At 39.7% G+C, this 60,948-nt stretch overlaps 2 protein-coding genes across 2 annotated transcripts; both read left to right on the forward strand.

Annotated features, from left to right (window-relative positions):
- The first annotated feature begins 33,775 nt into the window (after positions 1-33,775).
- Positions 33,776-37,012, forward strand: LOC137261868 (cytochrome P450 2C31-like). Its single transcript, XM_067799674.1, has 6 exons — positions 33,776-33,856; positions 34,061-34,273; positions 34,451-34,565; positions 34,739-35,004; positions 35,464-35,591; positions 36,630-37,012. Exons 1-6 carry the CDS (start codon positions 33,812-33,814, stop codon positions 36,946-36,948), a joined length of 1,086 nt encoding a protein of 361 aa, XP_067655775.1. The 5' UTR covers positions 33,776-33,811; the 3' UTR covers positions 36,949-37,012.
- Positions 37,013-45,915: 8,903 nt separating this feature from the next.
- On the forward strand, positions 45,916-48,560 carry LOC137262010 (steroid 17-alpha-hydroxylase/17,20 lyase-like). The gene is made up of 3 exons (XM_067799809.1): positions 45,916-45,975; positions 47,684-47,811; positions 48,119-48,560. The coding sequence occupies exons 1-3, from the start codon at positions 45,973-45,975 to the stop codon at positions 48,327-48,329; spliced, it is 342 nt and encodes a 113-aa protein (XP_067655910.1). The 5' UTR covers positions 45,916-45,972; the 3' UTR covers positions 48,330-48,560.
- The last annotated feature ends 12,388 nt before the right edge of the window (positions 48,561-60,948 follow it).

A 60,948-nucleotide genomic window follows, 5' to 3' on the forward strand; every position in this document is an offset into this window, starting at 1 on the left:
AACCAATCAAATTACTTGATGTCAGTTTGATGTCACATACGACGTTGTTGCTTGGCATTTATATTGTAGGCGTGGCTCCCTTGGAATCGTCCATAGTAGGTGTGGCACCTAAGCGACATCTGTGTCACGAGTTAGTATTTGTTTGTTTGGAAAATATGACAAAAATATATTTCAGTACAGATTCTTTTACCATTGTCAAGCACAAATGGAACATGAAGAGGAGGGTAGATATATATACTCAGTGTAACAATGTAACAAAAAATCAACATAACTGGCTGTAAGCTGAACAAAGGAAAGGCATGGAAGCCAGTGATATACAAGCAGTGAGATGTTTATACAGTAGAGTTTATAAGTAGACTGGGCTTGGTGGAGAAGTGCATCACAGGCGTCTCCAAGTTGTTATCCATAAAGTTTGTTCTAAATCGTACTTCTCAGCATCTGAAATGTCACTCAAAGACCAGATAAATGAAATGTTACACTCACGCGTTAGTGGTGACCTTTTGTCGGAGCGTTGCTTGAGATGGGATATTATTATTTTTCAAAATATTGATAAATTCCCAATTGTCCCTGGTTTGTCCGAGTGGAATGGTTCATTTGGTTCATATTCGGATTTCTACAGAAAGAGTTGATGATATTTTTCTCCTCTGGGCCAAGGTAGGTCAAATAAACAAAAAGTGAAATTTATCTCCAATATCGTTTGCATTAGTTTTAATATATTTTCCAGTGTCAGCTGATAGATTATGGTTTCAGTGCTCAACAATGTTAGATTTCCAGTCGACGTTTTCATTGCTGTATCTTGTGATTTATGGTACAATTGTTATACTTTATAGAGTAATATATAAATTAGAAGAGGACATGTAGAAGAGTTCCTCCAAAAGAGCCTTTTTTATGAAAGGGGTTCCTTTAGAATTTTTAAATGAAAATATTGTCCACTCAGAATCTGGGCAAACTTGGTGAAGGAGTTCACCTGGTTTCTTCCCATCAGTATACTGCCTTTCAGTACATCGCCCTCAACACATGAGTTTTGAAATGCATCACCAGATGACCATCGGCACAAAAAAAATCATGTGCAAAATGACACAAAAATTCTATCATGAAGAGCCTCCAGATTAATCAAACAACGATCTCCCGTAATTGATTGGCATATATTAACAATTGGGAGTGAAACTAGGTGTGGTGTTATCAGACATGATCTTTTGGATCAGACGGTCAATACTCTGGATGTCTTATTTTGTCCAATCAACTACTCCAAGGGAATTGGAAAGGACTAGCACAGCAAAATATTGTGTGGCTTTGACTTTGTTTCGAGTATTTAGTTGTGAGCTCCAGATCCTTAACAACATTATACTTGGCTGAAATTTGTCTGCAATTTAAGCATCCTGGAGCTTGTCTGGAACTTGCAATCTAAGATAGGTGTATGAATGATGCTCAATAGCTAACACACCCCACCCCTTGTAACTTGCCCCATCCATCATTAATATCGATGACGCGTTTCAGATGAAGAGAAGTACATTTGTCGTGTTCAAATGCCATGCCAGTATTGTTAGACGTGGTCTGGACCGCCTGCTCTCTCATGTTGGTAGCTACTTCGACAAGGAGTTCATTTAGGTCTGAGCTCCAAATTTGCTTCAAATGAGGTTTATACTCAGTGTTTTGAATCTGGAGGTTCTATAGCTTGTCTCGAACTTGCATTCCAAGATGGGTTTAGGCCTGATCTTCCGCGGGCCTACTTGTAATTTGACGGATCCATCATTAGTTCCATTGCCACGTTTGAGATGAAGAGTGTTGTATGTGTCAAGTCCAAATGTCATGCCAGTATCATTAGTAAACGATTCGATCAAAAGATCCTGTTCCTTCTGATTAATATCTCCTTTGGCAAAGACTTCGACGTCATCCATGTAAAGGAAGTGAGTAAGTGGTGTTGCGGATCTGTGTTGAGCAGGTCCGGGATGGTAACCTTCCTCTTATGGAGCAGAAAGCTTAAAGGATTTGAAGACGAACAAAAAGGCAAAGGAGTAATGGAGTGCCCTGAGGTATTCCGGGGCGGTGGGGTAGCCTAATGGTTAAAGCGTTCGCTCGTCACGCCGAAGACCCGGGTTCGATTCCCCACATGGGTACAATGTGTGAAGCCCATTTTCTGGTGTCCCCCGCCGTGATATTGCTGGAATATTGCTAAAAGGCGGCGTAAAACTAAACTCACTCACTCACTCACTCACTCACCGAGGTATTCCCCTTCTGACTGGAATAGGTTCCGAAGTCTGCACCTGCCCTTGCCGAGTATATCTCAAGTTGAGCCGACCAGCAATTCATTAAAGACATGTGTAAATCACGCAGTCGTTCAGGAAAGTCAACACAATCAAGATACTTCAGAATCCATAAATGAGGGACAGTGGCTTTTTGTATCTACTCCAAGTTGTGACCCTAGCATCTCTGCCATTCAAGCCGCTCATAGCTATGACATTATAGTCTGACATTTCAGTATGGCAACTTTCAGTCACTGCACTTCTGAGGCGGCTTGCATGTTACCCAGACCTGAACACCTGGAGCACAGTTGAGATAGGCAGTGAATACGAGAGTGACATCGCGTGAATCAAACCTGTCACTATCACTATACGCTGCAAGATTTTTGGCTAGGACTCGTTAACCCATAACGACAGCTTCTTATTCAAGTTAGAGTTAGTTGCTCCAGTCAATGATGAGGCGCTGTGATGCCCAGGAGGTCAGATTTATCACTGACTTCCTCTCTTTCAGATGTTTGTTATGGAACGCCATGCCCAATAATCTTTTCAACTAGAAGACACATGTGTGACACAAACATTTGTTTACATTATCATGCGCCCCCTATTCAACTGAGCAAAGACGCTAAACTTTAATTGATGCAACGTCTACTTTCGGTATTAATAAAAATAAAATACCTGTATTACGAAACAGAGTGAAAGAGGGAATGAGTTGTGTCTTACATCGCTTTTAAGAGTATTCCAGCAGTATCAGGGCGGGGAAACACTAGAACTGGGCTTCATATATTGTACCTATGGGCTTCATATATTGTACCTATGGACTTCATATATTGTACCTATGGGCTTCATATATTGTACCTATGGACTTCATATATTGTACCTATGGACTTCATATATTGTACCTATGGGCTTCATATATTGTACATATGGGCTTCATATATTGTATGTGGGGAATCGAATTCGTGGACCTTCTGCGTGACGATCGAATTGCTGGGCTCCTCCACCACCTCTTATCAAAATGGAAACACTAAACCACTTTGTACTTCTTTACTAAGATTGCGAGTGTATCGAAGTATAGTTTTATAGTGGAATGTTGGGATTTGTGTATGAGTACTTGCTTAAAAGGACCGGCTTTGACAAATACAAAATAGAAATGACAAGGGCCTTTCCACTTTCATGGAAATCTCTGCTATGGGCAGAATGGCTTGTACACTTTTGACCATATAGTGACCAGTGTGTGTTTGTTTGACGCGGCATTCAACAGTACAACACTGTAAACAATCAAGTCTGGACCACACTCTCCAGTGATTGCTACCGTGAAATACGTCAAAAACGAGGAGGTGTTATCCCATTTACGTCCTTTGAAAGGGCACATACAGGTGTATGTATGTGTGGCGGTGTGTGGTCCTGAGCACAGAATCAGGGAGACACTAAATGGGGGAGTGGTCACTGCTCGAGAAGCCCCTTAGCGTATGCCTCCGAACGTCACGTGACCAGTGCAGTCAAGATGGCGACAAGCTAGTTTTAAAGACTGAGCACGGTTTATATTCAACGGCTGATTACATTCGCTGAGTGTTGTTGTGACAGCTGAAAACCTACATGTAGAAAATTCTGTCACTTCATTTTAAGCCAAATAATTTCCATGCTTTCAATCAAAATTTGTTTATGAGACTATTTATCTACAGCATCATCCCCACAAAATAAAGTGGGGATTTCTTTCTACATGTACTTGGCAGTAGCCTATGACAGCATATAAGAATAAGTGCATTTATTATGCGCTAGACTCCATTCACAAAGTGAGCACTAACAAACTTTGGTTATAGAACACAGACGTGGCATCGGTCTGCAGATTTAAGTTGTGGTGGTTCATCCTGTTTGTGAGTTGTGACGTATAAGGCAGGGGCAGAATGGTGATAGCGCGGATAAGATAAGGACAGTATCTTGTACTCAATTCACATGCCGTTATACAGAAAATGATTTATCCATATTTCATGGGCAAGTCAATATTTTATTGTTTGCACAGCTGACAGTTCATGATCTGTCGATCTGTACTGTTCTGCGTGACTTCTGTCAATACAATTAATGAGGGAGTGTTGGAGACTGGTGTATATCATGGCCTCTACGTAACGTGATTTGTTAGTTTGACTCCGTATCGGCGGATCGAGTCCCTAAATTAACTTACCACTGTATATGTCAGCTCACTCAAAATTTGTTTTGAAGAAATCTGATTAAAATAACCCCTTTTCTTAAGCACCATTGGAAATCTCACAATAACGTGTGACTGAAGGAATTAAACCCTACTTTCATCCGGTTATCATGAGGATATTGTGATGATACCGTCTTTCACCGATCAAATAATTCCCTCTGGGGCTGAATTCGACATTTATAAAGACACCAAATGCATTAACAACAACGAGTTTGTTAAGAGCTATGTCTTTTGATAAGGGCCATATTATTTATAAGAAGACAGAATCCCGTGACAATGAACTTGTGCAGTAAGTCGTTTCTCGGTAGAAACATTAAAATGTGTTTCACGCATCAATCTCAGATCCCTTCTGAAAGTATGGGTTTTATGACTGACATTGACAAAATGAACAAAGGAACAAAATGTAAATGTGAATGTCCTATACTGCATCTCTTCGACACCATCGTCTCTTCGACAGTTATGGTCGGTAGATCATCACTTAGCTTCGTTGTGGTTTGTTGATCCCAGTGTGAGAGCCATCATATAACCTTAAACCAAGCTTGTAATACGTACAATATACATAGTGTCCTCTGATTTGTTCAAGAGCAACCTTTGCTGCTGCATCGGCGTTTCTGTTTCCTACTATCCCAACATTACTGGAAGCCAACAGGAGATAATATTTTCGACTGTTCGTATTTTCAGTTGCAGATCTTAAATCTCGGCCAGGAAAGGGTGGTCACATTTCTGACCATCTGTTGCATGCAAACATGACAAACTATTGATGCATATGATAAATTGTCTTTTCTCAGAATGCTCTATGTATTGTAATGCTAACACATTTCACCCTTGTTCCTGCAGTGAAATTGAACTTTCATCAGAGAGTCTTAGTATAAACGTAGATCGGTTGATCCGACACACGCTGAACTTTTTTCATGTTTGCTTTAGCCGTCGGTATATGTTTAGTTGTAGCAGGGGTAGGTGCGTCTAAGGCTCATGAAAACTTTGATGACATTGTATACATTACCAGAGATAATTTTGTTATTTGCAAATTTCATTATCGAAAGAAGCATCATTCACATTAGGTTTAATGTAAATGCCAGGTGGATGTTTTGCAGTAGATGTTTTAAGATACAAATCCAGATATTTCTGTTTGAAAATGTTGTCGAGGCTGGATTAGAGAGATTTGGTGATGTATGGTTTAGAAGCTGAATCCTTCATACAAACTTTCAATGAGAAAAAAATTAAATGTACCTAACCATAACTTCAGGATCTGATGCGTAGGCATAATCAGTCATTTTTTATTTATGGCAATTTTTCAGCCAAATTTGGTGTGTTACTAGAATGAAGTTTCAATAACAACTAAACATTTTGATTTTCATATAAAAAAATTGTTGAAAAGTTCTTAGATCTACAAGACACTCACCCTGAGAGAAAAAATGAACGTTTTTTCAGCCATTGTTTTTGGTTAGGAACATTTTAAAAATATTTCTGCTCTTCAAAAAATATGTTTTAGTATTCTAGTTCTGTAATGGTATCCTGTCCATCCATTTGGTGATGACAGTTAAATATTTACAACATACAATATGGAAATCTGGCCCTGTAAGAGCTGTCCCATATCAATAAGTGTTAACTATTTTGCCTTTTTATACAAAGTTTTCATGATTATTATTTTTTACATCACCAAAAATACGTATTCATTGCCATGGTACAAGGGGACTTTCTATCCCAAAAGAGTGACAGTAAAATTTAAAAAAGAATATTTTACAGATTTTATAAAGAAATGTACGTTCGACCTTAAAATTTAAAGGTCAAGTGATACAAACGTATGTTAATGCATTGAGAAGAATATCTAGTGTTCTGTCTGTAAAATTAACATGAAATGTTATGTTACGCTAGGGCAAGAGTTAACTTATCAAAATACACTTTGTTTTCGACACAAAAAAATCTTTTTAAAAACTTATTAGCATTCAAACACCCGTTCCATAAAAAAATTACCTCATTTCTTTCCAACCATATATTTGCTGGGGTAATTTAAAAAAATGCTTCTACACTTATGAAAAATATTGGTATGCGTTGTACTTGTTTACTGCACGTTTCATGTTAACAAAAGTTTGTCAAAATACGTAATAACCAAGTAAAATATAAGGATTTCGTGCTCCTTTCTAAAAATATCATATCTGATATTTAGAGGTCAGGGTTGAGGTCTGTTTTGGATGTGATCATAAATACTTAAGCAAATACAGTTTCAGTTGCAATAATCCTGCGGGCGTATGTATCCAATTTGGCAAAGTTTAATGTGCAACAAACGAAGAAATATTGTTATTCTTTGAAAGAGTACCTAATCTTGTTCTTTCAAATCACAATCACAAATTATCAATACATGGCAGGTATAAATGCCTCAAAGAAATCCTAACGACAGCATACAGGTCAAGTTGCATGTTAATCATGCAAATCTGATGTAACACTAGCAACCAATCTGTCACTCTGCAAAACATAAGTAGCCCGGCCTTTTCTCTTTCTTCTCTTCATTTGGTCAGCCCATGCAACTGACAATGGAGATAAAACAACATAAAATGTCGTCATGCTCAAAATGTCAAATGTTACTAACTTGTGTATATAAACAGTCAATCACATTTTAAGTCACTCGCTGTCAGTAGTATTTCATTTTTGATAACCATGTCAATTTCATGAAAGAGTACGTCAACTCAGTCAGAGTGCACGCTATTTACTTACACCAAATGTGTGTTAATATAGGACTGATCGGCGCTAATAAATGGTTTATATTCGTTCATTATTTCAAGATATATCATGAAATATGTTGTCACTCACCTATTTCGCACCAAATATGATATATCCACGCTTGGTGACAAATTGGATCTCAGCTAGCAGGCTCTATGTGTATCCTGGTTCTCGGGCGTCTCAACATTATTGCGAGGCCCGGGAACAAGGACGGTTGCTTCATCGCGTGCGAAAGTTACTTCCATTTTTATTTCGACATCAACACGTCGTTAAAAAAATGCAATTACTAGTGCAATCTGAAGCTGGATGATTCTTCTAACTATGAGAATCTTTAAATACGTGTGCGCTTTGCATAAATATGTTTTTTTTACACTTCGGAAGTCTTTACCTTCACAAAGTCAACATTTGACGTCATATTTCTCAAATTATGAAAAAGGTGTGTCTATCTTTGTTATCCTTCTTTCCATTGGTCATTTGTATTCTTTGTGCAATCAGAGACAACGCTACAAATGCAAGTAAACGCACACCCCTGTTTTCACCCCGTTTTCTGACCATGTTTTTGTGCTTACAAGAAGAGCTGTTTCGGTTATCTCCCCTGGTTGGATATCGCTACTGATGGCGAATAGTAACAAGGTGTCGACATAATACACACAAGACATACGAGTCAAGGTGTTTGAAATAGGCTACAGTGCCAGGTGCACTGCTTGCCATTAACTAAAGTTTCAAATTCTTTCAAAATACTGTTATCAGCTGATTAAGTGATAAGAATCGACCGTCGACTGTATCTTCACATTGCTATTAAAATAGGGAATGATCTCAAAGGAAAATACAAACACTGGAATTGATGGATGTCCTGATTCAGTACAAATGATAGGATGTATGGATGATTTTCGAAAAATCAAGTTATGTTTACGTAGAAGTACTTTGTTGGTTTTCCAGTCACTGAGGACATAGTCATGGCCAATCGCATGTGCACGATTCTTCCCTTCAGCTAACAGTACCTACTGCATTCACAGTACTGTACTGACCAGGATTGAGTGAATGAGTTAAAATTTAAAGTCACATGGCAGTATTTCAGCCTTATCGTGATTAAGAAAGTTATACATATTAGTCCATTGGCTGCCAGGGTACCCAAGAAGGCCTAACTACGCAAGGTACGTGTTAGTCATTGCAAATATGGAAATAAGACACCCTGTTTCATATAATATGGTAAATATGATACATGAACCCGTGGTAAGCAATGAACGTAGCAAACAAGGTGATGTATCTTGCATAGTTTTGCCCGTTGAAGCTAAAAGGCAGAACGCCCATCCAGCCAAGACATTCTGCATGGGCATGACTTGGCTTTATTTCCTGAAGTAGTCTATGCGACAACCAGACATGGTCTATGTATGAGAACCAGAGCTGAGCTGTTTTCCCTAGTTCCACATCTTTTGTACTGATGAGGCAGTTCAGGTTTTCATTTATGATTGTGTAGTCTGCATATCGTTTCAGATTGGTCCAAATCAATGGATACGCTTTCATGCCCATTCCGTGATCAAAGGTGGTGATGACTTACTGTTGATCAGCTTCTGTTGTAGCTTATTCTGCTTGACTGAGACATTCTTTCACTGCTTTGTAGTCTGAAATCGAATACGATATGACTGACTAACGCTCGACAGTTGGGAGTTTTGGCGGTGTCTTCCCTGTCAAGGAAACTTAAGCCACCGCGCTGCTGGATGGAGACGAATAAGAAACGGAAGCATATTCTTCATGACGATCTTCTCATATTCTTCTTTCCCCCAAACAGCTGATTTATTGACTCCTATATACACAGGGCTTCGTCTTTTCGCAATGTAGCACTTTGTAAGTTTCTAATTTTTAGTGTCCGTTCTCTTGTTCTTGGGATGGAGAATCTCTACCTCCCTGTCAAAGCTGTTTGACACAACACACGAATCGGGTAAATGATACTACTAAAACAAAGAAACGCATAGCTGAAACTTGTTATCAGTATATACACTTCAGGTTCAGTAATACAATGCAGTCATGAAGAAAACCTGAATGAACATTAACGGTGCAATGCTGCAAGAAACTGTACGTCACAAATGACAAGTGGTCGAAGGTCAAGGTCACAGAGCAGTCAGTATACTATATGGCCACCAGTAGCATCAATGGTTGCTTGGCATCGGCGTCCCATACACTAGACCAGATTCCGGATGAGGTGCTTGGGAATGAGTTGGTACTCTTCCCTCAAGGCCACAAACAGAGCAGGTAACGTCCGTGGGTGAGGATCATACCGTCGCGAACGACGATCCAATTCGTCCGACAAATGTTCAATAGGGTTAGGATCCAGTGATCGTGAGGGCCAATCAAGAACCTGAACGTTGTTCTGGGCAAGGAAATTCCTGGGTATTCTTGCTGCATGCGGCCGTGCATTATCATGCTGAAAAATGACGTTCTGGCTGTTCATGAAAGGAAGGACGTGAGGTCTGATGATTTCATCACGGCTGTCAAATTGCCCTGGACCTGAATGAGCTCCTGGAACTGTATGAGATGCCAGTCCAAACCATGACACCCCTACCACCAAAAATGTCCATTTCCTGTACACAATTTGCATCGTAGCGTTCGCTACGATGTCGATATACACGTGCTCATCCGTCGGAACGTCGCAGCATGTAACGTGACTCATCACTGAAGATAACAGTTCTCCATCTTTGCAATGGCCATGGGATATTTTGGCGACACCACTGTCTACGTTCTTGCCGATGTTGACGTGTAAAGACAGGTCATCGCAAAGGTCTTATGGAACGAAAACCAGCCTCGCGTAAGCGGTTCCTCACTGTATGATCGGAAATTGTAATGAGTCTCGGGTACTACCGATGTTGTGGAGGATGCTGTGGTGAATCTGTTCCGCAAATGTCGAAGCCGAATAAACCTCACACAGGGTCGACCTGACCTCGGGCGATCACGTGTTGACCAATGCTGCTGGTAGCGATGCCAATGTCTTGCTATGGTACTCTGTGACACATTCAGTTGCCTTGCAGTCAATTGTCGCAAGAGTATGGAAACCCCTCCCCCGACTTTTATTGGAAATAATGTATGGAATGTGTGTGCGAAAGGAAACGCATGAATTTCTTCCCGTTCACAATTTATTGCATTTATTGACGAAAACAGATTTTGCTGAGTTTTGGCGAGATGACAAGGGATTCAAACTCGGAAATGTTTGCAGACAGCGTGTACCATAGATATACTGATTACATAGACGCCACGGTTACATGGAATACTACCTGTGCGGTTTTTTTTTCGTTTTTTTTTTGAGTAGTTTATTTCAGATCCGATTTTACGTGATCACATGGTTGGTCACTGATGGACATTCGAGAATGGTGTCATACAGAAGATACTGTCGCCGAATTAGATGGACGTAATGACAAAGACGATGATGATAATGATGATGATGGGGAGAAGGATGACAACTCTTCAGATGAAGAACACATGTCTAGTGAGGAGGGGCACCCGTGGCGAGCCACCTCCTCGTGATTGGTGCTGGGTAACGCCAAGAGCTCGCCGACACCCCCGTAGTGGACCCGGGGGGATATTTGGTCCACCAGCCCGTTTGCCGCGGGTTGCAGCCCTGTGCCGGCGGAGGAAGGGATCCTGGTGGTTGAGGGCAATAGGAGCTTGCAACCGTGTTCCTGTTGCTCAATACACCACTTTGGCCCTGACTTCGCCTAGACGGGTGGTCGAATGGGCCCGGTTCGACCAATCGGCTGGTCATGCCAAGCCCTGTGCACAAATATCATTTGGAATTGGTGTACTTTGGTCTTGGCGTTATTGTGTAAAACATTTGTAATTTGAAATATGTTGTTCTGAACTTTGCCTAGAGTCCTATGCCAGAACGCGGTGGCTCATGGGCCAATCTGGTGGAATTATTAATCTTTTGATTCTTCTGCTGGAGTATATCATCCGAGTATCCTTGGTGCTGCAAGGTGGAGGCCCGCTTGCTTTAGCATTGTCCTTGTGATACTCCGTGGTGGGGAGCTCGGATGACGAACCAATATACCAGAAATCATGGATTACCAAACTCCTAACAAAAAAACCAAACGTCAATTGGAAAATGACGATCAGCATCGACCCTCTGTACAAATTGATCACTGGCCACGTTTTTTGATTATTGAGACACTTGACAAGACTCCTTTGAAATTAATTCCTTTGCAATTTCAAAAGGCATCTCTGGCATTGCAGGTGAGGTGAAAGATATCAAACGTTTGCGATCAGGTTCACTGCTGATTGAATGTAGCAGAAAACAACAAGGTACCAACCTGTTATCAACTGATATGTTTGTCGGAGTCCCGGTAGTAGTTTCTGCCCACAGAACACTGAATACAAGCAAAGGTATAGTTCGAGACCGTGAGCGTCTTCTATCAGACATGACTGAGCTCGATATAATGTCCGAGATGAAAGATCAAGGAGTATCTTTCGTCAAACGTTTCACAACACGGAGAAATAATGAGACTGTCCAAACCCACACATATCTGTTTTCATTTTCAGCTCCAACACCTCCAAAGTCAATAAAAGCAGGTTACTGCAATCTCAATGTTGACATATATATTCCAAATCCTCTGCGCTGCTTTAAGTGTCAAAAGTACGGACATGGTGTTAATACTTGCACATTGTCTGTTACATGTGCCCACTGTGCTGAGAATACACATGTAACCGAAGATTGTGACAGTATTAAAAAAATGTGCAAACTGTTCAGGAAATCATTCATCCTTTTCGAAAGAATGTCCCATCTGGAAAAGGCAAATGGAAATTAACAAAGTCAAATTCTCGAGGAACGTCAGTTTTGCTGAAGCAAGAAAGATTGTAAATCTACTGAGCACACTGAAACTTACGCCTCTGTCACAAAAACATCTGAAACTTTATCAAAAGGAACAACTACGCCAGGACTAACTTCGTCAAGCTCATGTCAGACTGACCTAACATGGGTACATTCAGATATTCCTCTGTCTGTCTCACCTGATCGTCCACAGTCTATCTCAGAACAGTCTGCTCAGACAGATACAGCTCAGTCTACGCAAAAGTCTATATCTCCTTCCACTCCAACTCCTTCACAGTCTGATAGAAATGATAAACAAACTGTAAAATTGAAATTCAAGACAAGGCCAGAAACTTCGAAATCAAATCGAGCACCAAAGGGGTCAGATAATAAAATCAAATTGTTTAACAAGTTTGGATCACTTGAGGAAATGGATGTATCGGATCACATCCATCCCAGGGCACATAGCATGTCGCCCTCCAAAAGAGTGCGGGGTAGATCCCCAATAAATCCCCCCAAAAGATAGTTTATTCCAATAATATTGTACAGTGGAACTGCAGAGGATTGAGGACTAATTTACATAAATTACATCTATTAGTCCAAGATTTTACACCTTCAGTGATATGTCTCCAAGAGACGTGTTTAAAACAAAGAGATACATTTGACCTTCGTCATTTTAATGCATATCATTCTTTTTCAGAGCCACTGGCGGGTCATCCGTTTTAGTCAGACAAAACGTTATTCAAAGCCCTGTATCACTTAATACAAATATGCAGGCTGTTGCTGTGAGAATTACTTTACATGTAACGTTTACGCTATGCTCGCTCCATATTTCGCCGTCTTCGACGTTTGCCAAACTGACCTGCAAGCTCTCAATGACCAACTCCCGAAGCCCTGTATTATAATGGGAGATTTAAATGGGCACAACCCACTCTGGGGTAGTGTAAATATAAACACTAAAGGTAAGTTGTTGGAGGACTTTTGTTCTGACAATGATTTATGTATTTATAATGATGGTTCCAGCACATATTTACACCCTGGGACAGGGACCTATTCTGCTCTTGACTTGTCATTGACAAATTCAGAACTATTCAATGAATTCGAATGGTCAGTCCACGATAACCTATGTGGAAGTGACCATTTTCCTACTGTATTAAAAGCTGTAACTCCATCCGATGTTCCTCCATCATCAAGACGAAATTTTAAAAAGAAAACCTGAACGTTTTATTGACGTTCCCGATGCTATTAAATGCTTTTCTGATGAACTGAATTCCATAGCTGATGAGTGTATACCAAAGTCCTTTGTAGATTTTAAATGCTAAAGCACGGCGTACTTTTAAACAGAACAAACGTCAATCTTGGCAAAATTATGTATCCAAAATAAATACTCGGACACCTATGTCCAAGGTATGGAACATGGTCCAGAAAATCAAAGGTAAAGGTACTAAATCTAGTGTCCATCATCTTAAACATGGAGATCAATTGCTTACTGATAAATCAGATATTGCTAATAAACTAGGTGACACCCTGGCTAAACATTCTTCCTCTTCTAATTATATACCTAAATTTCAGCAATATCAAAAACAAGAAGAAAAGCAAACTATTAATTTCAATTCCGATAATGGGGAAGATTATAATGAAGCGTTTTCTATTCCTGAACTCCATGCTCCACTTGATCAAGCTCATGACACTGCTACTGGAGCTGATAACATACATTATCAACTCCTGAAACATTTACCAGAATCCTGAAACATTTACCAGAATCCTGTTTGGAAACTCTCCTAAATATTTTTGATGGTATTTGGACATCGGGCAACTTTCCTCCTTCATGGCGTGATGCCATATTAACAGCTCTTAAGTATATTCAAAGACACCCGAGACGTAAACAGTATATAATATATTCTGACTCTCTTTCTTGCGTTCAGGCTATTAAAAACATTTCTTGTAAACATCCACTTTTAATAGAAATTATTGAATTGTACAATAATCTTGCTACTGGCCAGTGCGACATCGTCCTTTGTTGGTTACCTAGTCACGTAGGCATTTCTGGTAACACAATGGCCGATCTTGCTGCTAAGGCGGCACTCAACAAATCTGTGACACCACTTCTTATTCCATACTCAGATTATAAAGCTACAATAAGATCTTATATCCGTGATCTGATGCAGAAGAAGTGGGACACCCAAGTAGGTATAAATAAATTACATGAAATAAAACCTTATATCGGTTATACTTACTTGGGTTGTCAGTCCAGATTTGAGGAGGTCATTATGCGACGATGTCGCATTGGCCATACGAGGTATACTCACGACTATCTATTAAAAGGTGAAGATCCTCCGTTTTGTATCCCTTGTGATGAAAAAATCACAGTCAAGCATGTCCTGCTTGACTGTGTTGAATATTCCATCACAAAGGATAAATATTTTAATTCAAAAACTTTTTAATAATGTTAGTTCTCATTTAATTATTGCATTTTTAAAAGAATTAGATTTCAGTGTTTCCGCTGACATTTTTAACAGCCGGTCATCATGTCCGACTGTCTATAACTTTATCGGACATTTCCATTTTTTCCCGGTCAACTAATAATGTAATAGATAAATAAAATGTTCACTTGGTCCAGGGTTTCCGTTTAACCCTTGAAGTGCATCAATAGTGGAATTCACTATAGGCGTGACCATGCCGAGAGAGTCTTTCTGAAAGACTGTAGCTAATTTGTCCATGTAATACAGGATATCTGACAATGCGTACGTCATTGCAACAAATCCATAGGTTTTGATTTTTTGTATAATGTTTTTCGCGACAGGGTTGTTTCGTTCACTGGCCTCCTCCTCTATCTCCATCACAAGTGCCGGCCAATTTTTTCTTGTTGATTCAACCGCACGCCCTACCGACAACCATCGAACGCTACACGGTTGCTTGACACTGGAGAACTCACTCTCTTCCAAGACTTCAGACAGTTCGCGCAGTCTATTGTACCGAACCGCTGAATATTCATAAAGTTTATATATCTCATTCAAGGTTTTTCTATAGTCTGCGACAACTTTAGTTGTTTTGGCCGCATCTGCCGATGCAAGTGCGACTCGATGTGCTCTGCAATGCACATGAATCAGATACGGGCAGTCAGATGTTTGTAGCCTAACACCAACCCCTGTCCGGGGGCCTGTCATCTCACTGGCTCCATCGGAACCAAACCCAACAACGCGATTTAATTCAATATTCCATTGTGGAAGCACTTCTTTAATTTTCTCCGTTACACATTCTGATGTGCCATTTTGTACACTGAAATTTCCAAGAAACAATGTTTCCGTGTTCCCTTGATTTTCTATCCTCACGAATATAATGAGTTTTTTCCACAGTTACATTCACGGTTTCATCCACGATTAAGCCAACAAACTTGCTTTTTCCAATTTTTGACTTAATATCTTCGATTGTGCTTGCAACTAGGGCATGTTCCATTTCTTCAATGGAATGTGAATGACTGTACACGACACCTTTAAGTAAACTTGAACAACCATTCTTCTGCTGAAGTTCAATCAATTTTGAGAATTTAACAGTAGGAATATTTTCGTGCGCCATAAAAAGTACAGTGTTCATTTGTGCAAGTAAACTTTCATTGTTTTTCTCCTTGGCAGTTTCAGTGTGAGCAATCATGGCAGTTTTTTGATACAGAAGGTTAACAGCTTGAGTGTGTGACGCACTATCTCGATGATCGTCTAGTGCCGATTTTCTCAAATTGATACTGCCTTCCGTAAATTTACTTTTCACTTTTGCTTCCACGCATATTTAACAAAACATTTTTCTATCCTGAAAATTGAGCCACGGAAACACCTTAAACCAGTCATCCTTTACGTGCCGAGTAACTGTACTAGATGAAGGTTTTTCACTTTGACATTGTGTTTTCAACTGAGATTTGTCGCACGTGTTGAACGGTTGCGATGTCTGGGGACCTGTATCAGATGAAGGTCTGGATTTACTACTAGTCTCAGATTCAGTGTTCTTAACGTTTTTGCTGTTAGACACAACAGAACGTGTACCTGTCTCATTGTCACACTTTCGTTTTCTACTGTCAGCAAGGGTACTACCTTTCCCCCCGAAATAGCTTGAAAGATTCGTCTGCTTCTTCATTTTCGTTCAAAGTAGCGACGGCGGGGCACGTGTTTGAAATCAGAAGGGATCGGTAAATATCGCACATAGTTAAAATAACCACTGGAACCGATATATGTAAAATCAACATCAGATTTCCGAATGCTATAATGTCTCACGAGCACTGAACGTTACGCTGCATTCTATTTTAAGCAAACTGGGGTTTCCCAACCCTTTTTTAGAAGTGTTACGCTCGGCACATCGTTTCGATCAAACATAAGTTTAATAATTTAATGATTTGGTAATTTTTTTAAAGTTGATAACTTGATATTTTATCGGACATGATGTCCGGCAGTGTTTTCAAATACCGGACAATGATAATTTTTATCGGACTATGACCGGTATTTATCGGATAACGGAAACACTGGATTTGCTAAATGAATTGTAAATATATAAATATTTTATGCTTGGAATTTCGAATTAGGAACTTAGAGTGTTAGTGGCTGTATCCTCGAGGGGGGTTAAAGCACTGTAAAATTATTGTCCTCCTGAGAGGGTACGTAAGTCCCAAAACATTTCAAGTCAAATTTGATCTTCCTGTTTTTCAGTCGTAGTATTTCTGTCATTTTAATTTGTGGCTAATCTTGCATCCAGCAATAATCCAGCAGCTGAGAGGATGGTGTAAATCCAGCTAGGGACCATGCAGGTAGCAGAAGTACTATAAGTTCCCATGGCCCCTAGTATGGTGATCTACTTTCAGTTGTGGGTGATCTATATAGCCTGTTTTTATATTGTATTGTCTGAATAGGGATATTAGTTTTAACTTTTCACGCTAGTTTTATTTCTCATTGTGATATTCTAGTTGTTTTACTGTCCTTCGTCGACAGGTTTTTATCATATGCATAGATTCCATTTTTAAGAATGCTCTCCTCACAATATGGCTGCAATACTGCCGATGTGACGTTAAATATTAACTCACTCACTCACTCTAGTGAGGAGGGTGCCATTTCCGATGATAAATGACTTTGACCATATGATTTAAGAAAGGCCTATTTTAGAGATTGAGACTAGACATATACCATGTGAAAGAAAATTGAAATACCAACATTTTGGGTGGTCGTTTGTTATTGTCGATCTACGGGGCAAAATTATATTGCCACATTTGTTTCCCCTTACCCCCAAAAGTGCGTCGTACAAGATTCAAATGCACGTAACAGGTCCTTTTTGAAGGATCGACCCATGGGTACTAGGAGATACCCAAGAAGTAGACCTGTCGGGGGACCCTATGGGGAGCCCCATCAGCCAATGGACTACTTATAAATGGAGAAAAACATATCAGATAATATACTTAACTGTCAGCAATGGAGAACAGAACAACTAGACTACCGCAGTTTGAATTTAAAACTAGCACGTGAAGTTAAAACTAATATTTTAATTTGGGCAATACATAATTAGATAAACAGGTTATAGATCACTAACAACTGAAAGTATATCACCGTTTTAGGTGTCATGGGGACCCTAGTTCGATTTACACCATCCCTTTCCGGACTTAGGTACCCTCACAGGAGGACAATAGTTTTACAATACTTCAACCCTCTTCGAGGGTACAGCCACTAACAATCTCAGCTACTAGCTTAAACTACCCATTATATAACACATAACATCTGTATACTAGTATATCAATCAGTTCTATTTCTTTGAAAAAGATCGATCATAAAATGATGATTTACATTGATAAAAAAATCCTTTACAGTTCTGACGCTGAAATATCCCTTGTGATGTGATACAAAATAATGACCATGGTATAGAAGAGGATAGGGGTGATGGGAAACGACAGAGGGCACAATGGTGCTTTTGACATATATCAGCGTGAGTTAGGATTTATTCCGCTTTTAGCAATCTTCCAGCAATATCACATGCAGGGACACCAGATATAGGCCTCGCACATTCTACACGTGATGAAATGAACCCGGGCCTTCTGCGTGACGAGAGGGCACTTTAACCACTAGACTATCCCACCGCTCACATTCAAACCATGTATCTGAAATTTCTTTCTGATCGTTTCAAATATTTTCCCCATTACCTATTACCAATTGGTTATCTTATCATTACTACTTTAAAGGTGAATAGTCTTTCATCACTGCCCGTTGTTCCTTTAAAGTTGCTGCGTAGCCTTCGGGCCTGTTGTAAACTATGTTCTTTGACATCGGGATATATTGTAAATGAACTATATGAATGAAATATAATTCTTTATGAAGACCTTTTACAACGTATGGTATCGGACAGTACATCATGGGGAACATTTTAGGAGAACTGCTTCACATTTGATCCAGTTTGATTCTGGATCAACGTGGCAAACTATTGTATCTGGAGTATGTAAGTCCCTGGTAAATATACATACCACAAGGCGTCATTAGAAATAAAGTTAAATGCGTTTGTTTCATGTTGCTTTGTGCAGTGGTTCCATTCAGTCATATTCTGTTAAAACCAACGTTTGCAACACTGATATAAACGAAATGTGTTCAGTGCTGACAGAATGAGTTCAAGTAAGTTTACTGCGGCAATAGAACTTGTAACAAGATTAACGGAGTGCCGACCTTTCGTCAGGAAGTCTGGACAAATGTCTCGAAAGCTTAACTGGGTCTCCTGAAGTTCTGATTTCTAGAGCTGCAGTTGTGAATATGCTAAAAACTGCATGACCTAGTGTTACTATTAACCACTTGAATTTCAACCAAATGTTTTCAAACAGGTATAGAATATCTCATGATCAATCATGTGACTTCCGATTTGTCACTAATATAGTTTGAATTAAGTACGAGGAGCCACATATGTACAGACCCAGGAAGACGTGTGGAATCAAGACAAGGATTAAATAGCGAATGAATCACTATAAAATAACGATGAACCCTGGTTTTAGCGATATGTGTAGTCACTAACCTGGAAACGTCAGCATATTGTTCACTAAATATACTAAACACGGAGAAGTCATACAAGGGAAGTGCACAATATCTTCCACCAGAGTGTGAACTTTTGACCATCTTGACTTCCACAGAGTAATAAAAGAACACAAATCACCACCATACAATTAATAAACACTTTTAAATATGTTCGCATACTTTATGTCTGTTTCCATTATTGTGTTCTAATTCCTACGTTCAACCGAACATAAAACATTTACAAATAATCACACAGCTCGGTATTTGGGTACGTTCACGTCGGCCTGATGGGGCGCCAATATTTTTTCATTTAATTTCAGTGCTCAGACACATTACACATGGCAAGGCAATACATATCACATCTCTGAAGTATATAGATATACATGCATATTGATATATATCGTGAGGGTTTCTGTAGAGAATATATATGAGTAAAGAAATAAGGTTACTCAAAGCGAATACATTGGGAAGAGACTGGAAGTATTAACTGATATTAGTGTCTTTTAGTAGTGTAAGAAATTTCTAAAAAAAGTGCACATGTTTAATTTTTGAAACGTAAATGAATCTTTTGGCTAGAAGTATAATATGATTTAGTATTTTATTGTTTGAATATATTCCAGACATGACAGTCACTTTTCTAAGAGACATCTGGAGGTGGGTATTAAGAGATTGTTCTACATTGTGCCAAAAGTTGTTCACTAAATCACAGTAAAAGAATACATATCTTCTGAGATATTTCTACAGAGATTACATGTATCAGTATCCACTAGATTCATCCTCAGTAGTTCTTTCCTTCTTTGTATACATTACTCTGTAAATGAATCTGTACTGGAAGTCTAACAGCTTACAATCACTTATACACTTCCTGTAGTATCTGAATACATCTCTCCGAATTATACCATGTTTAACGACAGTATTCCAATACTCTAGTACCTTAGGCGTATTGTTGTTCTCCGCCGATTTATCACAAAATACCCTTGAACCTGTTAAGATCATATGTTGGTATACACTATTAATGTTTAACGTATTTAAGGAGAGAGTTCTGTTACCTAAAAGTTGTCTCCAGTTCCCTCGAATGTTATTTTAAAAAAATGATGATAATCTAAAAAGGTTGCTTTTATTTTGTACCTGTCGTTTAGCTCATCAAAGCTAAGAATACCATTTTCAGTACAAATATCTTTAACATAATGGATACCGCAACCAAACCAATCTTTCATCATGCATGATGATTTAGAGAAATGATTTAACCAAAGTGGCAGAACCAAGATTTGGTCATCACTGTCAAAGGTGTGCTTTTCATATTCTCATATTCTCCAAGGAGAGAAAAGTTCTGCAATTGTATCGAGATGCAGAGAATACTAAGTTTACGAAGAGCATCCGTGTTACAACCCATCTGAATGGCTCCTCTGTGCTGTGTTGTTTTGTTTCCAGATCTGTCCATCTGGTCCAGTAGAATTATGGAAAACTTCGATTGTTTTAATACAATATTAAAATTAATACATAATAAAATATTCGATGTTCATAAATTATTAAACTGTATTGCATTTTAAGTCACAAATCATCTTCAACTGATTCCACACTGTCAAGAATCTGAAGATAGGTCCAGTGGGAGTCTGCTTTATTTTAGCTGAGATTATTCAACCTTGACGGTGGGGGTATACCAGGTATATCAGGGGTCTGGGTAACCAAAGACAGAGTCATTTTTGCCAAAGGTGCTGCGAAAACTATATTTGTTTCTGAGGATCAGCTTTACCTATCAGAGTTTTCTGATTTGATAACTATTTTTTTCAAATCAGTTAATTAATGTAGAAAGTCAAACTCTTTTAAGTTATGGGACAGCAAGCCAGTCTGTATGCGTGAGATACTTCTGAGCATGCTGGAGACTGTTGGTCTTAAGAGAACGTATTTTGGTGGGGGCACAGTCTCAGGTCGGGTGGGGTGACCTAAGCAGTCAATGCTACAGTGCCGGATAGGCTGTTTAAACGTGACAGTCGGTGGCAGACTGGATGTGAAGGGTAGCTTACAGGCAAGAGTCAGTGTGTCGAATAAAATTGGAATTTGAATGTTGTGATCTCCTTTTGCTAGTAATAAATCATTAAAGAGATTTAAATGACTTTTTATTTGACCGCTCAAAGTTCTTGAGGCCGACGTGAATGTACCCTAATACAGAGTGTTGTGCTTTGTATTATGTTCGGAAGCTTTTACGAATCAGAACATTGCCATATTTACCAATACGTTGTCGTGTTTTTGGGTTCGAAATATTCATTACAAATGTACTTGGGGAGTCCTTGCACTTAGTCACGTGATGACTACTTTGAAAAGGGTGGACTGCACGTGCAACAGGCACTTGTGATTCACGACTGAGGGGCAGGACTGCCAGACCGCCTGCCCGTCAAGGTAAATATTGGCCAGGTGAAACTTACATCAGCTTGTATTCAAGCTGAACTTGGCCACTGGAACTTACTTGAATTAGGTATCAAAGTAGTAGCTCTGTAGCCATTGTACATAAACAAAACAAAAAAAGGTTTTACTGATCAGATGGAAAGGGAGCACACCGCAGTTATTGTCACGTGACCAATCTTGAGTGAAAGAATCCACCGCTTCCGTCCCTGAAACCATAAACCGTGAATTAAACCGTTTCAGTTTCTCATTTTTATTACACACATTCTTCTGAAGTAATGAATATCCTATGACCTACATTCCGCGATCTCTACAAATGTCGAGTCTCCAATCCACGTTTTGTGTGGGTAACTATACTGACTTCTGAATATTACACAAACCCGTTGCCTTTTTTTCAAAGTATCGTTCACAAAATCGAAATCTTTTTGACACAAGGAACGACTCTGACTATACTTGATTGCAACATCACCATGTACACTATCCACGCCATTACCTCTTCAGTATCTGACCAAAGGTCTGAATATGTTTTGTGAATATACATGGAGCCGACGTCAACCCGAAGGGGAGTACAGTAAACTGAAAATATCTAATTTTACCACAAAAGTTCCATGAAAAACCCAAAGACTTCAGTTTCACACAATATGATGATACCCGGACCTAGACTTGGAATTAAACTGCATGGCCGAATTCCGATTTTCGAAAACTACGGGATGCTTCCACACGTGAAGTTCACCCGTCTCTGGTCCAAGATTAGACGCTTTTCACGAGACTCCTGTACCGAAACTGACAACGAGCAGATCACACGAGGAGGTGAAAATACCTCTTGCATACGCCCATTGGCTGGCAGTTCAGAAATAGCACTGTCCATAAATCTTGAATGGTTGTAAGCCGACTTGTTATTCCTAGAATACATTGACTCAAGAGTTGAGACAAATGAAATAAGATATCCAGACCTGATAGACTGCAGCACTAGCTCCGGATCTTTAATTCCCTGTCAGAATTCCACTTTAGCTTTCAAACGTCCCTCTACTAACGTACCAGAAAAAGTCTATGTATCGTACATGACCAGTGAATAAGAACAAGTGTGTACAGTACCTGAATCTAACATCTTGCTAGCCTCACCGCACCCACGCTATTACCTGTCTGTTGCAGATCGTATGACGTGAACGGCACGTTGTAGGAAGACAAAGCTTTAGTAGCCGGATGCATCTGTCTCCAGTGTCCGAATTCTCCGCAGCAGTAACGCTGTTGATTTGGCCTGGGACCTCCTGTTCTGGCCCCGAAATGTTGAAGACGTGTTATCGTTGCTATCGTTATACATGTCCTGTTGCCCAGACGTTGATTGACGTGAGTATGAGAAAGGTCATAAGGTCGATTTGAGGTGCTGCTGCGGCCTCGACTGCGTTTCCTGAGAGTCGACGCTTTAGCGCTCTCAAACCGACATTCCTCAGAGTCGAAAGCGACGCCAGTCCCTCCCAGTTCTGGAACAACACTCCAACCAGCTTGGGGCTTGTCCGCTATGCGGATGAGCTTGCTTCGTTTCTTAACACATAGAGAGGCTCATTTTTTTCACACATATCAGCAGTAATTCTCTTGTATAATGATGACATAATGCCATCTAAGCCATACAAAATCTCACAATTAAACTTGTATTGTATAGAATTACCGTTATATTGAAATCAGGATATATTATTCACTAACTTGCCTATATACGTCAGCTGCTCCGATGCACTGATACATTCACTCTTCAGTGTATTAAAAAGTTTAGCATCCAAATATTGCCCGAACAGTTGAAAAGACTGAAAATCATCACCTTTGGTTTGCTCCGAACGTTTTGAAGAAGTAGAGTGTTTCATCTTAAAATGCAGCTGAGACACGCAACAACAGTCCTGCCTCGTCAGTCGTGAATCTCAAGTGCTTGTTGCACGTGCAATTCACCCTTTTATAGCACTCATCATGTGACATACTGCACGGACTCCCTGAGTTCATTTGTAATGAACACCCGCGAACCCAAATACACAACCACTTACTGGTAAATATATATGGTAATAGTTATTAAATACACCTACAATCTCGCATAATATTTTCCGTATATATACTAGTCACATAAAGAAACTGTGCATTGTCAAAATATCGTACCCGTTGATAAGTGCGATAACAATGTCAAAGGTACATATAAACTTAAATGGAGGGGTCAACACTTCGGGAGAATTTCAAATGAAAAGTCAATCACAATGACGTCACGGGCCCACAAGAGGGACCATGGTCAAAGGACCATGTCAAATGTTACCAATAACGGGTATGTCCACCATCGGCATTGAGAACAGCAGTGCATCGACGAAACATAGAGCCTATCAATCGTGCAAGGAAGGCATGTGGGATGTCACGCCAGATTCTCTCGTTCTGTTGCAAGGTCAAGGACGTTATCTGGCGGATGAGGAAGACGGCGTAGACGTCGATCCATCTCTCCTCAAACATGCTCTATCGGGGAGAGATCCGGTGAATTTGCAGGCGAAGGCAGTAAGTCAACGTTGTGGTGTTGCAAGAAATCTGAGGCGAAGATGGATCACCCTTATCCATCTGTCCTGTCTTTGTGTTGTTACACGTGGATGTCCAGAACGTGGCCTATCGATGACGTCATTTGTGTTCTGGTAGCGTCTCACCAGAGCAGAAATGGTGTTCAGTTGGCAGTGGAAATGTGCAGCAACTTGTTGAGACATTCCCCACGGACCATCCCCGTGGCCTCACGACGTTGTACAGACATTAGTCTTGGCATGCAATGCGTTTCAAAAGCCGTTTAATTTTTTGCACGATCGCAAAGGCAGGGGTTGAGCTTTCCAAAACATTTCCAGAAATCGACACTCCACATTTTTAATCGTAGAATATGTGTGATTTTGATATGTTGGCAGATTTGTCTCAGTTGCTAACAGCTGAAGGGATCATGTAAGTCCAACTTGGGCCCATGCAGGAAGAAAATGTACAGTAGGTCCCCATGCTGTCTAGTATGGTGAGCTACCTTCAGTTCTTGGCAGTCTATAGCCTGTTTTTATATTGCTCTGTCATCTATAGTTCAAACTGTTTTCAATTTTATCACTAGTTTTAAATTCATATCTGTGAGTGAGTGAGTGAGTTAATATTTAACGTCACATCGGCAATGTCTCAGCCATATCGTGACGAGAACATTTAATTCTGAAATGAAATATATGTATAGTATAAGACCCTGCCAACGAAGGACAGTAAAACAACTAGAATATCACAGTTTGAATTAAAACTAGTGTGGAAAGTTAAAACTAATATCACTATTCGGACAATACAATATAAAATCAGGCTATAGATTGCCAACAACCGAAGGTAGATCACCATACTAGGGACCATGGGGACTTACAGTGCCTTTGCTACCTGCATGGACCCTAGTTGGATTTACATCATCCCCTCAGCTGTTAGCAATTTAGACAAATCTAGCCAAAAGTTAAAAATACACAAATACTACGATTAAGAACAATGGAACGTTTAAATTGACTGTGAATGCTTTTGGACTTACGTACCCTCTCAGGAGGACAATAATTTTACAATACTTCAACCCCCTTTGAGGGTACAGCCACCAACAATTCAAGTTACTAATCCAAACTTCCAATAATTAAAATACATCTATTTACACGAAAGGTTTTCAAAATTCAACCAAAAAATCAATTTCTTTTAAAAAACCAATAATTAAATGAGACCCAACACTGGTAAAAAGATCCTTCATTGTTTTAACTGTATAATACTTATCCCTTGTGATGGAGAATTCAACACAGTCAAGCAGGATATGCTTGACTGTGACTCTCTCATCACAAGGGATACAAAACGGAGGATCCTCACCTTTCAATAGGTATGCATGAGTATATCGTGTGTGGCCAATACGACATCGTCTTAAAATAACCTCTTCAAATCTGGACTGACAGCCCAAGTAGGTGTAACCAATATACGGTTTTATTTCATGTAATTTATTTATACCTACTTGGGTGTCCCACTTCTTCTGCATCAGATCACGGATGTAAGTTCTAATGCTAGCTTTGTAATCAGTGTAAGGAATAAGAAGTGGTGTCACAGATTTGTTAAGAGCTGCCTTGGCAGCAAGATCAGCCATTGCGTTACCGGAGATACCCACGTGGCTGGGTAACCAACAGAAGACGATGTCGTATTGGCCAGTAGCAAGATTATTATACAATTCAATAATGTCAATTAAAAGTGGATGTTTACATGATAAATTTTTAATCGCCTGGAGACAAGAAAGAGAGTCTGAATAGATTATATATTGTTTACGTTTCGGGTGTCTTTGAATATATTTAAGGGCTGTTAATATGGCGTTAGCTTCAGCTGTAAAAATAGAACTACTATCTGGTAATCTAGAAGATATTGTTCTGGATCCAATGACAGTGGCACAAGCCACAGCGCCACCATCCTTGGATCCATCTGTAAATAAGGATTTATAATTGCTATATTTATGTTTTAATTGATTATATTCTTGCTTATATTGTAATTCATTAGTCTCTGATTTTTTAAATGTGGTCAATGTTAGGTCTACTTGAGGCCTGACCAACTGCCAGGGAGGAGAAGAAAGAAGACGGGAGGGAGCTATCTTTTCCAGCTGAATCCCAGCAGCAGAAAGAAAGGGTTTAATTCTATGTCCCAGAGGCGGGACAAGAGAAGACTTTTTGTTGTATAAATCCTCATAAAGGGGATTGAAAACACAGTTATATGCAGGGTTAGAATGATTAGAGTATAATTTAGTAATGTATTGTAAAGCTAACTTTATACGTCGCTGCTCAAGAGAAGGTTCATCAGCCTCAACATAGAGACTGTCAATAGGTGAAGTTCTAAAAGATCCAAGACAAAGCCTCAGACCTTGATGATGGACAGGATCAAGAAGTTTAAGATTGCTTTTGCAGGCTCCCCCGTAAACGATTGAGCCATAATCAAGTTTAGAACGAACTATTGATCGATAGAGATGGAGAAGGGTAGCTTGATCCCCTCCCCATTTTGAATTTGAAACAACTTTCAACAAGTCAAGTGCTTTCAGGCATTTAGTTTTAAGTGATTTAATATGTGGTAAAAAAGTTAAATGTGAATCAAAGATTAGACCCAAGAATTTGGCTTCCTTCACAACTTTAATCGGCGTCCCATCTAGAGACAGTTCAGGGTCTTTATGTGGTTTGTATTTTCGACAAAAATGTATGCAGTTAGTTTTCGATTTAGAAAATTTAAAGCCGTTTTCAAGACACCATTTATTAATCCTGTTTAAACACAACTGCAATTGCCGTTCAATGGTATGCATATTTTTACCACGACAAGAAATATTAAAATCATCCACAAATAACGATCCATCAATTGAATCGTTTAAAACTTTTGATAAACTGTTGATCTTGATGCTAAAAAGAGTGACTGACAAAATACTGCCTTGTGGAACACCCTGATCCTGATTGTAATGATCAGACAGGGTAGAGCCCACGCGGACCTGGAATTGTCTGTTATTTAAAAACTTGGCAATAAATTCAGGCAAACGACCTCGCAACCCGAAGTCATGTAAATCTCGTAAAATGCCATATTTCCAAGTAGTGTCATATGCTTTTTCAAGATCAAAAAAGATAGACACAGCGTGTTGTTTGTTAATCAGTGCGTTTTTTACAAATGATTCTAAACGCACTAAGTGATCGACAGTACTTCTGTTTTTGCGGAAACCACATTGTATATCTGTGATAAGGTTATTAGTTTCCAAGTACCAAACAAGTCGATTATTTATCATGCGTTCCATGGTCTTGCAAACACAGCTTGCTAATGAAATCGGACGATAATTGGATGGATCCGTATGATCACGTCCAGGTTTTGGTATTGGTACTACTATGGCGTCACGCCATGACGGAGGAAAGTTACCCGATGTCCAAATATCATCAAAAATATTTAGGAGAGTTTCTAGGCAGGATTCTGGTAAGTGCTTCAAGAGTTGATAATGTATGTTATCAGCTCCAGTAGCAGTGTCATGAGCCTGATCAAGAGCAGTATGGAGTTCATGAATAGAAAACGTTTCATTATAATCTTCCCCATTATCCGAATTGAAATTAATAGTTTTCTTTTCTTCTTGTTTTTGATATTGCTGGAATTTTGGTACATAATTAGAAGAGGAAGAGTGTTTAGCAAGGGTTTCACCCAGTTCATTAGCAATATCTGATTTATCAGTAAGCAATTGATCTCCATGTTTAAGATGATGGACAGTAGATTTAGTACCTTTACCTTTAATTTTCTGGACCATGTTCCATACCTTGGACATGGGTGTCCGAGAATTTATTTTGGACACATAATTTTGCCAAGTTTGGCGTTTGTTCTGTTTAAAAGTACGCCGTGCTTTAGCATTTAAAATTTTAAATTTATTTAAATTATGTACCATAGGATGGCGACGGAAATAATGTTCTGCTTTTTTCCTTGCCTTCCTAGCTTGTTTGCACTCATCGTTGAACCATGGTTTTCTTATGCGTGGAACTGTAGAGGACTTTGGTATACACTCATCAGCTATGAAATTCAGTTCATCAGAAAAAGATTTGATAGCATCAGGAACGTCAATAAAACGTTCGGGTTTAAGTTTTTCAGCACACAGTGTTTCATATAAAGCCCAGTTAGCCTTTTTAAAATTCCGCCTTGATGATGGAGGAACATCGGATGGAGTTACAGCTTTTAATATAGTAGGAAAATGGTCACTTCCACAGAGGTCATCGTGGACTGACCATTCGAATTCATTAAGTAGTACTGAATTTGTCAATGACAAGTCAAGAGCAGAATAGGTCCCTGTACCAGGGTGTAAATATGTGTTGGAACCATCATTATAAATACATAAATCATTGTCAGAACAAAAGTCCTCCAAGAATTTACCTTTAGTGTTTGTAGTTACACTACCCCAGAGTGGGTTGTGCCCATTTAAATCTCCCATTATAATACAGGGCTTCGGGAGCTGATCATATAGAGCTTGAATATCAGTTCTGGCAAACGTCGAAGACGGAGAAATATAAAGAGAGCATAGCGTAAACGCTACATGTAACGTAATTCTCACTGCAACAGCCTGCATATTAGTATTAAGTGAAACAGGGCTTTGAATAACGTTTTGTTTGACTAGAATGGATGATCCGCCAGTGGCCCGATCACCCGGAGGTGCAAAACAATGATATGCATTAAACTGACGAAAATTAAATGTATCTGTTTGTTTTAAATATGTCTCTTGGAGACATATCGCTGAAGGTATAAAATCTTGGACTAATAGCTGTAGTTCATGTAAATTAGTCCTCAATCCTCTGCAGTTCCACTGTACAATATTATTGGTATAAACTATCTTTTGGGGGGATTTATTGGGGATCTACCCCGCACTCTTTTGGAGGGCGACAAGCTATGTGCCCTAGAATGGACGTTTTCAGAAACGTCCATATCTTCAAGAGACCCATATTTATTGTACAATTGAATTTTATTTTGTGACCCCTTAGGAGCTCTGCTACTGTGTTGTTTTAAAGCATCAGGCTTTGGCTTTGGTTTACTTTTCACCGTTTGCTGACTATCAGATGTTGATTGAGACCTTGAATGTGACTGAGATGATGATGATTTGTGATCAGAAGACGGCTTTGAGGTACTAGGGAGTGGTTCCTCAGTCTGTGATGATATAGCAGGGTACAAAAGCTGTGGAGAATCGCAGTTGACCCAAGTCAAAGTAGTTTGGCAGCCTGTGGATGATTTTGTTATTTTGGAGCGTAACTCCAATGTTGTTTTTGCCACCGCAGCATAACTTTCTGGAAGATCAGTTCTTTTTACTATATTTTTGGCCTCAGAAAAAGAGATATTTTGAGTGAATTTGATTTTATTTATTTCCATTTGTTCTTTCCAAACAGGACATTGTTTAGAAAATGAGGAATGGTCGCCTGAGCAGTTGGTGCATTTTTTGAAGTCACTAGTACAATCTTCTGTTGTGTGTGTCTTCTCACCACAGTGGGCACACACAACGGACAATGTACAAGTACTTACACCATGGCCGTACTTCTGACATTTAAAACATCTCAGTGGGTTCGGAATGTACACGTCAACCTTGATGTTGCAGTAACCAGCCTTCAATGATTTTGGAGCTGTCGGAGATGAAAAGGAGAACAGATACGTATTGGTTGGAACACTTTCATTGTTCTTACGGACTGAAAAGCGTTTGACGTCGAGCACACCTTGATCTTTCATTTCAGTCATGATGTCAAGTTCTGTCATGTCAGAAAACAACCGATCACGGTCTCTGATGATCCCTTTGCTCGTGTTTAACGTCTTATGAGCAGATACAGTAACCGGAATTCCAACAAACGATTCTATGCTCATCAAATTGACTGACTGCTGCCGTTTCCCACACTCAACCTGCAGTGCACCTGAACGTAACCGTTTAATGCTCTTAACTTCCCCGGCAATACCTTGAATACCTTTGGCAACTGCGAACGGGTTCAATTTTAGAGGCGTTTTATCAGCAGATTCAATAACAAGAAAGCGTGGCCAAAACTCAATTGATCTGGACGGTCGAAGGTCATTATCATCAACATCATTTTCAAGAGGACGTTTGGTTTTTTTTGTGGGGATTTCATAAGCCATATTTAGTGTTGAGATTTCATCATCCGAGCTCCCCACCCACCACGGAGTATCACAAGGACAATGCTAAAAACAAGCGGATCTCCAGCTTGCAGCACCAAGGATACCCGGATGATATACTCCAGCAGAAAAATTAAAAGATTAATAGTTCCACCAGATTGGCCCATGAGCCACCGCCTTCTGGCATAGGACTCTAGGCAAATTTCAGAACAACATATGTCAAAATCAAAATTTTTTTAGATAATATAGCCATGTCCAAAGTTATAACAATTCTAAAGTGTGCATTGAAAAATATAACAATACTCCATGCACAGGGCTTGGCATGACCAGCCGATTGGTCGAACCGGGCCCATTCGACCACCCGTCTAGGCGAAGTCAGGGCCAAAGTGGTGTATTGAGCAACAGGAGCACGATTGCAGGCCCCTATTGCCCTCAACCACCAGGATCCCCTCCTCCGCCGACACAGGGACGCAACCCACGGCAAACGGGTTGGTGGACCAAATATCCCCCCGGGTCCACTACGGGGGTGTTGGCGAGCTCTTGGCGTTACCCAGCACCCACCACGAGGAGGTGGCTCGCCACGGGTGCCTCATATCTGTGACAAACTAGTTACCGCACTATCCTTTGTTGACAATTAATTGTTCTCGTCGCGATATGGCTGAAATATTGGCGATGTGACGATGCATTGTAACTCACTCACTCTATATTTAAGAGTATTTGCCATCACCAACACACCAAAAGTAGAAAATGGTGACCTTTATATGAATGGCGGCATGAAGATCTGACACGATGAGATGAAGAAAATACTTGTTACTTGTAGCAATCAAACAACTAACAATCACACATACGTATGAAACCTGGAAACACATTCAACAAACAAATCACCAATAACTTTTAGGTTCATTGCCAGAAAATATGAACTGCACTCGTACGAACCATATAAAGTTGAAACTTTATAAACCACACAATGCACCACACAAACGAAAGTGAGCTCACGCATCTTAATCATCAAGTCCATGCTGCCGACATCCAGAATGTGTAGAAGAGTCTGAGGTTGGCGGTACGTGTGTGCCTGTATTTGATATCTGCAGATATACATTCATGTTCCTACATACAAGAATTTAAAACTGTTGTGATACTCAACAGAAAATATTAGATGAAATAAGACCAGGTAAGTAATCCATGTAGTGCATTTACGCTGTCTTCAATTCCGAATATACCCTATACATTGACAGTTCACATACATTGACTGTAAGACATGAGGACGCTTGAATGTCCACAGGAACGCCACAACTTCCAAGTGATTCAGTGGCAGTTGATTAACGAGTTCAGTATGAATTTCTTAGGTGAGATGTTTTGTGCCCATGCCCTTTAACAGGATTGAATAATGTAATATAATTGCCCATGGATTAACATATTAATCTGTGATTTTAAGTTTTCACTATAAAACTAATTCCTGATTTGCTAGAAGAAGGTTAAACTACGAGTCTTTCTCACTATAAAAACAGTATTTCTCATAATTCAGATCAGTTCACAGACGTACATTGGGATGCTCACTAACAGTACCCTTCACAAGATAAGCAAATGAAAAGAGGCTTTGAAATATAACTGAAATACAGATCTAGGTTACCTCACACAAGATGGGAACAAGTCCCGCTTATAAATCAGGCCAAGTGTGACCTAAGCAGACATTACCTCAAAGCTGAGGGTTGATAGCACACTCCACTCCACACACAAACACATCAACGAAGGACAAATGCAGCCATAGGAGCAGAATAAGAGTTTTTAAAAAGTTCGGTCTTGCCAGTGTTATATGATCATGGACTAAATAGGTAAGTTTTTGTATTTGATTGTACACATTGTCACCTTTGAGCGAAGCCGTGTTTGATAATGGCATGTTACTCATGGCGCCACTGCTGATGGACCACCGTAATATTCTTCATAAGGTTATGAAACAAGGTCTGTGATGCTGTAGGTTTTACAGATGGACCAGGTGACCACGTGGACGCGAAGTTACGGATTATTATGTATTATGTCCGTCAGGAGAGGTGAAATTGATGAAGTCGGAATAAGACTGAAGCTGTACAATGTAACCTACTTTAGACTGCCATATCATGGCGTCCTGTCAACGACTGACGAGGCTACGAAGGCTATTCACCACACTTACACCTCTCGCGAAGCAGAACGTGACTCCATGTTCACAGCCATAGGGCCAAACATCGGATCACAAACTGAACTCAACGCAATTCATTCCTGTTAGGCAAAGTAGGTAACTGTTTGTATATTATGATATGTGCATGTTCCATAGTTAACTTGTGCAGCATTGCCCCAGTTACTGCTGTTCAACTTGATCTGACCTACTCAGGTCGAGTTAATCGCATTAAATAGGCGAGCAGCGAATGTCAATCGGCAACCTTGTCTCGGCTGTTCGGACATGTTGACAATCAACTGACAAAGGTGCACCCCTTCACAATAATAGACCCAACCAGTTGTAACACGGTCACGCAATGCATAAGTATTCCCCTGATGAGGTCAAGCTGAACAATCTGAACAAGCTGTAGACGTTCAGTGATCATTGTGTCTCGTGACTCATTTTTTCACCAATCAATGTTTGTTTGTGCATTGTGTATTCTTTGTTTTATGTGTTATTACTTATGTTGTCCATCCCGTCTTTTGGTGTGATGTGGATTCATGCAATCCATTTTCTAATTAAGTCTTTTGTTCGTTAATCATCATTAGGTAATGCACAATATGCCCTCAGTTTATGAGGTTCCGGGTAATCTATGTCATTGTCCTGGAGTCCCCATTTTTGTTTATTAATGGCTGTTATAATTATATGTAATTAGGTGTATCATTTTGGTACCGATCATCAGTCCGATGGCCTGCACGCAATCTTTGTGTCATTTATTGAGGTGTGGATTTCAGGCCTGTGGTAGGGGTATATATCACTCAAAAGAGTGTTATATGAACACTTTGATGGACATACATAATCTGTATGCATTCGACTGTTGTTTATTCATGGCATCATTGCTCCTCTGCAGTCTAATTGTGTTGGGCCTGTGAAGCTGTGAATTGTTAACTAAAATGTCAGTATTGCCATGTTGCAGGAAAAAGTATGTGACGTGCAGTGATCCTTTACACTAGGTATGTTCATGCTTTTCACCAACTCAATAATAACAAGTGCATTTCAGATACAAAAACATTATCAGTTCTGTGGGACAGGTATTCTGAACCTAATCTTCCTTCGCGGATACATTTCTGTTTCAGACACACAGAAGACACATTCACTGCCGTTGTAAACAGGATGATGTCCGAGTTCATACTGGGAACAGCTGTTGTGCTGTTTCTCGTCTACATATATCAGTCTAGACGGAAATACAGCAGGATGCCCCCTGGTCCGAAACCACTGCCAATACTGGGCAATTTCTTCGACATAAAGGAGGATAGAATGGCACAAGATCTCACTCATTTGGGTTCTCGATACAACGGCATATTCACTGTTCATCTACTGATGACGCCGGCAATTATTTTGGACAATGTCAAAGTCATAAGGGACCTCTTTTTTTCTCCTGAATATGCTGAAATCTTCAGTGGACGGGAAAGCTCATATTTCAGCAAGCACTTGCTGCCCGATGGTATGGCTTTGCAAACGATTAGTGAACTGCAACAATACATGAGAAAGGTGACCTTTCGTGGAATAAAACAGTACGGAACAGCACTGAAAAATGTTGAACACCACGCCCAAGTAGAAATCCAGGAAATGATCAAGAGGTGCAGAGAAAGAAATGGCGTCTCGTTTGATCCGATGGAAGACCTGAATCAATACGTCAGCAATGTGCTCTTAATTTTGGTGAGTTGGCATATTCTGTAGAACAGTGACTAAGGACCGCTGTGGTGATTACTAGTTAGGTACATATATATTGGTCTGCATAGTCATGTACAATGGTGTTTTCATGGTCAGGATACAATTTGTGAAATGATTACTGGTTTGCCAATGTACCTCAAAGAACTACATCATCTGTGGAATTCAACGATCTTGTACATATAATTTCAGATTTGTGGACGAAGATTTGAACCCGGTCATAAGGCACTGGAAATGTGTGGCGATATTGCTGCTGAATTTGTGTACCTCTTCCACTTCAAGAACCAGGTTCTCATGGACAACGTCCCGTTCAGTACAAAGTTGATACCAGACCTAAGACGGGCATGTCAAACCATGAAGGACGGTTACCACTATTTCACTGAGACTATTGACAATATATCACAGGTAATGCTGGCAACCTAATCAACGATGACGTCAATCAATGATGCTTTAATGAAGCTGCTTCTAATGCATGTGTGTTATGGTTACGGATCAACATATGTATTGAATATTATAGAATGTAGCAGAGAAGGCGACGCTTCAGGTGATTTTAAAATGTTTTAAGTAGATATATCTTTGCAGGAATCCAAAGGTACGATGCCCGAGTGTCTGTACACATTGCTGTTAAAAGAGCATGAGCAGGGAATGTTATCAATGGGAAACGTAAAAGGAATACTCATGGATATCCTGATTGCAGGTAATTTTATACAAATGATATTTTGCTTTGACGAGTTTCTATCTATTTTCGTACAGAATGAAGTTTACATGATTTCGATTTACCGAATGACAGATAATCATTGACAAGCACAATCATCAGTACACAGGTTTGTAATTGTTACAGTCAACTTCCTATCAATATTATGTGGACAGGTGTTATCACAACAAAAGGAACCCTGTACAGTTCCCTTGCGGCAATGGTAAACTTCCCTAAAGTCCAGAAGAACATTCAGGAGGAGATCCAAAGGGTGGTTGGAAAGGACCGTCTTCCGGATTTGGAGGACCGGAACAAAATGCCCTACACCAGGGCAGTGGAACTGGAATTATATCGTTACTTTACGCCCGCTGGAACACCTGGTCCAAGGCATACTACACAAGACTGTACCTATAAAGGTTACAGCATTCCAAAGGGAACAATGGTGCGTTTCAATAATAATAAAGGACTACATATCTGTAAATATCATCTTTCCTGACAAAAGCATTCCACAGTACATATTACCGACTGCTCATCTAACACGATCTACAGTTTTCCCAGAAAATCTTTGTTTCCAAATACTGATATTAAGATTTTAAAATACGTGTAATAAGATACTCAATATGGCCGGCAGCTCTTACAGACGTAAGAATGAACCTTATAACATCACGAATTATCTACTCTGCTGCAGCAGATGGCTTTTTGACGTGGTAGATTTGACACCTATTACGCAATCTGTTTGTTTTCGTTTCTTAATCTGAGCCTTCAATCGGGAGTCAGTCAGCACGAGAACAGTGTGTGATACCAATCAATAAACATCAAAGAAATGTGCTGTAATTAAGAATTGTATTCTCAAATCAACCAACTCCTAAAATGACCACCAGTATTGGGTCTTCTTTTGAAGGTCACTTACAATGTCTGGCGTGTACATCATGACGAATCATTTTGGAAGAATCCCTTCACATTTGATCCAACCAGATTCCTGGATGAACATGGCAACCTGCTGCCACCAGAGGATGAAAAACGTCAGAGGTAAACATCCAAAGCACCAGACGTTTTTCAGTTTGATTCAGTATGTTGGGAGTTGAAGCTAAGTCAATAATTACAACATTGATTATGGTCCTGACCCCTCTTGGATTCTAACTGGGTCCACCAACACAATCTTGACCTGAGCTACTCTACATATGCGTGACCCGGGAGGTCAAATGGCACAAACGGCAGGTCGAATTAAATTCATTATATAGGGGAGCACATAATGCTATTGCTGAGCTCGTGCGAAGCATGCATACACGAATTCGTTACAGAACCTGTCTGGGAAAAAATCCCCAATTATTTCATGTTTTAAACTAGTTTGGTTTACTAACTTTACAACCTAAAGTCACCGACTTTCACAATCCGATTAACTGTTGCTGCTCGCTGCCTAAACGCCCGAATAGGAAACATGACAACATCTGTAGCTAATTCATTAAAGAAAATTAGGACATTGCTGACGGTTTTTTAGAATCTGAGATGGCAAATGGTGACCTTTATCGGCTTTTCGGACATGCTGACAAATACCTGACAAAGGCGCATCTCTTCACAATAATAGACCCACCCATTTGTGACACGGTCACGCAATGTATCTGGTATCTTCAAAGGTTTGTTTACTCTCTATGTATCATGTGACAATGGACAAAGAAGTGTTTCTCCAGAGTGCTGTGATATCCGAGTCGAATTATTGTGGTCAGGGTTTCCAGAACTGTGGTCCCAACCAGTGTAAATCGAGACGTTGGAAATGTTTTAAAATGGGACTGACAAGTAATAGCCGGTGTCACAACAATATATCTTGCCCAAAAAGTGAATATTAATCAACATATACTCTGTACTCGCATCATATTTCAAGGCCGCCAGGGGTTTCATGACATATCTGAGCTAGTATTTAAGAAATTTCATCAAATTCCTTGAACTTTTAGGGAGAACCCTGGGGGTCAAAGAGATTTTAAGATATATGACACTACTTTACTGGTCACGTGAAATACCTGTTTCGAACATTCCCTGTAGTATAATTTCAAGTATTTCACTTCATTGCAGACTGCTGACGTTTGGCATTGGAAAGCGTTCTTGCGTTGGCGAGAAGTTGGCCCGAGTGAGGATATTTCTTGCACTTACGTCACTCCTACAAAACTTCGACCTGACTCGTGATCCATCGGAACCGTTCCCTTCCCCCGACCCCCGCACGTACCCGTGTGAATTTATCTTGCAACCACCTCCTTACCACCGCCGCCGGTTAAAGCGTTCGCTCATCATGCCGAAAAGCGGGGTTCGATTGCGCACAAGGGTTCAGTATGTGAAGTGCAGTTCAGGAGTCCCCCGCCATGATATTGCTGGAATGTTGCTAAAAGCGGTGTAAAGGTAAACTCACTCACTCTTATGATTTCATTAATACACACTCTATCTTCTGTAAGTAATCATGACCCCAACCAGTTTTACTAATTTGTCCTTTGTCAATAGCTGTATTTGCTACATCAATATCGTTTGTTTAGCTAACCTTAGACAATAATTCTTATTGTTAGCCTATCATATTGATCGATGGACACGAGTGAGCAATAAGTGTCTATCGTTTTCTTATACTTACAATGAATATTGTGGAACATTGTAATGTTATTATGGAAACAAGTTCATTGACATTACCTGACAGCAGTTTAGTTTCGTCTCGTAGAAACATCATCAAAAATGACCATGTACCATTATGAAGAAAAAGAAAACTTAAGAAAGAAGATGGAAGTTAGTTTAGTCCGCGTCACACATTTTCAACATGAGTAAGTACATTTCATCGGTGTATTTTAGAAAATATCAGGCCTATTCAGGCCTATAAGACACAACTATACATTAAAATTGCGTTAAAATATATTGAGTGTAAACCTCATAAAACAATTGTCATTACAAAGATGATCTGTATAATACAAAACAAATGTACAGAATAATTGCATCTTGTGGGTAAATAAAGTGCCAATGTTATTATTATTTTCTAAAATACAATTACGAGCGATGTTCTCGTAGCAAAGAAGAGGTCTGAGGCAGATAATGGGAACAGTGAATTATTATAGACCTTCTTAATCATATCAGCTCGAATATCTGTATAGAGATTACAATTCATCAGAAGTGAAATTCATCTTCGATCTCGCCAAGACCACAAAATTTACAAATTCGGTCCTGGAGAGGGATAGGGGAACTGAATCTTCCTAGTTCGATTTCTAGAGGGAGAGTACCATACCTCAGGTTTGCTAATGTACTACGCCGACGTCGGTTAGATACCGAGCTTAGGTAAGCTTCGGCATTTAGACTGGACTTATGTATGTACGTTCTGTGTCCATTAGTTAAATCTCGGTCGTTCCATAACTGATTTACCCAATCTTTTGCATCAGTAAAGAGTATCTGGTCTTTAATCAGTATGAAGTCGGTTTGAAATATATTCCTAACATCGGAAATATTGAAAGTAAGAGACTGTAACCAGCTCAAAACAGTGATATAGCATGATTTTCGAAAACCCTTGGACCACTTGCTGACAGCACATAAGAGTCCGTGTTTATATGTTTTTCAAAGGGAGGTAACTCTAAAGTACTGCGTTAGGGGCGTGTCAATTACATAATAATCTGTAGGAAATGCGACCCATAATAACCAACACTAAAACTTTACATATTGTGACTTAATTACAACTACCACAATAATGATTAATAACAAATATCAAATCACGGAAAATACACTCTCGTAACAGAAAATTTCAAAGCTATATGTGAAGCCAAACTTTCTGAACTGTCCAAATTTAAATTAGAATTTGAAAAATTAAAAGATGAAATAAGAGGTATACAAATAAGAAATAGAATTCAGTGGTATGAGGAAGGAAAAAAACCCTAATCAACTATTTCTGTCATCTCGAAAACAGAAATGATACCAGTAAGTTTATGAATAGTGTCATTAATGACAATGAGGAAGTAATAGCAGATGGTGAGGCTGTTTTAAATGAACAAAGAAACTTTTATGAGTATTTATGAGCTTCAGGTGGTACAATAACAGATAAATATATGGAACTGCCAAGACTGAAACTATTGAGGGAGACATTACTATAGATGAAATAACGCAAGCTGTTAAATCAATGAAAAATAAATAACAAAAGCCCTGGAATAGATGGTTTCGCAATAGAATTCTTTAAATGTTTCTGGAAAGATCTTGGGGTTGTAGATATATATCAGAAACACTGAGGCAAAATATGTTAAGTCCAACAATTATCAGAGGTGTCATCACATGCATTCCAAAAGCTAACAAAAATAGACAGTTGTTTAAAAAACTGGCTTCCCTACCGGATTCTGTGTATGAAGTACTCAGCACATTGTAGCCAATAGAACTGAAAAAAACTTCCTTTATTCAGTGAGTGTGACGTTTCGACATAGGTACTAATGTCGTTGTCAAGCAAATCGTACAGGATAGTAAATTTGGAGGAATATATACATGAATTGTTATAACAATGAATGAGAAGACTATGAGTTGTTTATACAGTTAATGGGGTTGATGTACACAAACTGATGGGAAGCCAGGAGTTAACCAGGAGTAGGGTATAGGAGATTGGAAGTCAGTAGAGTGTTGTTATAACAAAGTAGATAGAAGTACAGAATTATTTTATAAAGTGATGATATGCGAGTGGAATTTGGTAGCCCTCATCTCTGTTCATCGCTGGTTCATTCTTCATGAAGCGGAATGCCTCTAGTAGCTTGCGGATTTTGTAGTCTGATTGGTTCTTTCCTAAGATTTTGATGTTGTTCCAGTTGATGGCGTGGTCTGGGTGGTCTCTGCTTTCTAACTGAGGTCTGGTGTTCCTTGAGTCTGTGGGTGAGGGGTCTGGAGGTTTCGCCAACGTAGGTGTCGCCGCAATCACATTCAGTGTTGTACTGTGGCGACACCTATGAATGCATCAAACAAAATAAATTTTTAGAAACAATAAAAAAACCCAATTCTATAGGTAACTTAAAATGATTGGTGATGATGCGCGTGATAAACGGCCTCCCATGGCTGCCAATGAAAGGTTGTGGAAACAGTTGTGGTCTATACCCGGCGACTGTAACCTGGAGGCACCATGGGTCAGTGATTATGACCATACAATGCATAAGAAAGTAACTAGGTCGTTCGTCTGTTACATCTCACCAGATTGCCTGAAACGTGTCGTTATAAAGGCCAAATCTAATAAAGCTCCAGGGCCTGATGACATTCGAAACCGGTATTGGAAACTGTTTCCTTGTGTAGAAAAAACACTTATACTTCACTGTTTTAACTCTCTTGTGGACATAGATGATGTTCCTTCATGGTTCTGAAAAGGTCGCACGATACCCCTTCCCCCAAAAAGGAGACTTGACTGATCACAAAAACTTACGCCCTATCACATGTCTAAATACTCAATACAAATTATTCACAGGGTGTTTGACAAACCTCGTGTCATCTTACTGCTCTTCCAATGAGATAACTTACAGAGAACAGAAGGGGGCGAGAAAGGGATGTTGGGGGGTGCAAGGATCAACATCCTGTACAGAAAATGCTTTTTAACGAGGCTAAAACGTATCACCGCAACCTCCCCACGTTCTGGATTGACTACAAAAAGGCATATGACTCTGTCCCTCAGGAATGGATTTTGAAGTCTCTTCAGTGTATTGACCTCCCTGAGCGACAACTTGATTTACTCAAGTCTTTAATGAGTTGCTGGTCGACTCAACTTGATCATCACGAGATGTACTCGCAAGGACAGGTGCAGACTTCAGAATCTATTCCAATCAGAAGGGGAATCTTTCAGGGGGACTCCTTCAGTCCTTTGCTTTTTTGTCTGTCTCTAAAAAAGCATGATAAATATGCGGACATCGCCTTTGAAATGTCACCCTTGCATCCCAGGTACACTGTCGTCAGGCTCCCCATTGTTCTCGGTACCCTTGGTTTGGTACCTCCTGAACTCTTGGCGCAGATCAGGAGAGTGCTCGGGATCTCTACCGGGAGCACATCCCTTCTGACAATCTGGGTAATGCAGAAGGCTGCAGTGTTGGGGAGCCTTCGCATTCTCCGGAAGGTTCTGGGTGGGTTCGACTAGGCAGTGTTTCCTGGGAGAAGTCCCATTCCCTGTCTGGGCTGCGTGTAGAATGGGCGAGGACCCTGATCTGATGATGTGCCTTACCGGCCTGACTGTGCCTAGATCACCCGAACCCTCTTTTAAAAGGGTGCGAAACCTGGGGTTTTGAAAAGTGTCAAGTTATCGAATCTGCACAGTCATGTTAACGTTTTAAGCAATTTACCTCTTACCCCTAATAAGTCTACCCAAAACCGTATGGTAGTTTCTGGGCTGTCGAGGTCAAAATATTACTAATATAACTGAAATACACATCTAAGTTACCTTACACAAGATGGGAACAAAACCCGTTAATAAATCATGCCAAGTCAGTGTGACCTGAGCAAACATCACCTCACAGGTGTGGTGTTTGATGACTCCACACACAAACACATCCGCGAAGGACAAAGGCAGCCAAACTTTATAGCTATAGGGGCAGAAAAAGAACTTATAAAAGTTCGCTTTTGTGATGTTTCATGATCATAGACTAAATAGGTAAGTTTTTGTATTTGATTGCACATATTGTCACTTCTGAGCGAAGTCGTATTTGATAATGGTGTGTAATATTCTTCACACGGTTATGAAACAAGGTCTGTGACGTTGTAGGTTTTACAGATGGACCAGGTGACCAGGTGACCAGGTGACCAGGTGTGAAGGTCCTGATGTGACGTTGTATAATACCCCTCAGGAGTGGTGAACACTGAAACCGTTGAAATTGATAAAGCCGTATAAGACTGACTTTGTATAGAGTACATTGTACCCTACACACGGTAACCTACTTTAGCCTGCCATATCACGGTGTCCTGACAACGACCGGTGAGGTTATGTAGGTTATTCACCCTGATTACACACTACTGACCACACCGCGAAACACAACGTGCCTCCCTGCTCACAGCCATGGGGCCCAACATCTGAGCACATGCTGAACTCAACGAAATTCAGTCCTGCTAGCTATCACGAGAAAAGGCAAAATAGGTAAATGTTTGTATATTATTGTATGTGTATGTGTAACAGTTAACATGTCCTAAGGGGAAAGATGTGTGTGTTCTAGAGGAGTTTTTAAATGGCTCTAGAGGAGTCCGGGGCATGCTCCCTGATGATCCAATTTTGTATGGAATATCATATTTCCTGCTATACGTTTCACAAGGGTTTTTTCTTTTGCATGTATTTTAACAAAAAGGTTTATGTCTTCAAAGCGTCTGTACATAATGTTCTGAACTAAACTTTATCAATCTGTTTAGATATATCTGTATGTATGCCAAACAACTGTTTGTAACGATTTCGCATGAATATACAAATAGTTGTATTATTAAATTCAGTTGGCAGTCCAGAAATGCACAAACGATTTAAATCAACTACATGATATCTTCAGTTTTGTTTTTCAATATTGCAATCTATGAGTTTACTCATTGCAATTGAACAAGATATGTCAGTCAGAGAGATAGATATTTGAATGATAAGCCATGCAATTGACACATTTACTGTTCCAAGGCAATGTAGAAGATTATCCATTATCGAGCTTCTTTGAGTGGCATTTAGAAGTTGGTGTGATGAAGAAGGAGAGTTCTATGGATCGCCTCGAGAAGAAATTCAAATACAGCTGAAAGTTTATAATGGACAACAAGGAGACTTCTATGGATGTACAACTTCTTTGATATAATACATGCAACCTTTCGGTGTAACTTCTGCCACCGTTATCAAGCAAGTGAGGATAATGGTCACTTGCTTGATAACGGTAACACCTAAGCGTCGCACGTATTATATGGAAGAAATTGTACACCTATAGAACTCACCTTGTTGTCCATTATAAACTTTCACCTGTATTTGAATTTCTTCTAATCTGTGTCCCTCAAGACAGTATTTTGTCTGTCACTTTATTTAGTATTAATATCAACAGTTTATCCAAGGTTAAATGATTCAGTTCATGGATCACTTTTTGTGGATAATTTTAATATTTCCTATCGTGGTAAAAATATGCATACTATTGAACGGCAACTACTGTTCCGTTTAAATAAAATACATAAATGGTGTCTTGAAAACGGGTTCAAATTTAGTCCAAAACTAGTTGTATACACTTTTGTAGAAGATATAAGCCGCATAAGGACTCTGACCTATCTGTAAATGCCACTCTCATCAAAGTTGTGAAGTGGGCCAAGTTCTTGGGTTTAATTTTCGATTCTCATTTAACTTTCTTACCGCACATTAAATCCCCTAAAGCTAAATGCCTGAAGGCACTAGATTTGTTGAAAGTTGTTTCCAACTCAAAGTGGGGAGGGGATCAAACTACCCTCTTACACCTATATCGATCACTGGTCCGTTCCAGACTCCTATATGGTGGGTCCTGTAAAGCGACCTTAAAATTCTTGATTCTATCCACCACCAAGGTTTAAGACTATGTCTTGGGTCTTTCAGAACCTCACCTGTTGACAGTCTCTACGTTGAGGCCGACGAACCATCTCTTACACAACGCCGCATAAAATGGTCTTTACAGTATATTACCAAATTATACGCTAATGACTTAAACCCTGCCTATAATTGTGTGTTCAATCCCCTTCATGGGGATTTATACAACAAGAAATCTTCTCTTGTTCCGCCTCTAGGACACAGAATTAAACTATTTATTTCTGCTGCCGGCATTAGCAGTTGGTTAGGCCACACGTTGACCTCACATTAACTACATTTTAAAAATCAGAAACTAATGAACTACAATATAAACAAGAACATAATCAATTAAAAATTAAATATAGCAATTAGAGTCCTTATTTGCAGATGGGTCCAAGGACAGTGGCGCTGTGGCTTTGGATCTTTGGATCAGACCAGACCCAGCTAGTTATGACACGGTCACGCAATGCATTAGTATTCACTTGCCGAGGTCAAGCTGAACAAGCTGTAAACGTTCAGTGCTCATTATTGCTCATGACTTACTTTTTCATCAATCAATGTGTGTTTGTGGATTGTGTATTCTTTGTTTTGTATGTTATTACTTATTTTGTTTAGCCAACCTTTTTGGAGTGATGTGGATTGATGCAATCCATTTTCTAATTAAGTCTTCTGTTCGTTAATCATCATTAGGTATTGCACAAAATGCCCTCAGTTTATGGAGTTCCGGGTACTCTATGTCATTGCCCTGAATTCCTCTATTTATTTATTATTGGTTGTTATAATCATATGTAATTAGGTGTATCATTTTGGTACGGATCGTCTGTCAGATGGGCTGCACGCATCTTTGCGTCATTAACTGAGATGTGGATTTCAAGGTATATGAGGGTATATATCACTCAAAAGAGTGTTATATCGATACTTTGATGTACAAAAATAATCTATATGCATTATATGTTGTTTATTCATAACATCATTGCTCCTCTACAGTCTAATTTTGTTTGGTCTTAAATGTCAGTATTGCTATGTTGCAGGAAAAAGTATGTGACCCACAGTGCTCCTTTACACTAGGGATGTTCATGCTTTTCACCACCTCAATAATAACACGTGCATTTCAGATACAAAACATATCAGTTCCGCGAGACAGGTATTCTGAACCTTATCTTCCTTCGCGGATACATTTCTGTTTCAGACACACAGAAGGCTGGGCACATTCACTGACGTTGTAAACAGGATGTTGTCCGAGTTCATACTGGGAACAGCTGTGGTGCTGTTTCTCGTCTACATATATCAGTCTAGACGGAAATACAGCAGGATGCCCCCTGGTCCGAAACCACTGCCAATACTGGGCAATTTCTTCGACATAAAGGAGGATAGAATGGCACAAGATCTCACTCATCTGGGTTCTCGATACAACGGCATATTCACTGTTCATCTACTGATGACGCCGGCAATTATTTTGGACAATGTCAAAGTCATAAGGGACCTCCTTTTTTCTCCTGAATATGCTGATATCTTCAGTGGAAGGGTAAACTCATATTTCAGCAAGCATTTGGTACCACATGATATGGCATTGCAGACGATTAGTGAACTGCAACAGTACATGAGAAAGGTGACCTTTCGTGGAATAAAACAGTACGGAACAGCACTGAAAAATGTTGAGCACCACGCCCAAGTAGAAATCCAAGAAATGATCAAGAGGTGCAGAGAAAGAAATGGCGTCTCGTTTGATCCGATGGAAGACCTGAATCAGTATGTCAGCAATGTTATCTTAATTTTGGTAAGTTGGCATAATTATTCTGTAGAACAATAACTAAGGATCGCTGTGGTGATTACTAGTTAGGTACATATATAATGGTCTGCATAGTGATGTACAATGGTGTTTCATGGTCAGGATACTATTTGTGAAATGATTACTGGTTTGCCAATGTACCTCGAAGGACTGTATCATCTGTGGCATTCAACGATCTTGTAGATATAATTTCAGATTTGTGGACAACGATTTGAACCCGGTCATAAGGCACTGGAAATGTGTGGCAATATTGCTGCGGACTTTGTGTACCTCATCAACTTCAAGAACCAGATTCTCATGGACAATGTGCCGTTCAGTACAAAGTTGATACCAGACCTAAGGCGGGCTTGTCAAACCATAAAGGACGGTTACCACTATTTTACTGAGACTGTTCACAAAATATCACAGGTAATGCTCACAACCCCAAGATGACGTCACGTAAATGACGCTTGAATGAAACTGCTTCTGCAGCATGTGTGCTATGATTACAGATCAAGATATGCACTGAATATTACAGAATACAACGGAACAGGCGACGCTTGAGGTGATTTTAAAATGTTTTAAGTAGATATATCTTTGCAGGAATCTAAAGTCACGATGCCCGAGTGTCTCTACACATTGCTGTTAAAAGAGCATGAGCAGGGAATGTTATCAATGGGAAACGTAAAAGGAATACTCATGGATATCCTGATTGCAGGTAATACTATACAAATGATACTTTTCTTTGGTGACTTGCTATTTATCTTTCGCACAAAGAAGTTTTTGACTTACCGAAGGACAGGTAATCATGGACTAATACACTCATCAGTACAAAGGTGTCTGGTCCTTACATTCAATCACCTGTTAATATTATGTGGACAGGTGCTACCACAACAAAAGGAACCCTGTACAGTGCCCTTGCGGCAATCGTAAACTTCCCTAAAGTCCAGAAAAACATTCAGGAGGAGATTCAAAGGGTGGTTGGAAAGGACCGCCTTCCGGATTTGGAGGACCGGAACAAAATGCCTTACACCAGGGCAGTGGAACTGGAATTATATCGTTACTTCACGCCCGTTGGAACACCTGGTCCAAGGCATACTACACAAGACTGTACCTATAAAGGTTACAGCATTCCAAAGGGAACAATGGTGCGTTTCAATAATAATAAAGGACCATATATCTGTAAAAAAGCAGTTCACATTACATGTTACCGAATACTCATCTACGATCTACCGTTTTTCCAGAAAATATTGAGGAATTGTTTCCCAATGCTGATAATACAATTATAAAATTTTAAATTACGTGTTAGATTATGTAGTAAGGTTCTCAATGTGGGCGGCAACTCTTGTAGACTTAAGAATAAACCTTATAACATCAAGAGGTATCTACTCTGCTTCAGCAAATGGCTTTTTGACATGGCAAATTTGACCGATGAGATGAGAAAAGAAAGCTGATTCTAGATGAGTTTGAAATAGGTGTGACTAATGCCAAAGAGCTGGGTGGTAGATGTTCCTGTGTCTAGAGTGTGCAGAACTTTGAAGAATGTTCAGTCAGGAGGTGGGACTGGCCAGGGCGGCCAAGAAAGTTCAGTACTACGGATCGCCGCCGACTTGGTCAGAGTAGGGAAAAATTGGAAAGCGTTGAGAATACTACAAATGAGATGCGTACTACAGGAAGTGCTCGGGTATGAAAACTTAGATAAGAATGACAAAGATTGAAAGCGCGGAATTCTTTCACCACTGATGAAAGATGCTTAAACAGAAAGACGTTGAAACTTGTGTAGGGCTCGTGCAAATTAAGTTTGGGATAATGTTTTCTTTACTGATAATAGTTCTCTCCTGATTATTTCCGAACTGTGTGGACGTTTGTACAAAAGACAAGTATCTACCTATGCCTAAAACACGATCCAAAGTCACATGTGGGGTGGGATACCATCACGTTGATTTGTGGTTTGGAAATTTGACAAGCAAAGATATGGTCACCTCCTTCCAATGGCCCGAACATTGTATGAATATAATAACTGATTGGTACCCAGGCGAATTCACTCGTATGTTGCAGATCTTAGAAAAGTATTGAAAAGACACTTATACAGCAAGAGAATCATATCTCAACATATTCATTAAAATAAAACTTGTATTGTTTACATACAAGTACGTGTAACAAATATTTGCTGAAACAACAATCTCATTAATTGCTGGCAATACTGCATAAACTCATTACACAGCCCTTATTGTCTATTTATTCCTGTCCTCTGATCTTGTAAGATGTTACTTCTTGGTTCCAAGTTGAATCTGAGACGTTAATCGGGAGTCATTCCGTGTGTGTGATACCAGTCAATAAACAACAAAGACATGTGCTGTATTTAAGAATTGTATTCTCAAATCACCCAACAAAGGTATAACTGTGACAGTATAGAATAGAGTAAGTAAAATAACACAAAAGCAGGGTTTATGACGGTGATATTCCCCTCGCAGTAACAGTAACCCAAAATCCAGCTAGGCCTGGCAGGATATCATGATTACACACATCTGGAGATGATGTGTAATAACTCACTGACCTCATTTATCTCAGAAAAGGCACAATAGTCTCGAAGACATATGATGGTAGAACAGGCTTTCCAGATCTTTCTACTTAGTTATTTGCTCCACTGGAGATGCCAATGAGGGTGTAGACCAAGTGCAAATATAGCTCACGACTTGCTCTGCAGGTACTGTGCACACTATAACGATGCTCCATAGCAAAATGTATTTCACTTAACAGAAGGTTATTATCATTTATAACGTATATTCTATTCTTGAACTTTGGGGGTATTGCAATTAGAACTTCAATTGAATTTTATTGTATCTTCTTTTGAAGGTCACTTACAATGTCTGGCATGTACATCATGACGAATCATTTTGGAAGAATCCCTTCACATTTGATCCAACCAGATTCCTGGATGAACATGGCAATCTGCTGCCACCAGAGGATGAAAAACGTCAGAGGTAAACATTCAAAGCACCAGACGTTTTTCAGTTTGACAGTATGTTGGGAGATGAAGTCAATAATTACAATATTGATTATGGCTCTAACGGGGTCCACAAACACAATCTAATTTAGCACAGTCAGCCGTAAGAACAAAGGCTGCCAGGGTTTCATGAAATCCTTGCACCAATATTTAACTTAAGTAATTTCATGAAATGAAAAGGAGAACATGAAATCGCTGGGGTCTGACTATTTTAGTGATCACGTGAAATTTCTGGTTTCGAACATTCCCTGTAGTATAATTTCACGTATTTCACTTCATTGCAGACTGCTGACGTTTGGCATTGGAAAGCGCTCTTGCGTTGGCGAGAAGTTGGCCCGAGTGAGGATATTTCTTGCACTGACGTCCCTACTACAAAACTTCGACCTGACTCGTGATCCATCGGAACCGTTCCCTTCCCCCGACCCCCGCACATACCCGTGTGAATTTTTCATGCAGCCCCCTCCTTACAAGCTACAGTTCAAACCAAGACACTAAGACCCAAGATTCCATCGTGTATGCAGTCTCGGAGGAAGGTCCCGGTGGTTGAAGCGTTCGCACGTCACCCAGAAGATCAGGGTTAGATTCCTTAAAATGTGTGAAGCCCATTTCTGGTGCTGTGGTATTGGGAGTGAAATAGTTGAATTTTGTGTGCGCTCTTTGTAAAATGTAGTTGTATACCCATATCTACAGAGAAACATCAGTATACAGATTGCGTTATATTTTTAACATGACGAATATGCAAAGGGAGTTATTAACTTCTATACATTTCTAAACATTGAAGGTTACTATCAAGTATGTTTGATCAGTGTCACTGAGGCGGCAGGGTAACATGATTCCTGTAGAATGTTTGAGTCTTATATGTTTATGTTAGAATGTGAGTCTTTTATTCTTTACTAAAACACATCCTATTTTATATCGGTGTATCCCTCGCACACGCTCGCGAAATAACAACATTTAGGCGCTCGAGTCGTAAAGGTAGTTTGCAATGGGCACCCATATAATATCCTTTGCTACATCAGTATCTTTTGTTAAACTTAGAAAATAATTGTTATTGTTCCCTATCCTATTGCTTAATGGACACGAGTGAACAATATGTATCAAGAGTTTTCTTATACTTACAATGAATATTGCAGAAAATTGTAATTTACTCAATTATTATCAGCATTATGTATCCAATAACATTAAAGACGTGCTCAGAGTTACAGAGAAACAAGTTCATTGTCATTGCGTGACAGCAGTTTAGTCTTGTAAAATATTATCAATATGACTATGTATCATAATGGAAATTGTTGTGTATTTGAGATATTTATTGAAATGAAATATGGGAATTTCTGTAGTATGGTGGATGTATTCTATTCTATACTAAAACACTTCATATCTCTCGTCACCCTAAAACATTTGATTTCGTTATCATTACACTTATGACGAATAAGGGTTTTATATATCATCGTCGTGTCAGTATATTCAACTGAATGAGGCCGACAGAAGAACCCATTGTCTCAACATTGCTTTCATGGTACCATCCTCCCACAGGACTTCCTTTCAAAGGTGACAGGTGTGAAAATCTCTGAAAACTGCGAAAACAGGTGTTCTTCCAAAGCCAAAGGGTAACCATAGGTGTCACATGCGGCTAGAGATGGAACTATGGTCAGGTTGTGACTGTTTCAAAGCTGGAAACAATACGGCGTCACCCTTGGTCATCGGCGATCGTGACAGAATTATCCATCGGGAGAACCTACTAAAACAATAGAATAAGATAATGAAAACCAGTGTAAATAGTCGAGGCATCCTTTGGTGGTATAAGTAAGCAACTTATTACTCCTGCTACAGACTATGCCAAAAAAAAGAGAAGAAGAACCATTAAAATGACTTCGAAATGGGAACTATCGGTCACTGGTAGAATGCACAAACTGAGAAAAGAGGAATGGGATAAAACCATTCTATCCCAGCCAGCTGTCGGCCGTGAAACGTTTGTAGTTGTTCCCTCTGACAAGGCCTCAGATAACATATCTTCTACATGTAACCGTTCTTACTTTGATTGTTTTTTTTTTGGTTAAAGAACAAGTAAAATATTGCCGCAAATACATGTCATTATGTTATCTGAGGAAGAAATCTGCCAAAGCCATTTATCGTTGCTGTCATTATTTGGTTTGACATAACCCTTTCCTTGTATCCTGGGCCCTGTTTCCGCTGCTATATCTCAAATATGAATTAGAACTTTCTGCTGAAATTTTATGTATTCCTCAAGTTCTGTGAATACTTGTCTCAAACACGTTTTCATGAAAACCCAGTTACTAACTGGTGTTTTTTGATATGATTAATTTTGACCCACGCTAAGTGTATCCATTCACCTGACAGACGTGGGGACATTACTAACAGTGTTGTGTTTTATGTCCAAACAATGACTGTTGGTTTGTGTAACATCAAAATGACCAAAAGGAGGAGCCATGTAAGTTTCAATGAGATTTTGTCTAATCACATATGAGGTCACTGATGAAGCAGAACCACTATGTACAGAATACAGTGGATCTGACAGTGTAGATTGTACCGTCTGTGTCCAGTGATGGCATATCTTTCAGTGATGCAGAGCAGGAACACACTGCGAGAAAGGTGTCTTTTTGGAATGAGTGAGTGAGTAAGTGAGTGAGTTCAGTTTTACGCCACACTTAGCAATATTCCAACTATATAGTGGCGGTTTGTAAATGATCGTGGCTGGACCAGGCAATCCAGTGAATCTTACTTTCTATTCCCATTCAACCTTCCTGCCACATATTAAATCCCTTGAAGCTAAATGTCCGAAGGCACCACGTCTGATCCCATACCTTGATTGCAAAGTTCCTATTAGATCCTATATCCGTGATCTAATGGCAAGAAAGTGGGACACCCAAGTGGGTATTAATAAAATACATGAAATGATATTGGTTATACCTACTTGGGTTGTCAGTCCACATTTGAAGAGGTCATCATGAGACGATGTATTGGCCACACTAGAAATACACATGAGTACCTACTGAAAGGAGAGGATTCTCCGTTCTGCATCCCTTGTGATGAGAGACTAACTTTCCCGCATGGCTTGCCTGACTGTGTTTAATGTTCCATCGCAACATAAAGTAAACTGACGGGCAAAAGAAACTGTACAAAATGTCGGATTATTTATATAATTTGAATATTCTAACTGAATTTGCTTCCAGATTAAATAAACATGTGACAAAAACACAACACAGAACTCTTTGAGTACGAGTTATGTGAAAATGCGAAAATCAGGTTGAAAAATGTAATACACGAGCGTCACATGATGGAAATAGTAATGGGTGTAAAAACCCTGCAGTCAGTATTCCAAGACCATAAACAAGAAGATAACTTCAACTGACATGATTAGATTAAGTGCAGAGCAGCGCGAGAGGGCGATTGGTATGCTCCAACTGTGGGGCCAGACATGTTCATGGGACAAGAATCTTCGGTTGAACTCGAACAACAATAACAAAGCTGCACATGTCATATTAGTTTGGGATTACACTTTCCTAGTAAAGTACACCGTGCGGTGGAAGTCGCGGTGGCTTAGCAACCTAGACGGCTGACTTTGTGTGCCTGCAATTAGGAGCCTGACTCTGAGAGTGCGGGTTCGAATCCCGGATGGGACTCCACCAAAAAGTACTAGAATTTGTACTTTACTAACAAAGTGTAATCCCAAATTAATATGATATATATCACATTTTACCACTTTCTTAAATGGCATTGTGTAATCAGAAGAAGCTGCAGACAAGACTGAGGCAAACAGGCAGCACTACTGACAGGCCCAGAAGCGGCAGACCTCGACAATGAAGACAGGTACCAGCGTTTATTGCATCTTCGTACTCGCTTTATCACTGTCACGTCATCAGGAGCAATATTATTGAATCATGTGGTCAGTGGAAGGACAGTTACCAGACGACTGAGACGTTATGGTATTCGTGCTTATCGAGCATTCCGTGGTCAAAACTGACCCCTCGTCATCGACGTGACAGACAGAGGTGGACCCGTACTGTGCAGCACTGGCAGAACCGGAACTGGCAACGACTTCTGTTTACCGATGAAAGACGTTTTCAATTATTCCGTGCAGATGACTGGATTCGAGTTACCGTCGTAGAGATACGAGAACAGCACCCTGCTGCATTCAAGGGGATTCCTCTTGGTGGAGAGGGTGTTATGGTCTGGGGCGTCATATGCAGAGATTTGACGACATACCTGGTAGTTTTCTATGCAAACGTAACAGCCCAGCGTTGCATTGATCAAGTTTTGCGTCCTGTTGTGCTGCCATTCTTACATCAATCTCGGTGTGTCATGTTTCAGCAAGTTAACGCCATCCCTATACTGCCAGGATTGTACAGGACTTTCAGCAGCAAAATGACGTGAAGGTTCTGCCACGGCCAGCTCGATACCCAAACCTCTCGCCGATTTAATACTTGTGGGATCATCTAGACAGACAAATTCGTTCACGTAACCCACCACCTGCAAATCGTCAATACTTGGTAAATGCATTGATAGTGGAGAGGGAGGCCATTGGAAACAACGTTATTCGACGATTGATTAACTCTGGTAGACGTCGTAATCAAGCGTGCCCGTGCATCATTGATGCATATGGAAGACATACCCGTTACTGACATTGAATTGTGTCTAAGAATGACTCCTCTGATCTGATCTGATCATTTCAACAAGCTCCATTAAGTCTCTTAACAAACTGCAAATTTACAAATCACACCTTTTTCATTTAAACTGCAGTACATTTCTAATACCAAACCCCAAATGCTGTAAATGTTATGAATATCCATTGACAAATGAGTGGTTGGATAATGAGTTACATAACCTTTGGCATTATTCATATTGTTAGCGGCTGTATCCTCACGGGGATTAAAGTAGTGTAAAATTATTGTCCTGAAAAGGTACAAAGGTAAGTTCAAAAACATTCCCAGTAAACCTAAGCTCCACGTTTTTAATGGTAGCATGTGTGTGATGTTAACATATGGCTATCAGCTGAAGGCATGATGTAAATCCAACCTGGGCCCATGCAGTAAGCAAATGTACTGTCCCCATGGATGCTGGCAGTCTATAGCCTGTTTTTATATTGAACTTTCATCTACAGTTAAACTGTCTTGGAATTTATTACTAGTTTTAGATTCAAATCTGTGACAATTTAGTTTCTTTACTGTCCATTGTCGACAGGTTTTTATAATTTACAATAATCTCTATTTAGAGCAATTAATTGTTCTCGTCACGATATGGCTGAAGTATTGCCGATGTGACGATTAATCACTCACTGTATATTTAAAATTATTTGTCATCACCATCACACTGAACAGTAGATAATTGCGAGCGTGATGTGAATGACTACATAAAGATCTGACAGGATAGGTTGAAGAAATTACCTGTTACTTGAAAGCAGCCCCCCCCCACACACACACACCCACACACACACACACCCACTCCTCCTAAAACAACCACACACTCATATGAAACCTCGAAACACATTTAACAAACATATCACCAATAACTTTGAGGTTTAGTGTCGGGAAACATGAAATACGGTGTACGAAGTATGAATACTAAAAAAATCACCACATAAACGAATGTAAAGACACACACCTTAATTATCAAGTTCATGCTGCTGACATCCACAATGTGTAGGTAGGCCAAGGTTGACGATACGTGTGTGCCGGTATTTGACATCTGCAGATACACTTTCGTGTTCCTACATACAAGAATGTTCCATTCCAGTGATCTAAAAACTGTGATACTCAACAGTGAGTGAGTGAGTTAATATTTAACGTCACATCGGCAATATTGCAGCCATATCGTGACGAGAACAATATAAGTTATAGTAATGTTAAGATCAGAAAAGAGAAAAAGTAAAACCTGTCAGCGAAGGACAGTAAAAACACTAGAGTATCACAGAACATAAAACTAGCATTGAAAGTTAAAACATTGGAATTAAAGAAGACAATACAACATAAAGCCGGGGCTATAGATCGCCAACAACTGAAGGTAGATCACCATACTAAGGTCCATAGGGACTTACATTACTTCTGCTACCTGCATGAACCCTAGCTGGATTTCCACCATCCCCTCAGCTATTGGCGATTATCGTGAAATTTAGCCATTACTTAAAACAACAAATATTCTACGATTAAAAACTGAGAGTATTGGACTCACGTATGTGCGCTCTCAGGAGGACAATAATTTAAAATACTTCAACCCCCTTTGAGGGTACAGTCACTAACAATCTAAGTTACCAATTTAAACTACCAATCATTAAAATACAACTATCTACAGAACATATCAATTACAATTCAATAAGAAAATCAATTTCTTTTAAAAATCCAAGAATTAAATGAGTACTAACTGTGCTAAAAAGATCCTTCATTGTTTTGACATTGAAATAGTTATCCCTTATGATGGAGAATTCAACACAGTCAAGCAGGATATGCTTGACCGTGGTTCTCTCATCACAAGGGATACAAAACGGAGGATCATCGCCTTTTAGTATGTGTGTGTGAGTGAGTGAGTGAGTGAGTGAGTGAGTGAGTGAGTTAATATTTAACGTCACATCGGCAATGTGTCAGCCATATCGTGACGAGAACATTTAATACTGAAATGAAATACATGTATCGTATAAAAAGCTGTCAGCGAAGGACAGTAAAACAACTAGAATATCACAAATGAGATTAAAACTAGTGTGGAAAGTTTAAAAATAATATCACTATTCGGACAATACAGTATAAAATCAGGCTATAGGTTGCCAGCAACTGAAGGTAGATCACCATACTAGGGACCATGGGGACTTACAGTGCCTTTGCTACCTGCATGGAGCCTAGTCGGATTTACATCATCCCCTCAGCTGTTAGCAATTTAGACATATCTGGCCAAAAATTAAAAACACAGATATACTACGACTAAGAACAGTGGAAAGTTTAAATTTACTGTGAATGTTTTTGGACTTACGTACCCTCTCAGGAGGACTATAATTTTACAATACTTCAACCCCCTTTGAGGGCACAACCGACAACAATTCAAATTACCAATCCAAACTTCCAATAATTAAAATACATCTATTTACACAACATAATTTCAAAATTCAACCAAAAAATCAATTTCATTTAAAAAATCAATAATTAAATGAGACCTAACGCTGGTAAAAAGATCCTTAATTGTTTTAACTGTAAAATACTTATCCCTTGTAATGGAGAATTCAACACAGTCAAGCAGGATATGCTTGACTGTAATTCTCTCATCACAAGGGATACAAAATGGAGGATCCTCACCTTTTAAAAGGTATGAATGAGTATATCTAGTATGGCCAATACGACATCTTCTTAAAATAACCTCTTCAAATCTGGACTGACAACCCAAGTAGGTGTAACCAATATACGGTTTTATTTCATGTAATTTATTTGTACCTACTTGGGTGTCCCACTCCTTCTGCATCAGATCACGGATATAAGATCTAATGGTGGCTTTGTAGTCACTGTAAGGAATAAGAAGTGGTGTCACAGATTTGTTGAGTGCTGCCTTGGCAGCAAGATCAGCCATTGTGTTACCAGAAATGCCTACGTGGCTGGGTAACCAACAGAAGACGATGTCGTACTGGCCAGTAGCAAGACTATTATACAATTCAATAATATCAATTAAAAGTGGATGTTTACAAGAAATATTTTTAATAGCTTGAAGACAAGAAAGAGAATCAGAATAGATTATATATTGTTTACGTTTAGGGTGTCTTTGAATATATTTAAGAGCTGTTAATATGGCGTTAGCTTCAGCTGTAAAAATAGAACTATTCTCTGGTAATCTAGAAGATATTGTTCTGGATCCAATGACAGTGGCACAAGCTACTGCGCCACCGTCCTTTGACCCATCTGTAAATAAGGATTTATAATTGCTATATTTATGTTTCAATTGACTATATTCTTGTTTATACTGTAATTCATTCGATTTTTAAGCGATGTTAATGTTAGGTCAACTTGTGGCCTAACCAACTGCCAAGGAGGAGAAGAAAGAAGACGGGAAGGAGCTATATGGTCTAGCTCAATGCTAGAAGCAGCAAGAAATGGCTTAATTCTGAGCCCAAGAGGCGGAACAAGGGAAGACTTTTTGTTATACAACTCCTCATAGAGAGGATTAAAAACACAAATAAATGCGGGGTTAGACTCATTAGGAGCTAATTTTGTAATGTATTGTAAAGATAGTTTGATACGAAGTAAGCTGAGAGAAGGCTCATCAGCTTTGACGTATAGACTGTCGATAGGAGAGGTTCTAAAAGAACCGAGACAAAGTCTTAGGCCTTGGTGGTTCACAGGATCAAGTAGTTTTAGGTTGCTTTGACAAGCGCCACCATATACGATGGAGCCGTAATCAAGTTTAGATCGGATCAGTGATCTATATAAGTGAAGGAGGGTAGATTGATCCCCTCCCCATTTTGAATTTGAAACAACCTTTAATAAATCGAGTGCCTTCAGGCATTTGGCTTTAAGGGATTTAATGTGCGGCAAAAAGGTCAAATGTGAGTCGAAAATAAGTCCCAAGAACTCGACCTCCTTGACGACTTTGATTGGGGTACCACTGAGAAATAGTTCTGGTTCTTTATGGGGTTTGTATTTACGACAGAAGTGTATACAATTGGTTTTTGATTTAGAAAATTTAAAGCCGTTTTCAAGACACCATTAATCAATTTTGTTTAAACACAGCTGCAGTTGCCGTTCAATAGTATGCATATTCTTACCGCGGCAAGAAATATTAAAATCATCCACAAATAAATATCCATCGATTAAATCGTTAAAAACTTTAGATAAACTGTTGATCCTGACGCTAAAAAGAGTGACTGACAAAATACTGCCTTGTGGAACACCTGATCCTGATTATAATGATCAGACAGGGTAGAACCCACTCGGACTTGAAACTGTCTGTTATTTAAAAATTTAGCAATGAATTCAGGCAAACGACCTCGCAAACCGAAATCATGTAAATCTCTCAGTATGCCATATTTCCAGGTTGTGTCATATGCCTTCTCAACATAAAAAAAGAGACACAGCATGTTGTTTATTAATCAGTGCGTTTTTCACAAATGATTCTAAACGCACTAAGTGATCGACAGTACTTCTGTTTTTCCGGAAACCACATTGTATATCTGTGATAAGATTATTAGTTTCCAAGTACTAAACAAGTCGATTATTTATCATACGTTCCATGGTCTTGCAAACACAGCTTGTTAATGAAATCGGACGATAATTGGATGGATCCGTATGATCACGTCCAGGTTTAGGTATTGGTACTACTATGGCATCACGCCATGAAGAAGGAAATTTCAAATATCCAAATATCATCAAATATTGATAAGAGCGTCTCTAAACAGGATTCTGGTAAGTGCTTCAGGAGTTGATAATGTATGCTATCAGCTCCAGTAGCAGTGTCATGAGCTTGATCAAGAGCAGTATGGAGTTCATGAATAGAAAATGTTTCATTATTAAATCTTCCCCATTATCAGAATTGAAATTAATAGTTTTCTTTTCTTGTTGTTTTTGATATTGCTGAAATTTAGGTATATAATTAGAAGAGGAAGAATGTTTAGCAAGAGTTTCGCCCAGTTTATTCGCAATATCTGATTTATCAGTAAGTAACTGATCTCCATGTTTAAGATGATGGACAGTAGATTTAGTACCTTTACCTTTGATTTTCTGGACCATGTTCCATACCTTGGACATGGGTGTCCGAGAATGTATTTTGGATACATAATTTTGCCAAGATTGGCGTTTGTTCTGTTTAAAAGTACGCCGTGCTTTAGCATTTAAAATTTTACATTTATTTAAATTATGCACCATAGGATGGCGACGGAAATAATGTTCAGCTTTTTTCCTTGCCTTCCTAGCTTGTTTGCAGTCATCGTTGAACCATGGTTTTCTTATGTGTGGAACTACAGAGGACTTTGGTATACACTCATCAGCTATGGAATTCAGTTGATCAGAAAAGCATTTAATAGCATCAGGAACGTCAATAAAACGTTCAGGTTTAAGTTTTTCAGCACACAGTGTTTCATATAAAGCCCAGTTAGCCTTTTTAAAATTTCGTCTTGATGATGGTGGTGGGTGAGTTTAGTTTTACGTCGCACTTAGCAATATTCCAGCTATATGGCGACGGTCTGTAAATAATCGAGTCTGGACCAGACAATCCAGTGATCAACAACATGAGCATCGATCTGCGCAATGGGGAACCGATGACATGTGTCAACCAAGTCAACTAGTCTGACCACTCGATCCCGTTAGTCGCCTCTTACGACAAGCATAGTCACCTTTTAAGGCAAGCATAGGTTGCTGAAGGCCTATTCTACCCCGGGACCTTCACGGGTCTCTTGATGATGGAGGAACATCAGTTGGAGTTACAGATTTTAGTACAGTAGGAAAATGGTCACTTCCACAGAGGTCATCGTGGACTGACCATTCAAATTCATTTAGTAGTTCTGAATTTGTGAGTGACAAGTCAAGAGCAGAATAAGTCCCTGTACCGGGGTGTAAATGTGTGTTGGAACCATCATTATAAATACATAAATCATTGTCAGAACAAAAGTCCTCCAACAATTTACCTTTAGTGTTTGTAGTTACACTACCCCAGAGTGGGTTGTGCCCATTTAAGTCTCCCATTATAATACAGGGCTTCGGGAGCTGATCATATAGAGCTTGAAGATCAGTTTTGGCAAACGTCGTCGACGGAGAAATATAAAGAGAGCATAGCGTAAACACTACATGTAAAGTAATTCTCACTGCAACAGCCTGCATACTAGTATTAAGTGAAACGGGGCTTGAATAACGTTTTGTTTGACTAGAATGGATGATCCGCCAGTGGCCCGATCACCCGGAGGTGCAAAACAGTGATATGCATTAAAATGACGAAGGTTAAATGTATCTGTTTGTTTTAAATATGTCTCTTGGAGACATATCGCTGAAGGTATAAAATCTTGGACTAATAGCTGTAATTCATGTAAATTAGTCCTTAATCCTCTGCAGTTCCACTGTACAATATTAGTGGAATAAACTATCTTTTGGGGGGATTTATTGGGGATCTATCCCGCACTCTTTTAGAGGGCGACAAGCTATGTGCCCTAGAATGGACGTTTTCAGAAACGTCCATGTCTTCAAGAGACCCGTATTTATTGAACAATTGAATTTTGTTCTGTGACCCTTTAGGAGCTCTGCCACTTTGTTGTTTTGAAGCATCGGGCTTTGGCTTCGATTTATTTTTCACAGTTTGTTGACTATCAGCTGTGGAATGAGACTTTGAGTGTGACTGAGATGATGATTTGTGATCAGAAGACGACTTTGAGGTACTAGGAAGTGATTCCTCAGTCTGAGATGACGTAGTAGGGGATAAAAGCTGTGGAGAATCGCAGTTGACCCAAGTCAAGGTAGTTTGGCAGCCTGTAGATGATTTTGTTATTTTAGATCTGGACTCAGATGGTGGTTTTGCGACTGTAGCGTAACTTTCTGTAAGGTCAGATCTCTTCACCAGTTTTTTTGCTTCAGAAAAAGAGATGTTTTGGGTATATTTTATTCTGTTTATTTCCATTTGCTCTTTCCATATTGGGCACTGTTTTGACGAAGATGAATGGTCGCCTGAGCAGTTGGTGCATTTTCTAAAGTCACTGTCACAATCTTCTGTTGTGTGTGTCTTCTCACCACAGTGAGCACACACAACAGACAATGTGCAGGTAGATACACCGTGTCCATATTTCTGGCATTTAAAACACCTGAGCGGGTTGGGGATGTATGTATCGGCCTGAATATTACAGTAGCCTGCCTTCACTGATTTGGGTGCATTTGGAGAGGAAAACGTAAACAGATACCTATTGGTTTTGATGGTTTCGTTGTTTCTTCGGGTTGAAAAGCGCTTGACGTGGAGTACACCTTGATCCTTCATTTCTGATCCTATATCAAGTTCCGACATATCGTCAAACAATCGGTCTCGATCCCTAACGATACCTTTGCTTGTGTTCAGGGTTTTGTGAGCAGACACTGTGACGGGAATGCCCACGAAAGATTTGATGTTCATCAGGTTGGTGGATTGTTGTTTTTTACTGCATTCAACTAATAGTGCACCCGAACGTAATCGTCTAATATTTTTCACATCTCCAGCAATACCTTGAATACCTTTGGAGACAGCAAAGGGGTTAAGCTTTAAAGGTGTTTTGTCAGGAGTCTCAATCACAACGAAACGCGGCCAATACTCAATCAATGCAGACGGTCTATGGTCAGTATCATAAGGGTCAGTTTCAAGTAAACGTTTTGTTTTCTTGGGTGGAATTTCATAAGCCATGGTTAGTTTAATTTGGTTCATCATCCGAGCTCACCACCCACCATGGAGTATCACAAGGACAATGCTAAAGCAAGCGGGCCTCCAGCCTGCAGCACCAAGGATACCCGGATGATATACTCTAGTAGAAGAATTATAAGAAATTAATCTACCAGATTGGCCCTTGAGCCATCGCCTTCTGGCACAAGACTCTAGGCAAAGTTCATATGATCATAATGCACAATACTTAAATTTACAGATTAACAATAGTGCCAAGACCAAACTTCAAAATAATTCCAAATGAGATTTCTGCAATGACACACATGTAGTCTATGCACAGGGCTTGGCATGACCAGCCGATTGGTTGAATCGGGCCCATTCAACCACCCGTCTAGGTGAAGTAAGGGCCGAAGTGGTGTGTTGGGCAAATGGAACACAGTTAAAAGCTCAACTGCCCTCAACCACCAGGATCCCGTCCTCCACCGACACGGGACGCAACCCACGGCAAACAGGTTGCCCAATTTAGTCGCCTCTTACGACAAGCAATGGGGTGCTGTGGACACATTCTGTCCCGGATCCACACGGGAGAAGAGCACTTAGCGTTACCCAGCACCCACCACGAGGAGGTGGCTCTTCATGGGTGCCTGGAAGTATTGAGAACCTACTGGGACAATAGTATAAGAGAATGAAAATCAGTGTCTACCTGGCACATGTATATAGTTGATTCATCCTTTGGCGACATAACTAAGTAACTCATAACTCCTGTTAAAGCATATGCCAAAATGAACTGCCAGCCCTAATTTCA

The sequence above is a fragment of the Haliotis asinina genome, chromosome 14, assembly GCF_037392515.1.
Source record: "Haliotis asinina isolate JCU_RB_2024 chromosome 14, JCU_Hal_asi_v2, whole genome shotgun sequence".
Classification (NCBI taxonomy): Eukaryota; Metazoa; Mollusca; class Gastropoda; order Lepetellida; family Haliotidae; genus Haliotis; species Haliotis asinina.

Bases quoted from the DNA above. Each gene is read 5' to 3' on its own strand.
- LOC137261868 (XM_067799674.1), top strand. From the start codon at position 33,812: ATGGAAGACCTGAATCAATACGTCAGCAATGTGCTCTTAATTTTG. The intron at 34,566-34,738 runs GTAATTTTATAC...TTATGTGGACAG, and splicing joins CATGGATATCCTGATTGCAG to GTGTTATCACAACAAAAGGA. The intron at 35,592-36,629 runs GTAAACATCCAA...ACTTCATTGCAG, and splicing joins GAGGATGAAAAACGTCAGAG to ACTGCTGACGTTTGGCATTG.
- LOC137262010 (XM_067799809.1), top strand. The intron at 47,812-48,118 runs GTAAACATTCAA...ACTTCATTGCAG, and splicing joins GAGGATGAAAAACGTCAGAG to ACTGCTGACGTTTGGCATTG.